Source organism: Hibiscus syriacus, unplaced genomic scaffold, assembly GCF_006381635.1.
Source record: "Hibiscus syriacus cultivar Baekdansim isolate YM2019G1 unplaced genomic scaffold, ASM638163v2 tig00116962_pilon, whole genome shotgun sequence".
NCBI classification, from domain to species: Eukaryota; Viridiplantae; Streptophyta; class Magnoliopsida; order Malvales; family Malvaceae; genus Hibiscus; species Hibiscus syriacus.
Genome location: NW_024063488.1, coordinates 682,341 through 754,429, shown reverse-complemented (window position 1 = coordinate 754,429; position 72,089 = coordinate 682,341). Strand labels below are relative to the sequence as shown.

Sequence of the window (72,089 nt, the reverse complement as noted above, 5' to 3'; positions counted from 1 at the left end):
CGAGAAAGAGCAAAAAGATATGCAGGCATAAATAAGAAGTAAATTTGAAAAGATTGAGGCCAACATTGCCAATTCACAACTGAATGTACTGCAGAAATTAGATGACCTATTTAAGAAGCATGCTGAAAAAAGTCATGTTGGAAATCCCGCCTCCTCTAACCCAGAACCTATACCCCCTCCAGGGTTCACAACAGAATCTGGTCCTCATCCTGGTTTCACACATATACACATCTCTGCTCGCTCTTCGGTACCTCAAGAATCCCGATCTTATGCATATGCCAGTGATGAGAATCAACAACAATAATTTAGATCCACATTCCCAAACAGCTATCAGCCTGTTCCAGGAGTAAGGCTAGGAGAATGTAGTACTGGGCATCTAATCCCAGATCTAAATGAGTTAGCCAAAAAGGAGAAATCCAATGAAGAAATAACTCAACAGTTAAAGAATTTAGAAGAAAGAGTAAAAGTGGTTGAACCATTTTATGGGTTTGATGCCAAAAAGCTGAGTTTGATCCCAAAATTGACCATTCCTATGAAGTTCAAGGTTCATGAATTTGAAAAATACGATGGTACTACATGCCTTTCATCTCATATCATCATGTTTTGTCGAAAGATGGTCGGCCATGTGCAAGATGAAAAGCTACTGATTTACTATTTTCAAGACAGTCTGAAAGGATCTGCCACCAAGTGGTACAACCAATTAACTAGGGCTCACATTAAATCATGGAGAGACTTGGCAAAGGCATTCCTAGAACAAAATCGTTATGTCACAGATATGGTTCCTGATCGGTGGACTCTTCAGAATATGGAAAAAAGAAATAATGAGACTTTCCGACAATATGCCCAGAGGTGGCGTGACGTAGCTGCACAAGTCCAACCCCCTTTACTCAAAAAAGAAGCTACTATAAGTTTTATTAACACCTTGAAGGCTCCGTACCTAGGGCATCTTCTTGGAAATGCCACCAAAAACTTTGCTGATCTGGTTATCTAGGGGGAGCTCATCGAGAACGCTATAAAAAATGGCAAGATCGAGGCAGTCGATGGGTCCAGTTCGAAAAAACCAGTATACCGTAAAAAAGAAAATGAAGTTAATAACGCAAACGTCTACAACAAGAATACTTCAAAAAGTGTCAGAATAACCCAACCAAGATCTAAAAGGAATGACACAAACATCACCAGAAGTGATTCCAGTGGACCTCGCAAGGAGAATGAGAGAATGTCCTTCACACCACTACTAGTACCCTACTCTGAGATATATGCCTCGTTATTCAAGGTAGATGTGGTGCGCCCATATCGTTTGACTCCTCTGCAACCGTCGTACCCTCATTGGTATGACGCAAATACACATTGTGATTACCACGACGAAATTGTTGGTCGCTCTATTGAGAACGGTTTGGCCTTCAAAATGATTATGCAAAATCTAATTAATACTGGGGGATTGCAATTTGACTCATTAGATGTATCGACACACCAATTACCGAATCATGAAGGTAAATGTGTGAACGCAGTCCTTGAGGAGAATAGGAGAAAAATGAAGACGGTTGTTGATGAAATCAAATCTCCATTTAGTTGGGTATTCCAACAACTTTATCAGGCCGACATGATTCAACAAGATCCTAAACCAAAGCCCAATGAATGTGGAAATTATTGTGAATATCACCAAGAAGAATGACACAAAATTCAGCTTTACCATGAATTTAGGGTGTTACTACAAGAATTGATGGACAATAAGGAAATAGAATTCTTTGAGAAATATGAGGAAATTAGAGGAGAAGATGTTTGCACAACAGAAAATTCCAAGCCAATGCAGAGAACAAACAAGCCTGTGGTCATCACTGTGAGACTATATGCAATGAATTTCGTGTCAGTGAAACCAAAAGTTGTTATCACGGTCCCTTCACCATTTCCATTTAAAGATACCTGTAAAGTGCCTTGGAACTACATTGTGATTGTTTCAATGATAAGGGAATCTGGTTCGCTAGAGGAAACAAAAGTAGCTAAAGAAAATGATAAAACGCCAGGAAGCAACTTGATGAATGGGATAGTGAGTGAAGTAGGGTACTTTACGAAAAGTGGGAGGTGCCACTCTCCCGAAGCATCAAAAGAAAAAAACAAGGTGAAAGAAAAAGAAAAAACTACAGTGAAACCTCAAAAGATATTTAATGATGAGCCCCCATCACTAATCAATGAGCAAGTAACTGAAGCACAAGCACAAGAATTCTTGAAATTCTTAAAACATAGTGAGTATAGTGTGGTAGAGCAGTTACACAAGCAACAATCTCGAATTTCGATTATGGATCTATTAATGAATTCAGAAGTACATCAAAATGCTCTATTTAGAGTGCTCAATCAAACATTTTTGCCTGAGAATATAACAGTGAACAAGTTAGATCGAATTGTGGGGCATATAATTGTGGACAATTACATAACTTTCACTGATGATGAAATTCCTGATGGTGGAATGGGATCGGTAAAAGCTCTCAATATCACAACTCACTGCCGTGGTCATGTCTTACCAGGTGTTTTGATTGACAATGGGTCGGCACTCAATGTTATGCCTATGGCCACATTACGAAGATTACCAGTGGACAACTCACATATGAGGGCCTACCAAAATGTTGTTAGAGCCTTGGAGGGAACCCAACGGTATGTGCTTGGAATGATAGAGATACCACTATTGATTAGACCAACTGTCTACAATATTGATTTTGTGGTGATGGGCATCAACCCCTCATATAAATGCTTTCTTGGGAGACCATGGATTCATTCTGCAGTGGCAGTCCCTTCGTCCTTGCATCAAAAATTGAAATTTGTGATAAATGACCAGTTGATTAGTGTCGGGGCAGAGGAAGAGATCATTGCTTATGTGACGACTGAAACCCCATACATTGAGACCAATGAGAATACCCTAGAGTGTTCCTTCAGAGCCTTAGAATTTGTCAATGCTACTTTCATTGCTGAAGGAAACAAGATTCCTCGTCCACATTTATCCGATTGCACTAAGATGACTGTGCGAGAGACTATAGGAAAATGAGCTAAAATTGGAAAGGGTCTCAGTAGATGCTTGCAAGGGACTTTACATCCGAAATTTGTCATGATGAATAGTGACCGCTTTGGGCTTGGGTTTGAGCCTGATTCTCAGCAAAGAAGGAAAGAAATAAATAAGAGAGGTGAAGTAAGAAGAACTAGACTGAAAAGAGAGGACATTCCGTGGGATCGTATGTATTTCCTCCCCTAAAAAGTTCATTCAAGTTTGGATAAGTGTATGGAGCAACAGTTAGTCAGAGCAATTGACAAAGGAGAACAGATGAAAGACAAAGACTTGTTTGACGAAGTCATGGAGGGTTTGGTTATCAATATGATAACTGGGGATGATAAAGTGAGAATTTGTTTTGCTGGAATCCGTCCTTGTTTCCCAAGAGAAACGCTAAAAATTGAACTGCAGAGGATCTCCCTGTAGTTGTTAAGATTGATTCAGAGTAATACCCAGAACTAATCCTTATACTAGTGCCTACAAGTATTAAGGAATCTTTTTTTGTAAGGGCAGCTATGTTAACTCTACTTGCTTTCAATGAAAAACCCATCTTTGTTTCTCGAATGGCCATCTTTATTTATATTTTCATTCTTTATTCTTTATTCTTCATTCTTTACATTCATTTCATAAATTTTAGGTTTCTCCTCCCAAATATATATTCGATTCAATTTTTTTCCTTTATAGGTGCCAAAATATCAATAGCATGAATGTTTCTGAATTTAATCCTGAGATAAACTTTGAGCGGCCCATATGTTTGGAAGAAATCAATTAGTGTCAGGATGAGATAGAATGTGATGTTGCTAATGAACTATTAAGACTGGTGAAAAATGAGGACAAACATATCTTACCTCACCAGGAGGAGACTGAGATTATAAACTTGGGAACTGATGATGAAAAGAGAGAAGTAAAGATCGGCAGTGCAATTTCAGTTGAAATAAGATGAGACCTAATAGATCTGCTCCGATAATTCAAAGATATCTTTACGTGGTCTTACCAAGATATGCCAGGGTTGAGCACAGACATAGTGGTGCTTAAGCTTCCGATAAAGCCTGAGTGTAAGCCAGTTCAACAAAAGCTTAGAAGAATGAGGCCAGAAATGTTGTTAAAAATTAAAGAGGAAGTGATGAAAGAGATTGATGTAGGGTTTCTTCAGGTAGCAAAGTATCTGGAATGGGTCGCTAACATAGTCCTCGTGCCAAAGAAAAATGGAAACATGTGCATGGATTATAGAGATCTCAACAGAGCCAACCCAAAAGACAAATTTTCGTTGCCCCATATATATACTCTAGTGGATAACACTGCTGGGTATTCGTGGTTTTCTTTTATGGATGACTTCTCTGGCTATAACCAAATCAAAATGAACACTGAAGACATGGAAAAAACCACATTTGTGACTATGTGGGGGCACATTTTGCTATAAAGTGATGTCAATTTGTTTAAAAAACGCAAGGGTAACTTACTAAAGAGCTATGATGACTTTTTTCCATGACATGATGCACAAAAAGATTGAATTGTATGTGGATGACATGATTTCCAAATCCAAGACTGAATAAGAACACATTCAAAATTTTAGGAAGCTTTTATAAAGATTAAGAAAATATCAATTGAAACTCAGTACAACTAAATGTACTTTCGGGGTAATGTCCGAGAAACTCTTAGGCTTTGTGGTTAGTCAAAGAAGAATTGAGAAATGTACTTTCGGGGTAATGTCTGGGAAACTCTTAGGCTTTGTGGTTAGTCAAAGAAGAATTGAGATGGATCCAGACAAAGTAAAGGCCATTCAAGATATTTCACCACCTCATACACAAAAAAAAGTTCGAGGTTTCATGAGAAGGTTAAATTATATATCTCGATTCATTTCGTAATTAACTAAGAAATGTGACCCAGTGTTCAAATTGCTTTGAAAGAACAACCCTAAAGTTTGGAATAATTAATGTCAAAAGACTTTGGAGATAATCAATGAATATTTGTCCAATGCTCCAATTCTGGTATCACCAGTCCCTGGTAGACCATTAATCCTTTACCTAACGGTCTTCGAGAATTCGATAGGGTGTGTGTTGAGGTAGCATGACGAATCTATAAGGAAAGATAGAGTCATATATTATCTGAGCAAAAAGTTCACTAATTACAAGATTAGATACCCGCCAATTCAAAAGCTATGTTGTGCTTTAGTATGGGCTACCCGGAGGCTCAGACAATACATGTTGTACCATACTACCTGGTTAATATCTAAACTTGACCCATTGAAATATTTGATGAAATCACCGGCTCTAACTGGTAGACTGGCTAGATGGCAGATGTTGTTATCAGAATTTGACATTGTGTATGTAAACCAAAAAGCAATCAAAGGGAGTGCCATAGCGGATTTCCTTGCAAGTTGTGCCTCGGATGATTATGAGTCCTTAAACTTTAATTTTTCCAATGAAGATCTGATGTGTGTCACAACCGAGGATGAAACAGTTTCAGATGATAAGTCTTGGAGGTTGTATTTTGATGAGGCATCCAATGCTTTAGGACGAGGAGATTGAGCGGTACTGATTTCCCTGGAAAATGTCTACTATCATTTTGAGAGCAGATTGGAGTTATTTTGCACCAATAATATGGCATAATATGAAGCTTGTGCCATGGGGTTAAGAGCATCATTGGAAAAAAAATAAAAGTGCCTAAAGTATACGGAGATTCCTCATTGGTGATGTACCAATTACGAGGAGAATGAGAGACAAAAGTTCTGAAGTTAGCGGAATACAGAAGATTAATCCTTGAATTGGTAAAAGAATTTAAAGATGTCACTTTCAATTATCTCCCTCGAGAAGACAATCAAATGGCAGATGTTTTGGCCACACTGGCTGCAATATTTCAAGCAAATAGAACTGGCATGACGCCGACTAAAATGTAAATATATAAAACCCAAGCACACTGTTATAATCTAGAAGAAGAGGTAGATGGTCGTCCATGGTATTATGACATTTTGTAATACATCAAGCATCAAACTTACCCACAACAGGCATCTGAGATTGATAAAAGGACAATAAGGAGAATGGTTGCGGGATATATCTTGGATGGGGAAGTTCTGTACAGAAAGGGTAGTGATCAAGTCTTTATGAGATGTGTGGATACCCGAGAAGCAAGAAATATACTTGAAGAGGTGCACGAAGGGATATGTGGAACACATGCAAATGGGCTTTCTATGGCCAGAAAGATTATGAGATACAGATACTATTGGGCCATTATACATTCAGACTGTGTTGAGTACGCAAGAAGATGTCACAAATGTCAAATCTATGGAGATAAGATCCATACACCTCCGTCACCTTCGCACGTGATGACTACACTATGGTCATTTTCTATGTGGGGCATGGATGGCATTGGGATAATTACACCAAAGGCTTCGAATGGACATCGCTTCATACTTGTAGCAATTGATTACTTCACTAAGTGGGTTGAGGCCACCTCGTATGCCAATATCACGAGATTGATAGTTTGTAAATTCATAAAAAAAAGAGATAATTTGTGGGTATAGGCTACCAGAAAGAATCATCACAGATAATGCCACCAATCTGAATAACAAAATGATGGTAGAACTTTATGCACAATTCAAGATAAAACATTCTAATTCAGTGACCTACCGTCCAAAGATGAATGGAGTAGTGGAAGCATCAAATAAAAATATTAAGAGGATTATTACAAAGACCACTGATACTTACAGAGATTGGCATGACAAATTACCCTTTGCTTTGTATGCATATCGAACTACAGTACGAACTTCAACAGGGGCAACACATTTTTCTTTAGTCTACGGGATGGAGGCAGTATTGCCAGTGGAAGTAGAAATCCCACCACTTCGAATTCCGAAGGAGGTAAAGTTTGATGAAGCTGAATGGGTTCATGCTCGGTTTGACCAATTGAATCTCGTTGAAGAAAAGAGATTAAAAGCTATTTGTCATGGTCAGATGTATAAGTGAATGATGAGAACTCATGATAAGAAGGTTCGTCCAAGAGAATTTCGAGAGGGTGATCTGGTGCTAAAAAAGATCATGCCAATTCATAAAGAATTCCGAGGGAAATGGATGCCTAATTGGGAAGGTCCATATGTTGTCAATAAGGCCTTCTCTGGGGGAGCATTGATTTTGGCAGAGATGGATGGGAAAAAACTGAGAAATCCGGTAAACGCAGACTCTGTCAAGAAGTATTATGCCTGGAAAAAAGAATGAATGAATGAAAAAGTGAAAAAAATGAAAAAAAGATAAAAATGAAAATGAAAAAATGAAATAAAAATGAAATAAAAATGAAATAAAAATAAAAAGAAAAAGAAAAAAGAAGGTTCAAGATGAAAATCCACAAAGGACATCTTGAAACCAAAGAAAGGTTTTGAGTTGAAAACCTAAAAAGGCGGCTCAAAGACATTTTGAGATTAGGCATCAGGCAGCTAAACCCTCTCGAGAGTCTGATGTTTTGAGAAAAAACTTCACATACGTTATGGCAACCCTTGAAGTCCTCCAGACAGAAGCTCAACTCAATGCTCTAAGTTATATCAAGGGGATTTGTTCAGGAACACTCGTGCTAGTGATCTCTAGGGACATCTGACTTGTATTTCTAAATTTATATTATTTCTATGATTGCCATTTCTTTGTAAATTCAATATTTTGTCAGTAAATTCGAAGTTTGTTATTTCAAGCCCAATTCTATTTGTTCTGTACATACACATAAACATCTTGTAAGTAGATTGGCATGGTATTAAAAAGAAAATAAAAGATTTCTTGGTATTCCTTTGAACTAAGTTTTCCAGTACATGGAGTCTAAAGTAAGTCAAGGCCCTAATACTCGTGAATATAGTTGAAGAGTGTAGAGTAAAACATGGCCAAGGAAAATGCATGTGAGCTGAAATCCCGAGAAGTACATTGCAAAAAATGATATTTTGGTATGTGCTAAGACAAAATCTTATCAAGAAATTATCTACCTGACAGATATGATCAGTTCAAGTGGAAGGAGAAAAGGATTTGTATGGGAACGAGAAAAATGAGAACTCATATAAAGTAGCCCAAATGAAGCGTGGAATGCAAACGAAGGATCAAATGTCGCATTAGAAATGAAGATTTGCAGGACAACAGAGTTCACAATATTAAAACAACATCATGCATACATCAGTAAGCATCTATAAATAGGAGCATACTCACCAATTCATGTTCATTGAAATGCTTTGACAGAAATGCAGGGATATTCAACAATAACTCAAATCCACCCCAGAAGGAGATGAATCAACATTTTTAGTGGAGAGTTCATAACGAGAATAACTCATCCAATGAGGGAGAATAAGTTCATAATGAGAAGAATTTATTCAACCTTGGATCAATATTTCCAGTGGAGAGTTCATAATGAGAAGAACTTATCCAATGAGGGAGAAGAAGTTCATAATGAGAAGAACTTGTTCAACCTTAGCTCGATTCATCGCATATGGAGTTGAATTAGATGAATCGAGCAACACCTCACTCGAGGGATCAATATTTCCAGTGGAGAGTTCATAATGAGAATAACTCATCCGATTAGGGAGAAGAAGTTCATAATGAGAAGAACTTGTTCAACCTTAACTTGTTTCCATCACATACGGAGTTAGAACATCACCAACATGTCGTTCGATTTCATCATAGAATAAGGTGGACCAAACATTGTCATCTCACTTAAATCCATCGCATAAGTAGTTGGATTAGCATCATCTTGAGTCAATGATCGCAAAAGATAGTGGTTAATATCCCCAACGGAGAGTTCATAATGAGAAGAACTCATCCAACGAGGGAGAAGAAGTTCATAATGAGAAGAACTTGTTCAACCTTAGATCAACATTTCCAGAAGAACCCGTGACTTTAAGATAAGAGACCAAGATAAAAAAAAATGGCGCTATTTTATCTTTGCTTCATTCCCATTTCACAGCAATGAGCAAAGAGGGGCAGTTGTGAACACCATTTTTAATCTTGCCCATACTTTATTGCTACACACCAACGTCCTCACCACTATACCATGTCTCTTGCCCATTTTATTTTATTTCAAAACCCATGCTCCCACAGATTCCAAGCATGCTCCACGCCAAAGTTGCTGCCCATACACCATTGCTGCAGCAACTATACCACCCTTAGTGAAGCACTAACCGAGCAGCAGCCCAAGCCCATGATCCACTGTCACCCACGCCCATGTTACACTATTACCCATGCCCATGCTCCAGTTCGACTCCTCACTTCACCACTCCCAACCGAACACATTAAGAAATCAACAAATTTGTTTTTCTATTTTAGAATCTTTGTATGGGTATATAACCCAAGAAAAGAAAGCAATGTGGGATTTTTTTTGGACGGGGCAATAAAATTACAAAAAAAATTTACTCAGCAATTAAAATCAGAACCTAATACTTGAATGTATTATAGCTTATTTTTTTCTTTCTCGTTTTGCTTTCATTCTATGCTAGTTCGATGTATCTAAAAAAATATAAATAAAATAAGAATTTTGGTTTACCTTGCTGCCTGTGTCTCGTCGAAGCACTTGCTTGTCATCGGTATCGGGGAAATGAGAGGTCGAGTCCTCTTAAGGCTAGATTTTGGTACAATGTTGGTTTTGGGGGTTTAATTTTAGATGTTAGGACTAAAAAGGGAGGCTGGTTTTGTTTATTTTGGAGCCTTGGGTTACTTTTTTCGGTCATGTTTGGGGTTAGTTAGAGTCGAGTGGCCACCGTTTCGTGGTGGTCGGCGTTGGATGCCCCTTGATCCTTAGGGAGACGTCGTTCGTGAGGGTTGGGAAGTGTTTTGTTGCATATGAGAGAAGAAAGGGAGGAGATTTAGGATTAGAAACCACGAGTGAAATTAAATCAGGAGAGGGGGAATGAATTGATATTTAAGGATTTTTTGGGTAAATCACGTTAAGGTCCCTAGACCTTTAGCGTGTTTTGCCTTCTGGTAACTAGTTTAGGGTTAAATCACCCTCTTAGTCCTTTCTGTTTAAGGTGATTCGTGTTTTAGTAACTTTTTAGGGTTAATCTTGCCTGAGGTCCCTTGAAGTTTAGTGTTTTTATGATTTAGTCACTATTTCTTTTTAGTTTATGCGGTTTGTGAATTGGGTATTTGGTTTTGTATTATTTTAATTTAGTACTTTGAGTAATGTTTTTTTCTCCGAGATTTTGGCTGCTAATATTTATGTTTTTTTGTTTTTGGTATGTTTTGTTTTATTTTATTTTAGTCACTTGTTTATAAAGTTTAGTTATTTCATGTTATTTGTGTTATGGTTTGCCATATTTATATATTTATCTTTTTAGCCATATTATAATATTTATATATATATCATGTCTCAAATGTACTCATGCATATTAATTTATTTTATTTCGTGCACATGTTGTATCGTATTTAATTATATACACATTTATTAAATTTATTTTATGTCCTTGTATATTCACATATGTAAATATATTACTAATGTATATTACATTTCATTCAGTATGATTTATTTTAACTTATAAAAATATCTAGTTGCCAATATTTTATTTATTCGAATATTTTCAAGAACAACGATTTGTAGAATGGGTGTGGAAAACATCGCTTGATCGAAGTGTTGTAATCCGATATGACGTTCGAACAAATGTGAACTTGAAATAAAATTGATTTTGTAATGCATGTTACTAAATAGCGACTTACTTTATGCAAAGATCAATTTTCATTTTATATTTGATTCATATTTTTAAAATCAATGAGGAGGGAATATTCTTTTACTGACAAAAAATAGTCGAGTTAGCTTTCCCGATGGAGGATCGCTGATTTCAAGACTTCTTTTCGAGTTAAGGAAGTTTCTCTAATTAATTAATTGGAAGTAAATTAATTAAATTTCAATTAATGGATCATATTTTTAACTTTATATTCGATCCATGAATTCCACCATTTACGACAACGTGTAAGCGATTTTAGTACCAATTTTGGGTGTTGTGGGAGTGCTTACCCTTCCCCACACGTAACCGACTTCTGAACTCGTTTTAATCGAATTTTTGATAACGCAGACCAATTTTGTCTTATAAAATGATTTTTCTTAAAATTGTTTTAAAAGACGTTTTTAGGTATTCGACCTACCTAACCCAAAGGTCGATGGCGACTCCTTTTTATTTTAATTCCAATCAATTCAAAACCGTCGAATTTTTCAAATGAAAGTCATAACTATTTTTTAAAACAATAAACAATTGTTTCATCGAAAAACGGCTACGACAGAAGTCTGGCTATCTAAAGATGACGTGACTCCTACGTGATGAGGAGATTTGGTCGGTGGATGACACAGTTCCTACGTTATGATGACGTCTGGCCATCTTTAGGGACAATTTGTTTCAAGAGAAACTGTCTCAAGAGAGACAAAACTTGTTTCAAGGGAAACAATCTCAATATTGTATGTTTCAAGAGAAATTGTCTCAAGAGAGACAAAACTTGTTTCAAGGGAAACAATCTCAATGTTTTTATGTTTAGTTTCAAGTGAAACAATTTCCAATTCTTTTATTTTGAGGAACACTTGTCTTCAGCAAGACAAAATTTGTTTTGAAATAAAAAATCTCAAGTGAGATTAATTTAGTTTCAAGCAAAATAACTTTGAAATTTGTGTTCCGAGGGAATTATCTCAAGCGAGATGAAATTTGTTTTAAGGAAAAAAAATATCAAACATTCGTCTCTTAAGGAAGACTGTCTCAAGTGAGACAAAGTTTGTTTTGAGAAAAACAATCTCAAGTGAGACCAACTTTGTTTCTAGTGAAACAAATTCGAATTTTGCATCTCAAATGAAAAAAATATATCAACCGAGACAAAATTTGTTTTGAAAGAAATCGTCTCAACAAGATAAAATTTATTTTTAGAGAAAACTGTCTCAAGCGAGACAAAATTGATTTTTAGGAATAATTGTTCTAGCGAGACGATACTTTATTTCGAGAGAAACAATCTCAAAGGTGCCAGATAGTCTGCTAGTTCCTGCATGTTGAGAAAATGCCTTCAGAAGATCTGATCGTTCACTTCAGGATGTTGAATCTGTAGATGACATTGTTTCTTCATATTAGAGACATCTGGTTGTTTTTAAACTTTTATTTCCTGAAAGATCAATAAATGATGCGTTTATGAATGACTATCTTGGATGTTATGCTAGATGCCAAGATGAAGTTTATTTATGTGTTTGATTTGATGAATTTTTGAATTTGTCCTCATGAGAAGGGAAATGTCTTTAATAAAGACAAGATTTCAAGTGAAATTTTTAAAAGTATCCTCATGAGATGGAAAATCAAAGTCTTTATTACGCGTAATGATGAATGTATGATGCAAAGATGCAAACTCATGTAATGTATGTATATGTTGATGTATGTTTTCTCAATCTATAAGGGGAATGGTTGCGTGAGCATTCTTCATTCTATCTCTGATTCAGTTGTCTTCATTTTTCACTAGGGTGTACTCTTGCAAACTTCGACTTGTGACAACTTTTTTCTTGCCCTATCATTTTCCCCCCAAAAATTTGGCTTCTCTTGCCTCAACTTCGATCACGAACTTCTGAAATATATTTGTTGAATTCCAAGATATGCTTCCAGAGGGATTATCTTGTTTGAAAATGTTTTTCTTCCTTTGAAAAAAAAACTTAATGAAGAAAGAATTTGTGAATTTTGATTGCCAAATAAACTAAAATAATGGCTCATATCCGACCTCACAATTGAAGCAAATCACAAAACATGAGTTCATTGAATATCAAAAAAAGCAACTGCTCTTTTAATCTTTCATAGCTGCAAATCATTGACAAATATCAAGATTGACATGTTGGTTTTGAGGTTGGGTACCTACATTTTGAGGTTTGTTTTATCGATTCATCCTTGTTCCCTTTCTTGATCATTGTAAAAAATTACGGCTCTTTCTTGGCTTGGCATTTTGATCAGAGGAGGACAAAATAACGTAACTAGTATAATCATTTGCTAGCCTTTTAGAACACTTCTATTTCAGTCCTCTGAAATCTTCCATTTGTTCAAGCTTCGTAGATTCCTCTAGCAAAGGAAGTGTAGAAATATCAGTTTAAAAATGAGATTCCTGAGTGCTCGTGTGAAATTGACTATAACAGGTGTTCCTCAACTCCCTTAGTCCATATTCATCGAAGCTCCTTATTTAGTAAGTTCGATTTAATTTGCCATTGTTTGGCTAGTTCAATTCAGCTTTATTTTACATATATATTTTATAATTGCCTTTATCTGGCTAGCTGAAGGATTCATGCCGTCACAAAGTCTTTGACTTGACAATCACAGTAGAGCAAACACCGAATTGCCAAGTACCCGATCAATGTCATGGTTTGAATGTAATATATTCATAAAGCCAGGGCTTTTGAGTTTCCTCTATAACCAATTGTTTTAGCGGAATAACTCAGCTTTATTGTATACATATAATTATATTATGGGTATACGGATTCAACTTCTTAAGTTTATTAAGAAGAACATATTATAGTCTATGTGTTTGTTGAATTTAAAAAATCTCATCGTTAGAGTTCAATTCCCAAGCAACTGACCTAAACTAGATTCACCTACTCGACCATTTCATCTGTGAAGATCATGATCATCATTGAACATCATTAACGAAAGTGTAAACAAATAAGCTTTGCAATTTCATGTGCCAGATACCCCATTTTGTCCGTTCCTAACACATACCTGAATGTCAAGCCCGATTAACTCTACATGTGAGGATAGAGCTAGATTGGTCCCTGTAAGAGAAGGATATGTATTCTGGTGTATACTACAGAGTAGGATTAAGGGTTCTTGTTTTACGAGGGTTCAATCTTGTCATTTGTCAAAGATTTACAACCTTAATTATTAAAGAGCTTTTAATTGAGTTGATATTCAAAGAATTTCAAGATTAAAATTTTCTTATTACTCTTTACCTCAGAAGGAAGCGTTTTATTTAAAATGTTCGAACGTCAAATGACTTGCAAACATTGCAAGAACAAAAAGAAAAAACAAGTTCAAATAAGATGGAATACTTTTGATGAGAGTGCAACAAAATTCTTGATGGGTGCCATAGCCTACTCTCAGAGTCCTCTACGATATAAATCCATGTATCCATGATTAATGCATGTAAAAATGCCTAAATGAATGTTATGCATAATGCAAAGATGCAAATGCATATGCAAAAAGTACTAATCCCAACGGTGAATATCATAGAACAATTTTCACCATAGATAAAAGCCTCCACATTGCAAGATAGTCCATTTTACAGACATATTTTTGCTTAGATGTTGAGTCTGAAGTGAATCACTGCTTCGTCTTGGATCTTCTTCCTTGAAAATGATGTCCCTCAAATATTCTGTAACCTAACTCCGTTAATGCCTCAATGGTGTTGAAGTCAGTGCGTCAAATATTCTCAAACATTCGTCCTTAATGATAAAATGATCGCAAATAAGACTTCACTGTTGGATTACTCCTCGGATCAGTGGATCATCATTCAAATCTTGAATGTTACACGATCTTTGAGCAAGTCTCATTCTTCTACTCTATAAACTTCTTTTAGCCCTCGGTGCATGTATGTGTACGTGACTGCTTGATTGAAAACTTTTATCTCTCTTTGTGAAAATTTTCACTTGAATATCCCCTTGCATATCAACACCTTCGCATTATGTTATGTTGATAAAATGCAATGCAAAGAATGACGAAAAATGACACAAACAAAAGAAAAGAAATAAGTTAGTATGGGTAAGATAATCAATAAAATTAAAAGATGCTATATAGAAATAAATACAACATCTACCCAATCATTATATCTACCCGAGCATGCTTTTATTAGATAGTAATCCTACTCGGACATGTTACGATGATGAAACGCGAGATGTGGAAGCCTCTTTTTCCTTCCCTTTTACTTCCTTCAGTCCCAACAACAAAGGAACTTTTTCTCTGGTAATTCCAGCAATACCTGGTAGAATCTCATCAAACATTTCTTCAGGAACCTTCTTCTTTCGGCATAAGGCGGTGATGAGGTTTGGAAATACCAGGGCACTGACAGGTTGCTTCAGACACAGATGAGCTTGTTCCACTATAATTTTCCCCACATCGATGGTTCGCCCGAAAATGATTGAATGATACAAGAGCATTCGCTGGCATGACACGGTAGTGTTGTGGGATGTGGTTAAAAGTTTGTGCTTCATGAAATAATTCCACAACTTCACTTGTGGGAGCAGCCTCTCCCGGTTCACGGTCTTGCAACTTATTTGCTGCACATTCCATTGCGTATTCAGAAGACAAAGGTCTTCCAAGATGCCTTGGTAAGTTTCGTTGTCAGCTTCTTACGCAAAAGATGTATGATGATCTGTAATATCCTACAGTTTAAAGTAACGGTTAATAGTGGAAGAAGTAAAATGAATAGAGATGTCGCGAACCATCACGACATGCTGGTTTGGCTCGGATATGTTGGAATAAAACTCCTTCACTAAAATAGCATTGACGACGGCGGGATGCTTGGCAAATTTTTACCACTTATGCTTGGTGACCATGTCAAGAACCTCACTCCCGAAGACATCGTCTTCCTTCTCGGAGAAGATAAACCCTAACTTAAAAAATACTCACCAATTCTTGATCGTTTGGAACCGTTCACAGGCAGAATCATCCACAAACCGTGGTGCCGAAGATGGCGCAGGGGACGGGAACGGACCATCGTTAATCAGAGAAGGGAGAAAGGAAAGAAAGAAGAAAAACTTGGGGTTTTGGACGGTTATGGCGGGTTTGGTCAAAGAGAGAAGAGGAAGATAAGATAGAACAAGTCAAGGAAAAATGAAAAGGAAATGAAGATAAAACAAGAAATGAGATTACATGGGGGATAAAAGGAGAAATGGTGGGGTCTAGGCGGGAATAAGACAAAAATTGAAAGTTAAAAAGTTTTAATCCTAGGTAAAAGTGAAAAAGTTCCCTCCTTTTATGAATCACTTTTGCCGCCCAACTTTCACAAGCTTCCTCCATACTCTTCACGTGATGTTCATGTGGGAAGTATCTTGCATAAAAATAAAATAAACATAATTAATTAAAAATGAGAAAGACTAAAATAATGGTAGAGTAAAAATTATTTATGCACAGTAGTAAATTTAAAATGTCAGGGCATCCTTAAGATGTCGGACCCATGTCGACATTATGCAAGAGCAGTGCCGACTTATCACGCACAGGTGGGATTCCTTGGTAAGCCTTCAGGCGCTGGCCATTGACTTTAAAAATGGATCTATCGTCCAGGTTCTTGATATCAACAGCGCCATATAGGTAGACATGGTGAACTTCAAACGGTCTCGACCAGCGTGATTTTAGTTTGCCAGGGAAGAGTTTGAGCCTTGAGTTGAAGAGCAGCACTTTTTGGCCCTTATGAAAATGCCGTGGAAAAATATTTTTGTCATGCCACTTCTTAGTCTTTTCCTTGTAGAGCTTGGCATTTTCATATGCTTGAGTTAGAAACTCCTCCATTTCATTCAAGTCGAGCAATCGTTTCTCCCCAGCAAGTTATGCATCGAAGTTTATCTTCTTGATTGCCCAATATGACTTGTGTTCCAACTCAACCGGGAGGTGGCAGGCTTTTCCATATACCATCTTAAAAGGCGACATTCCCAGAGGTGTTTTGAATGTTTTCCTATAGGCCCATAATGCCTCATCGAGCTTAGGGGACCAATCTTTCCTTCGAGGGTTCACCACCTTCTCAAGGATTTGTTTGAATTCACAATTGGACACCTCAGTTTGCCCATTTGTCTGCGGGTGGTATGCCGTGGCAATATTATGTCGTACTCCATATTTCTGCAATGCCTTGGCAATTAATCTGTTGTCGAAGTGGGTGCCTTCATCACTGATGATGGCTCTCGGTACTCCAAATCGAGTGAATATGTTCTTGTGAAGGAACTTGAGCACCGTCTTCGAGTCGTTCCTCGGCGTAGCAATTACTTCAACCCACTTTGAGACATAATCTACCGTAAGCAAAATGTATAAATCCCCAAAAAAAGATGGTAATTATCCCATAAAATCAATGCCCCAAACATCAAAAAGTTCTATCTCCAGAATATTTTACAGTGGCATTTCATGTCGTCTGGAAAGGTTTCCAGTGCGCTGACATCGGTCGCATGCCTTGCAAAATTCATGGGCTCGATTGGAGGACCTTTGCTGCAGTCCTCGAGCCTCCAAAATACCCTCCACAGATTGTTGTGTGGAAATGGTATAAGATATTGCATTGCTCCTCTTCGGGGACACACCGTCTTATCATTTGATCGGTACATTGCTTGAATAAGTACGACTCATCCCAAAAATAGAACTTGGCATCATGCAGAAACTTCTTCTTGCCCTGGCTGTTTAGTTCATAAGGAAAAACACCACTAACAAGAAAATTAACAAGGTCAGTGTACCACGAAATTGTCGTGGCGTATAAAATTTTTTCGACGTGGAATTCTTCTTTAATATCAAAAATGTCATGGCATTCTGAAATGTTCTCTAGCCTAGACAGGTGGTCTGTAACCTGATTTTCAGTACCCTTTCTATCAACTACCTCTAAGTTGAATTCTTGCAATAGTAATTTCCATCTAATCAATCTAGGCTTGGCATCTTTTTTATTCACTAAATATTTTATAGCTGAATGGTCTGTGTGAACTATAACCTTTGTGCCTATAAACTATGGCCTAAACTTGTCAAATGCAAATACCGCGACAAGTAATTCTTTCTCAGTGGTTGTGTAATTTAACTGTGCGTCGTTTAAGGTACGACTAGCATAATAAATCACATGAAAAATTTTACCTCTACGTTGTTCGAGCACAGCTCTCATGGCAAAATCACTTGCGTCGCACATTAATTCGAACGGTGCCGTCCACTCTGGGGAACTACGATCAGCACATAGATAAGTCTTTGCTTCAGCTCTTTGAATGCGCCATGTCATTTTTGATCGAACACAAATGGTTGGTTCTGTTGCAGCAGGGTACACAAGGGCTTGGCTATTACGGAGAAGTCCTTGATGAATCTTCGATAAAATCCAGCGTGTCCAAGGAAACTCTGAATGCCCTTGACAGAGTTTGGTGGAGGAAGTTTCTTGATTACCTCGATCTTGGCCTTATCAAATTCAATGCCCTTTGCATAAATATTGTGACCCAGAACAATGCCTTCTGCTACCATGAAGTGGCATTTTTCCCAATTCAGTACCAAGTCGGCCTCTTCGCTCCGCTTCAGCACCTTTGTCAAATTGTCGAGGCATTTTTGAAAGTTGTCACCAAAAACGAAAAAATCATCCATAAAAATTTCAAGATAATCCTTAACCATGTCAGAGAATATGGCTTGCATGCAGCGCTGAAAAGTTGTCGGGGCATTATAGAGTCCAAAAGACATCCTTCAGAAAGCATAAGTTCCATAGGGGCACGTGAACGTGGTCTTCTCTTAGTCCTCTGGTGCGATGGCAATCTGTTTGTACCCCGAGTAACCGTCCAAGAAAAAATAAAATGCCTTGCCAGCAAGTCGATCTAGCATTTAATCGATGAACGGCAAAGGGAAGTGATCCTTCTTGGTGGCCTTGTTAAGCTTACGGTAGTCCATGCAAATTCGCCACCCGGTGACCGTACGAGTAGGTATCAATTCATTGTCTTCACTCATCACTATGGTCATGCCCCCTTTCTTGGGCACGCATTGAACGAGACTTACCCACGAACTATTCGAAATGGGGTAAATTACTCCAGCGTTAAGCCATTTGAGATTCTCCTTCATCACAACTTGTTTCATGATTGGGTTCAATCTCCGCTGTGGCTCTATGGATTTGCCATGGCATTCTTCCAACAGGATTTTGTGCATGCAGATTGTTGGACTTATTCCCTTCAGATCTGCCATCTTCCACCCCAATGCCTCATCACTACCCAGATAAGCATATTTAAGATGTTGTGGAAAATTCTTAAGTTCTAAGGTAGGAGCATGCTGTAATGAGGGCTTGGGAGGTACAAACTCTTCAAAGTTTAAAGGTTCAAAATGCGTACCTGGGCTAGCCTTGAGAAAGCTAGCTTGTTGTTCATCGGATGAAAAGTAGTTAGGCTCTTCGGCCTTTAAGTCTTCCAACAGTCCCTCATTATCACCCAGCTGAATGAAATTGTCATGGCAAAATTTATCTGCTTCTTTTGCAATTACTGTATCAACCTCTAAAATGCTCTGGCATTCTTCAGAATCATCCATGTACTTATGTGATCGAAAAACATTTACGGTGACATGTTGATCGGCCACTCGCATCGTTAGCTCTCCCCTCTCACAGTCCAGAATCAGAAAATCGACAGGAAAGACGAACTTGTCAACCCGTACGATGAAATCTTCAATTCGCCCCTCTGGACGAAGGTGTGAACGATCTGCTAATTGCAAGATGACCGAGGTGCGTCTTGTATTTCCTATCCCGAGTTGGACGAATATTGACTTAGACATCAAGTTCACACTTGAGCCAAGGTCACATAATGCCTTCCCGATAAATTTATCTCCTATTGAACATGGGATGATGAAGCTGCCTGGATTATGTCTCTTCGGTGGCAGCTTACTTAAGGAAGAGCAAAATTCTTTTACTGTAGCAATTGTTTCATACTGCTCAACCTTTCTCTTCTTGGTAACAATCTCCTTGAGAAATTTGGCATAGGTGGGCATTTGTTCCATAGCCTCTAAAAAAGGGACAATGATTTGCAGTTGACTCAAAATGTCAACGAACTTTTTAAACTGGATATCCTCTTTATGCTTCTTCAGTCTTTGCGGAAAAGGAGGCGGGGGTCTAGCTTCCTGCACTGACGGGGTACGAACAGAAGTTGCCTTGGCATTATTATTTGCCCCCTCAGTTTCTTTACTTGACAGTTCCTCATCCTTTTTCTCTTCCATTGGTGCTTCTTCTTGCATTTCTTGATCAGTTTGCTTGGTGTCAGGGGTGAATCAGCCTTTGGTTTTCCCCCAAAGTTATTCTCAACATTAATTTGTGTACCACTTCGGAGAGTCAACACACTGCAGATCTCCTTGCCATGAGGTTTAGTGACTTCAGTGTCACTTGGTAACTGTCTTGGTTTGCGTTCTTGTAATGCCCCGACAATTTGACCAACTTGACTTTTAAACGCCCTCAGCGACGAACTATGACTCTGGAGCAGCGCTCCTTGATTTTTTATGGAGGTCGCATGGTCTTGCAATATTTTTTTTGTTGTTGCAATAAATTCTTGCATTGTGGCTTCCAGAGAACTTGTGTTTGATAAAGATGGTCCTCCTTTGTTAGAATTATGCCATGGCATATTCGATTGATAGCCCTGAGAGTCATTGTAATTCTGCTGCTAAGCTGGTTGATGGGCATTGTTGGATCCTTGATATCCCCATGAAAAGTTTGGACGTTGATGCAATCCAGGATTATATGGTTGGAATAAGGGTTGTTGTTACCTCGATTAAAATTTCCTACAAAGTTGATAGATTCTTGATTGGTTGGGCAATCACTCTCGTTGTGATTGTCGTGGCATAATAAACATGCTGAATGAGCTGCCTTCACTTCTCTCACCTCACTTCGTCTTTACAAATTCTTCAACATGTTGTTGATAGCAGCAAGTTGGGCGGACACATTATCTTTAGAATCTAGATCGAAAGCTCCATGTGACTTGCGCCCAGCTCCTAGTCGTGTGGATGGAAATTGATAATCATTAGTGGCAATCTTATCCAAAATGTCAAATGCCTCTGCTGGTGATTTGTCAAGCAGCGTCCCATTTGCAGAGGCATCTAGCATCATCCTCGTGGGTGCATTTACTCCATTATAGAACATCACCACTTGGGCATGATTTGAGCACTTGCGAAGCAATGCCTTGTATCAATCCCAACATTCATGCATCGACTCGTCATCAGCTTGACGGAAGGAAGCAATGTCGTTCCTCAATTGAGTGTTCATATTCGGAGGATTATACCGCATCAAATATTTTTTGCACAGATCTGTCCACGATTCCATTGAACCTGCTGGAACAACATTCAACCATGCCCTTGCTCGGTCACGTAGGGAGTAAGGAAACAACTTTAATTTCATAACGTCTTCGTGCACCCCTTGTTGGCGGAACGAATCACACACCTCCAAGAAGTTGCGAATATGTTGTCTGACATCATCATTTGGCATGCCCCCAAACTGTCCTATAGAGTTCAACATATTGAACATGACGGGTTTAAGCTCGAAATGGGTTGCCTGAATATCTGGGGCCACAATTCCAGGATTTAAATCTTCTAAGATCAGATTTAAGTGATCACGAATGGCGCGAGGTCTGGCTGCATTCCCAGCATTTAAATTTGCCCCGGCATTCTGATCCTCCTCATGGTCAATGCCTTGATTTCCGAGTTGGTACATGTTTACACGTTGAGTGTGTCTTCTGTGTCTAAAAAGCCTATCGATTTCAGGATCAATAGGTTCTAATGGCTCTTCAGGATTACTTCGGGTCATGTACCTAGAAAAATAAATGAAGAAAAATTAAGGAAAGTAAAAAAAATATTAAGCTAACTAAAAAGAAAATATGAACAAGCAAAATAAGAATGCTATGACAAATCAATTTAACTTCCAGTTGCTAACTCCCCGGCAAAGGCGCCAAAAACATGTCCGCTCTTTGTGAGTACTAAATATGGATGCGGATATATGTGTAAGTATACACAATCGAACAAGTAATAAAGTGATAAGTCGAGTATCGTCTCCACAGGGAATTAGGGAAATCAAATAGGTTTGTCAAGACAGTTTACTTTGTCACCTAAGTAAAGTTAGTGATGGTATATATAAATGATAATGTTGTGGCAAAATGGAATGACTGATGCGGGAATAGAATGATGGTGGTGTGGTAGTAAATGGATATGTCGTGGCAAATGAAATTGTAATATGTGCAAGTAAAATGGAAATGTCAAGGCAAAATAAAAATACAAATACTGGATTTAATTTATAGGACTTTAGCTTTCTCACACAACTAGCAGCATGGGAATAAACGATGGGAGTCACTAGGAAAACCTAAGTCTATTTCTCTGAATGGTATTTCCTCTATGCTTAACCTGCCCGACAGAGTCTACTAAAGTTCCCTCAGCTATCTCTAGGAAGGGACTCGACATATTAAAGATGTTCTGGCAAATCCGATTGGCGTAAACCCCTACAGTGATCCTATTGATTCAGATAACAGGATATGTCTCGGCAATACCTTTTTGCGGTAGCATTAACATCTAACCTATCGTTCATGTACAACTCCTTTTAGCTGAATGAAATCCTAGCCTTATATCTAAGGTGGATTAGGCCTAGTTACTACCTAGAACCCCTTGTTTATGTAGTTCCTCCCTAGTTTCTCTCGAACACTAAGGATATGTTATCTAGGTATTCTCTCGAACCCTAAGAATCTCCTAAGGAATGGCTACTCTCGTACCTCCTACAACCTTAAGGCATTAAACTCCATAAATAAAACAGATTATAGCATAGAAAAATCAACCATTCATTGAAATAAAACTTAAACATCTAAAATGAACTCCCACCAAATAGGATTAGTTCATGGTGGGGTTCAAAATAAGCAAGCACAAAGCAAGATTATCCGTTCCTTACAACCAAAATAACAAAATATGAAAGCAAAGAACTAAGGGAAGGAGAAAAAGCCTTCGACGTGCACTGTCGAAGCTTCCCTCGGCCACCACGAACTGCCCCCAGCGAACTAGCTCCTCTCAGATGTCTAGAACGCCACTCCCTCAAGCTTGTCATGTAGAAATGCCACAACAAGACGGATTGACTGAGAGAGGTGAGACATTCTCACTCTAACTTTTTAAAATTAAACCAGTGTGTAACTAAAGTCCTCTTTAATGTGGCTTCATCCTCTATTTATAGGGGAAACAAATCCTAGGACTTGATGTTAACTATCCTAGAAAACCCCAAAACCATAGTTGAATTACTTGGGAGCCGAGCAGGGTAGTCTATGATACAGCCTGGGTAGTTGGCTGATGGACCGGTAAAATCCCACTGCAGGCGCCCAAGGACAGGCAGGATATATAGGGTCAGGTGGCGTCATCAGCAGAAACGGCTGGCAGAGCGCCGATCCCTTCAGGCGGATCTTTAAGGTGGATTTCTCGGGCAGAGCTCTCGAGAAGTCGGATACAACTGGCTGCAAAAATATCTTCTCGCACTTACAGCACTTTCGAAATGCTAGTTGAACTTGGCAAATTCATTTTGCTCAGCAATATCCTTATGTCACGACATTTTCTTTCCTCTTCTTCTTGCTATCAATACCTGCACATCATCAAACAAGTACATTTCCCGTAAAGCAGCACCGTAGTAAAAATAAAATGCCACGGCAAACCGAAATCCACCACATGCAACTAAATGCTTCTAAATGCGTCTACATGGTCTTAAATGAGCCTTTAGACATCCAATAACTTAAGTAAAAAGATCTCAAAATATGGCCTTTTACGGAGTTATCACGTCCCTAAACTTAAGTTATTGCTTGTCATCAAGCAATGGATAGTAATAAGTAAAATAAAAATACCATGACAAGTTCAGAAGACAACTAGCTTCATGGAATAAAATTTCAGCCCTCAGTACAAATGGATTCAACATGCTAGACTAGGTCAAGAAATCCAGTACTGTGCCCTAGGGAAAGATTCTTTGTGTGAGTGTGTGCGTGCTTGTATCCAGTCCATGCTTAACAAACTTAAAAATTTTCCAAACAAGCTTTATTAATTTTCCATGGCATTCACAAAATTTACTCCCACGTTGCTTTCTTTTCTTTAATTCTGCTACGAGGGGAGTCAGCCCATCACTTTACCATCTCACACTCTAAGTGAAAGGGAGTATACCTTCCACCCCCGAGCTAGTTAGGTAGAGTCATCCCGTGACTACTTTCATTCACTCTTATGCCATGGCATAGCAGAGTGTCCCTCTACAGATATGTCGAGGCATTTATTCATAACTTCATTCATTTCATTTTTTCAATTTTTTTCATTTTTTAGTGGGTTTTTCATCATTCAAAATTTTATGCCACAACATTTTAAGAATTCTCTTATAAAAAATTTCTAAGTTTCTCAAGCATGGAAAACATACAGTCGTGTATTTAAGGATTTCAAAGAAGCAAGTCCTAGGGTTGGTTCTATCATCCTCAACCAGTCATGTACATTCTATCCTAACCATCAAATTCATCATCATCGGGCATCCTTAACTAATTCCAAAAAACTATTCAGGTAATTACTAATGTCATGGCATATTTATTTTACTACTACTATCATGCAGTGATGCGAGAACCCTACTTCCCCCAAACTTGAGAGAAGCATTGTCCTCAATGTTTACTAAAACTAAGGAAAATAAAACTACATGCTAGGAAATGTAATACAATGCAAGATACTTTGTCTTTAAATGGGTGGTGGGGCAGCGGTTGCACGGCGCGTGCGCTTTCTCAACTTGGCAGGGCTAGAATGCTCTGAGTCAGATGCAGGTACGGCTAGAGGAGTGCTTTGTCCTTCTAGAACAACCAGGAGCGGGGGCTCCTGTTGAAAACATTTTGATATTTCGATATAACAAATTAAGTTAAATGAATTTTAAGATTGTGCAATAAAGGTTTTCTAAGTATATTCGATATAATTATTTGAATATCAAAACATTACTCTAAATCTTTCAAAAATCATTTTTAATCCTTACTCAAGTGTAAAATTAAGTTTTAATCTTAAAACAATTTCAAAATAATTTTACAAAGTATTTCGAACCATTTCAAAGCCAAAAATTCCAGATTGCTCAGAGGGAACTGATTCCCCCCCAAAGGGGTACCGATTCCCCCCTTAATGGTTTGGCTCCGAGAATTCCAGTATGCTCGAAGGGAACCGATTCCCCCCAGGGGGTATCGATTCCCCCCCCCCCCCCGTGTAACGGTCAAAATATTTGAATTTTACACTTAGGGAACCGATTCCCCATAGGGGGTACTAATTCCCCCCACGCTCCAAGCTGTTTTATTAATTGTTTTCACACTAAAACGGCTATATTATCTTCTCTAATCATCCCCAACGTTTAGAAGTGATTCAAGGTGTATTTAAGGAAGCTTATAAGCCATTGATCAAGAACAAGAAATATCAAGCAACTAGAATCAAGAGAGAATCAAAGAGAAAGCATCAAACCTCAAGTTTGAGCATTTCAAGTCTATTTTTCATTCAATATTCATTTTGATTTCAAGAACACTTATTGTGCTCAATTGTATTCATTTTTTAGTGTTCTTTTCTTTGTTCTAGAATTGTGCAAACAATCTACCTTGTGAGGATTTCCTTGTAAGTTTGCAAAATTTGTATTGTTCTCTTTGGGAGAGAGTGTTCTCAAGAATTTGGGGTATAATTTTTTAGGGTTTGTAAGGTTACTCTTTATCCTCAAAAGAAAGACAAATTAGTGAATTTGTGGAAAATCCTTAGTGTGGATAGCTAAGGTAGTGGACGTAGACTTTGATTGAGAAAGTCGAACCACTCTAAATCGCTGTGCAATTATTTTCAATTTTCTGCAAAAGCTTCCACCAAAATTTTTATTGCCAATTCATCCCCCCTCTTGGCCGATTCCTTCAATCGATTAACTCAACAATTGGCATCAGAGCCTAACTCATTTGAAGGTTTAATCGCCTCTTGAGTCGATTCGGGAAGAGTTATATTGATAATCAAAGTCATCAATGGCCTCCGCTTCAAACTTCGACTCTGGTCTCGATTCGATGCCCGTCAACAAGCCTCCTTTCTTCAATGGGGCTAACTATGCCTATTGGAAGAATATAATGATGTACTTCATTCAAGCAAGTGACATGGGAGCATGGAATGTCATAGAAGAATGATACTTCAAGCCTCTCACTCATCCAAGATTATGGAGTGAAAGAGAGACAAAAATGTTTCAGCTCAACTCCAAAGCCATCCATATCATATTTTGTGCTCTTGGACCAGATGAATATGGAAGAGTTTCATCTTGTACAACCGCCAAAGAAATATGGGACAAACTTCAAGTCACTCATGAAGGTACCGATGAGGTAAAGAAATCTAAAATTAGTATTCTAACGCATAGCTATGAAAATTTCAGGATGAAACCAAATAAAGATATCAAAGCTATGACGGATAACTTTTCAACGATTGTCAATGGTCTTAAATCATATGGAGAGATCATTTCAAATGAAAAGCTTATGTGGAAGTTAGTCTACTCCCTCCCAAAATCGTGGCAATCAAAGAAGACGGCAATCATCGAGTCTAAGGATCTAACATCCTTAACTCTTGAAGAGCTAATTGGTTCACTCCTCACTCATGAAATGATGCTTGAAGATGAGGTGGACCTTGATAAGATTGAAGAGACACCAAAGGAGAAGGAGAAGAAGAAAAATATTGGAGTTGCTCTCAAATCCACAAAAAATAAGAGTGATTCGGATGAAGATGACGATGACGAGGAAATGGCATTGTTTGCCAAACGGTTTAGAAAAATGATGAGACCTTACCGAGGAAGAAAATTCAACCGAAATGAAGGCCTCAAAAATGAACCAAAAGAAAAGGACTCGGTCATTTGCTATGAATGCAAAAAGCCAGGGCATGTCAAATATGATTGCCCACAATTAAAGAGGAAGGGTTAATCAAAGAATAAACACAAGGCTCATGTGGCTACATGGAGCGATGAAGAAGGTTCTGATGAAGAGGAACAAGAAGTAGCAAACTTGTGCTTGATGGCATTCGGGGAAGATTCTAAGGTAACCTCTAACTCATTTGATTTTGATGATTTATCTTATGATGAGCTATTAGAGGAATATAACGGGTTGGCTTCGGATTATGAGAAATTGTTTTTAAAATATAAAAATGATGTTTCAAAATTGAAAAATGAAAATAAACTCATATCCAAAACCAACAACGATCTTGAAAGTAAAATCAAAGATTTGCAAATCAAACTAGAAGAGTTTGAGAAGAAAATTTTAGATTTGCAAAATTTACATTCAAAGGTCAATGATGATCATCAAAAGAAAATTGATGATCTTAAAGCTTCTTTTGATAAAGTTGGAACAAAACGTTTGAAAGTGGAGAAAATTCAAAATCCAACTTTGTTAAAAAAAGTTTTAAAAACTACAATCATAGAGGTCCCCAAAGAACCTCCAATGGAAAAATCGTTAGAAGTATATGGGTTCCTAAGGATCTCATTACTACTAAAGATAAGGATATCCTACACAAATGGATACCTAAGGGGACTAGGATTTTGAAAACTAATTAATATGGACCCAAAAGAATTTGGGTACCAAAAATTAGAAATTAATCTATGTTTGTAGGAAAAGGAGCATTGCTACAAGGAACGGGAAACAAATTCAAACTCATGGTACCTTGATAGTGGATGCTCAAGACACATGACCGGAGATAAAAGCCGGTTCATTAAGCTTAACGCCAAAAATGGAGGAGAAGTGACTTTTGGTGATGATTCAAAAGGTCACATTGAAGGTATTGGTACTATTGGTAATACCTCTTCCATACAAATTAAGAATGTTTTATATGTGAATGGATTAAAGCATAATCTATTGAGCATTAGTCAATTTTGTGATAAGGGATTCAATGTCATGTTTGATATTAATGGTTGTAAAGTCATTGACATTGCATCTAATCGGATTATGCTTGTTGGTCATAGAATAGGAAACATATACATGGTGCATTTAGATTCTATTGATATGACTAATTTGTGCCTATTTGCTAAGGATGAACATGATAGTTGGTTATGGAATAGGAGATTAGGACATGCTAGTATGAGTGTTTTGCAACGGCTAATTCAAGGTGATTTAGTTCGAGGGTTTCCTAAGCTTAAATTTGATAATGATAAAATCTGTGATGCTTGTGCTAAAGGAAAACAAAAGTGAGTTTCTTTTAAATCCATTAATGACGTATCAACTAGTAGAGTATTACAATTGATCCATATATATCTTTTTGGGCCAACTAGGACTACTAGCTTGGGTGGAAAACAATATGCATTTGTCTTGGTAGATGACTATTCTAGATATACTTGGGTTCTATTTTTAAGTACTAAAGATGAAGCATTAGAACATTTCATCACATTTTCAAAAATAATCCAAAATGAAATATGTTACTCTATAACTAGTGCTAGGAGTGATCATGGCACTGAATTTGAAAATCTTGGATTTATTGAGTTTTGTAATTCTAATGGTATTAGCCATAATTTTTCAACACCTAGAACCCCTCAACAAAATGGAGTTTTTGAGAAGAAAAATCAAACTTTAGAAGAAATGGCTAGAACCATGCTTTGTGAAAATAATTTGCCAAAATATTTTTGGGCGGAAGCCACAAATACCGCTTGTTATATTATAAATCGAGTAATGATTATGCCAATTTTAAAGAAAAATCCATATGAAATTTTCAAAAATAAAAAACCTAACATTAGCTATTTTCATCCTTTTGGATGTAAATGTTTTGTTTTAAACAACGGTAAATAGAACCTTGGCAAGTTTGATGCTAAAAGTGATAAAGGAATTTTTCTGGGTTACTCCTTAAATTCTAAAGCTTATCGAGTATTTAATAAAATAACTTTAGTTGTAGAAGAGTCTATACATGTTGTTTTCGATGATAATCCCCTTCCAAGGAAGGATTCTTATGTGAATGATGATGTAGGTGTTATAAATACAAATGACGTTAGACATGACGTTGAAGAACCATCATCAAATGAAGAAACAAAAAATGAGGAAACTCATGATCCTCTTGAGAATCCAACCATTGAAGAAAGGGAAGTATCTTATCCAAGAGAGTACAACTATGTCAAGGATGGTGAAATTATAGGTGATCCATCCAAAGGGGTAACAACTCGATCTTCTCTTAGAAATATTTGTAATTATGTTGCATTTATCTCATGCATAGAGCCTAAGAATATTAAAGAAGCATTAAATGATGAACATTGGATTATGGCTATGCAAGAAGAGTTAAATCAATTTGAGAGAAGTAAAGTATGGACATTAGTTGAAAGGCCTAGTAATAAATCTACTGTAGGTACTAGATGGGTATTTAGGAATAAGCTTGATGAGAGTGGTAATATAGTGAGAAACAAGGCTAGACTTGTTGCTCAAGGGTATACTCAAGAAGAGGGCATAGACTATGATGAAACATATGCTCCCGTAGCTAGGATGGAAGCAATTAGAATGTTACTAGCATTTGCATGTTTTCATGAATTTAAATTATATCAAATGGATGTTAAAAGTGCATTTTTAAATGGTTTTATAAAAGAAGAAGTGTATGTGGAACAACCTCCAGGTTTTGAAAATTCAAAATTTCTGGATCACGTTCTTAAATTGACAAAAGAACTTTATGGTTTAAAACAAGCTCCAAAAGCTTGGTATGAAATATTGTCAAATTTTTTATTTGAAAAAGGTTTTTCAAAAGGGAAGGTTGACACTACATTGTTTTTAAAGCATAAAGGTAAAGATTTATTAGTAGTTCAAATTTATGTTGATGATATAATATTTGATTCTACTAATGATGTTCTTTGCCAAGAATTTTCCAAGCTAATGCAAAGTGAATTCGAAATGAGCATGATGGGGGAGCTCTCATTTTTCTTGGGACTCCAAATCAAGCAAAGAAAAGATGGCATCTTCATCAATCAAGCTAAGTACGTCAAAGATATGCTTAAGAAGTTTGGACTGGAAAATGGCAAACCTTATGAAACTCCAATGAGCTCTTCAACAAAGCTTGACTTATATGAAGGAGGTAAATATGTAGATGTTAAATTATATAGGTCAATTATTGGATCTCTACTTTATCTAACTGCAAGTAGACCGGACATTATGTTTAGTGTTTGCTTATGTGCTAGATTTCAATCATGCTCTAAGGAATCACATTTACTAGTTGTTAAGAGAATCTTTAGATACCTTAAGGACACTCCTATTTTAGGACTTTGGTATCCTAGAGACTCTAGCTTTAGCTTGCATGCTTTTTCTGATGCGGATTATGGAGGATGCAAATTAGATAGGAAAAGCACCTCCGGTACTTGACAATTCCTTGGAAATATGATGATTTCTTGGTTTTCAAAGAAACAAAATTGTGTTGCATTATCTACCACTGAAGTTGAATACATTTCATCTGGTAGTTGTTGTGCACAAGTTTTATGGATGAAACAACAACTTTTTGATTATGGAATTGAAGTTGGTACCATTCCTATCAATTGTGATAATACTAGTGCTATTTGTCTCACTAAAAATCCCATCTAACACTCTAGAACTAAGCACATTGAAATAAGACATCACTTCATTAGAGACCATGTCACTAAGGAAGATGTAGTTCTAGAATTTGTTGATACTTTGCACCAATTAGCGGATATCTTTACAAAACTGTTGAAAACATTTTGATATTTCGATATAACAAATTAAGTTAAATGAATTTTAAGATTTTCCAAAATGATTTTCTAAGTATATTCGATATAATTATTCGAATATCAAAACATTACTCAAAATATTTCAAAAATCATTTTTAATCCTTACTTAAGTGTAAAATTAAGTTTTAATCTTAAAATAATTTCAAAATAATCTTTCAAAGTATTTCGAACCATTTCAAAGCCAAAAATTCCAGATTGCTCAGAGGGAACCGATTCCCCCCCAAGGGGGTACCGATTCCCCCCCAAGGGGGTTTGGCTCCGAGATTTCTAGAATGCTCGGAGGGAACCGATTCCCCCATAGGGGGTACCGATTCCCCCCTGTTCAACGGTCGAAATATTTGAATTTTACACTTAGGGAACTTATTCCCCATAGGGGGTACCGATTCCCCCCACGCTCCAAACTGTTTTATTAATTGTTTTCACACTAAAACGGCTATATGATCTTCACTAATCATCCCCAACGTTCAAAAGAGATTCAAGGTGTATTTAAACAAGTTCTGAAGCCCTTGATCAACAAGAAATCATAGAGAAACAAGAGAGAAAGCATCAAACACCAAGTTTGTGCAAATCAAGCCAATTTTCCTTTCAATATTCATTTTGCTTTCAAGAACACCATTTGTGCTCATTTGTAATTATCTTTGAGTGTTCTTTTCTTGTTCTAGAATTGTGCAAACATCTTACCTTGTGAGGTTTTCTTGTAAGTTTGCAAATTTGTAATATTCTCTTTGGGAAAAAGAGTGTTCTCAAGAGTTGGGGTATACTCTTGAGGGATTTTGTAAGGTTATCTCTTTGGCCTCAAAAGAAAGAACAAATTAGTGAATTTGTTGGAAAATCCTTAGTGTGGATAGCTAAGGTAGTGGACGTAGACTTTGTTTGAGAAAGTCGAACCACTGTAAATCGCTGTGCAAATACTTTCAATTTTTCTGCAAAAGCTTCCACGAAATTTTTAATTGCCAATTCACCCCCCTCTTGGCCGATTCCGTCGATCGATTAACTCAACAATTGGTATCAGAGCTTGACTCATTTGAAGGTTTAATCGCCTCTTGAGTAGATCCGGGAAGAGTTAAATCGATAAAGATGGCGTCCACTTTCGGTTCATTCTCCATGGAAAAATCCAGACCAATTGACGTGCCTCCTCACTTCAATGGAACAGATTATCGTCGTTGGAAGAGGTGTATGATGATATTCATCAAAGCTTTTGATATGGAAGCTTGGATGATAATCAAGAAAGGATATTCCTCTCCTACTAAGAAGGCAAAGAAGTGGAGTGTTCAAGAACGGAATGAAGCTCAACAAAACTCAAGGGCTATGCACATGTTGTGTTGTGCAATTGATCCTAATGTATATAAAGGAGTTTCTTCTTGTTCAAGTGCCAAGGAAATGTGGGAAAAGCTTGAGGAGATCTATAGAGACGAGGAAAAAGAAGAACCAATAAAAGTGATGTCTCTATTAGCTCTCACAGAGCCAAAGGTATCTTCTAACTCAAATAGATTAATTTCAAAATCCTTTAGTGAGTTACAAGATGCTTATGATAAATTGTTTTCGGAGTTTGAGACCATGAACTCCAAATACAATAAATTGATTTCTAAATTTATAGCTAAAATGAGCTTATTTTGAAAGATAAAACAGACTTAGAAAATCAAAATGAAATGTTGAAAAAGGAGTTAGAGCTTTCAAAAATAAAATCTGAAAACTTTGAAAAAGAAATTTTCAATTTAAATAACCTTCTTTTAGAAATCAAAATGGATTTTGAAAAACAAAATGAAATGCTGAAGAAGGATTTAGAATTTTCAAAAATAAAGTTTGAAAATATTGAAAAAGAAAATTTCGATTTGAAAGTTAAGCTTGAATGCCTAACAAAAGAAAAAGAAATCATTTTAAATAATTCAATAATGACAATATGCTCACATTGTCATTATCATGGTCATAAGGAACATACTTGTCCTTTAAAGAAAGGAAAACGATTTAAAATTAGACAAGTATGGGTTCCAAAAGGAACAAGAGGGATTGAAACTAATGTTCAAGGATCCAAAGCAATTTGGATACCAAAATCCACCTAAATGTCTCTTATAGATGTGTGGGAGCAATGGTGATGAAGATGATGATATTCAAGATGCTCTAGCCACACATGAAAAATGAATGGGTAACCTCTAAACTTAATGTTATTATTTTATTTGGTTGCTCATTTAGTTTGTGCATACATGAGGTTTTAAATGTTGAATAATTTTTGATTTTGCATAATTGTTTTATTCTCATGTATGTTGAAAATATGGTTATGATGAACATTTTAAAGTTATATTTTTTTTTTGTTCATCATAATAAAACTTGGTCAAAATTTTAACGTAATTGATATTCATTTTAAACCATTGATATCAATTTTCAAACAATTTGATTTTTGACCTTAAATTTTGTTCTAATGTTTATGCAATTAATTTCAAAGTTTTAATGATATCTCTCTAAATCGATATCAATCTTTAATGCATAACATCTTTGTAAAACTTTATGCATATGCTCTTAATTTTAATAATCAACATTGCATAATGTTTTGTATGTGAATGGATTAAAGCATAATCTATTGAGTATTAGTCAATTATGCGATAAAGGATTCAATGTCTTATTTGAAATTAATGGTTGTAAAGTCATTGACATTGCATCTAATCGGATTATGCTTGTTGGTCATAGAATAGAAAACATTTACATGGTGCATTTAGATTCTATTGATATGACTAATTTATGCCTAGTTGCTAAGGATGAGCATGATAGTTGGTTATGGCATATGAGACTAGGGCATGCTAGTATGAGTGTTTTGCAACGGTTAATTCAAGGAGACTTAGTAAGAGGGTTGCCTAAGCTTAAATTTGATAATGATAAAATCTGTGATGCTTGTGCTAAAGGAAAACAAAAACGAGTTTCTTTTAAATCTATTAATGATGTATCAACTAGTAGAGTATTACAATTGATCCATTTAGATCTTTTTGGGCCAACTAGAACTACTAGCTTGGGAGGAAAACAATATGCATTTGTCTTGGTAGATGACTATTCTAGATACACTTGGGTTCTATTCTTAAGTACTAAAGATGAAGCATTAGAAAATTTCATCACATTTTCAAAAATAATCCAAAATGAAAAAGGTTACTCTATCACTAGTGTTAGAAGTGATCATGGAACTGAATTTGAAAATCTTGGATTTATTGAGTTTTGTAATTCTAATAGTATTAGCCATAATTTTTCAGCACCTAGAACCCCTCAACAAAATGGAGTTGTTGAGAGGAAAAATCAAACTTTAGAAGAAATGGCTAGAACCATGCTTTGTGAAAATAATTTGCCAAAATATTTTTGGGCGGAAGCCACAAATACCGCTTGTTATGTTGTAAATCGAGTAATGATTAGGCCAATTTTAAAGAAAACTTCATATGAAATTCTCAAAAATAAAATGCCTAACATTAGCTATTTTCATCCTTTTGGATGTAAATGTTTTGTTTTAAACAACGGTAAAGAAAACCTTGGCAAATTTGATGCTAAAAGTGATGAAGGAATTTTTATGGGTTATTCCTTAAATTCTAAAGCTTATCGTGTATTTAATAAAAGAACTTTAGTTGTAGAAGAGTCTATACATGTTGTTTTCGATGATAATCCCCTTCTGAGGAAGGATTCTTCTGTTAATGATGATGTAGGTATTATACAAGCAAATGACGTTAGACATGACGTTGGAGAATCATCATCAAAGGAAGAAACAAAAGATGAGGAAACTCATGATCCCCTCGAGAATTCAACCAGTGAAGAAAGGGAAGTATCTTTTCCAAGAGAGTATAACTATGTCAAGGATGGTGAAATTATAGGTGATCCATCAAAAGGGGTAATTACTCGATCTTCTCTTAGAAATATCTGTAATTATGTTGCATTTATTTCATGCATAGAGCCTAAGAACATCAAAGAAGCATTAAAAGATTAACATTGGATTATGGCTATGCAAGAAGAATTAAATCAATTTGAGAGAAGTAAAGTATGGACATTAGTTGAAAGGCCTAGTAATAAATCTCCTGTAGGTACTAGATGGGTTTTTAGAAATAAACTTGATGAAAGTGGTAATATAGTGAGGAACAAGGCTAGACTTGTTGCTCAAGGCTATACTCAAGAAGAGGGCATAGACTATGATGAAACATACGCTCGCGTAGCTAGGATGGAAGCAATTAGAATGTTATTAGCATTTGTATGTTTCAATGAATTTAAATTATATCAAATGGATGTTACAAGTGCATTTTTAAATGGTTTTATAAAAGAAGAAGTGTACGTGGAACAACCTCCAGGTTTTGAAGATTCAAATTTTCCGGATCATGTCTTAAAATTGACAAAAGATCTTTATGGTTTAAAACAAGCTCCTAGAGCTTGGTATGAAAGATTGTCAAATTTTTTAATTGAAAAAGGATTTTTAAAAGGAAAGGTTGACACTACATTGTTTTTAAAGAGAAAAGGTAAAGATTTATTAGTAGTTCAAATTTATGTTGATGATATAATATTTGGTTCTACTAATGATGTTCTTTGCCAAGAATTTTCTAAGCTAATGCAAAGTGAGTTTGAGATGAGCATGATGGGGGAGCTCTCATTTTTCTTGGGACTCCAAATCAAGCAAAGAAAATATGGCATCTTCATTAATCAAGCTAAGTACGTCAAAGATATGCTCAAGAAGTTTGGACTGGAAAATGGGAAACCTCATAACACTCCAATGAGCTCTTCAACAAAGCCTGACTTAGATGAATGAGGTAAATCTGTGGATGTTAAATTATATAGATCCATGATTGGCTCATTGCTTTATCTAACCGCAAGTAGACCGAATATTATGTTTAGTGTTTGCTTGTGTGCTAGGTTTCAATCATGTCCTAAAGAATCACATTTACTAGCTGTTAAGAGAATCTTTAGATACCTTAAGGACACTCCTAGTTTAGGACTTTGGTATCCTAGAGACTCTAGCTTTAGCTTGCATGCCTTTTCTGATGCGGATTATGGAGGATGCAAATTAGATAGGAAAAGCACCTCCGGTACTTGCCAATTCCTTGGAAATATGCTGATTTCTTTGTTTTCAAAGAAACAAAATTGTGTTGCATTATCTACCACTGAAGCGGAATACATTTCAGCCGGTAGTTGTTGTGCACAAGTTTTATGGATGAAACAACAACTTTTTGATTATGGAATTGAAGTAGGTACCATTCCTATCAAGTGTGACAATACTAGTGCTATTTGTCTCACTAAAAATCCCATCCAACACTCTAGAACTAAGCACATTGAAATAAGACATCACTTCATTAGAGACCATGTCACTAAGGAAGATGTAGTTTTAGAATATGTTGATACTTTGCATCAATTAGCGGATATCTTTACAAAACCCTTAGACAAGGAAAGGTTTTGGACACTTAGAAGAGAATTAGGTTTAACTAACCTATCTTCACTTAGTGTTTAAAATAATTTAGCACTTTTAATAAATACTAAAAAATGCTTATAATAATAATTTTTGATTGCATTCTTGCTATTAGTTAGGGGGAGTTTATGATTCTTTGTGAAAATTAATTTTATGTTCAATTAATGTTTAAAGATTAATTTAATTGTTTGAACATAATTATTTTTCAATATATGAGTTGCCTATACCACTAGAGAAGATTAATTTAGCATTTTATGTGCTTAAAAGTCAGATTTTAGCATTTTGGTGCAGAGGGAATCGATCCCCCCATGAGGGAACCGATTCCCCCTTTGAAGGGGAACCGATTCCCCCCACAGGGGAATCGATACCCCCCTGGGGTTCTGTTAAATCGGGCAGAACAACCCCAAAAACCCCAAAACCCTCCTTTTCTTCTTCTTCCGCCGTTCTTCACCTCTAAATCTCTCAAATCTCCATTTTTGCCTCAAATCAACGATATTAATCGGAATTTGCTTCAAATATCATCTTCTAAACCTGATGGAATCATTAAAATCGTGCAAACAACATCAAAATCCCCTCAATCTTCATCTTTCAAGGTAAATTTTTCTAAACTCTCTATTATATTGATTTTGAACATAGGATTAGTTTTAATTAGTTCTAGGTTAAAATAGTGATCGGGCATTGATTGTTTAGTGATTAAAAACTAGATGTTACAACTAATTTCATCAAAAACACAAGAATTTTCCAAAAATTTTTAAATTTTCGAAATAAAAAAAAATTGTTAATTTTCAAATTATTGTGTTTTGATTAAATTATGTTGTTGTTATAAAAACTATACATATATTGTTTCTCAAAACCATATTTTTCAAAAGTTTTTCAAAAACTTTGCCTATTAGGATTGATTTAGAGAACCTTGAAATATTGAGGACTCATTTGAGTTTTGGGATTAATTGAATTGCATACATTTGTTTTTAAAATTGCAGGTTATCAATTCTATTCCGATTTCCTAAACCATGTCCAATCCTAAAAGTGCTAGGTCTTCATCTAGTCGTTCACACCGACAACCAAATCCACCTCCAAATCCTCCACCTATTCCAATTTCTAATCCTAATCCTATTGATCCTAATTTGACTATCCAAAATTCTTGTTTCAATCATCCTGGTCCTAGAAACCATCGTTTTTGGTATTATCAATATTTCGACTCTTACAAAATCCGGGAAGAACGTATTCCTTCTCATCAAGCTATGTTAGCTATCAATTTTAAATATCTTCCTCTTTTACAAGAGTGGAAATTTGATAAACTCTTTGACCTTGAACCCATCGTTTACCATCAACTTGTTCGTATTTTCTATTCTAATGCCGTTTGTGTTAAAGACCAAACTGAAACCGAAACCATAGGAATTCGTTCCTACCTTCTAGGACAATTCTTATATATTGACTCGGCTTACATAGCCAATACATTCGGATTAGATAATGAAGGGATTTCAAATGAAAAACAGGTTTTAGGATCTCGTTATAAAAGAAGGGATAGTGCAAGTGTTCTAGACCTTCATGAACGTTTTCTTCATCTAATGATTTCTTGGTGGTTTCGACCATCTGGAGGTCGTTATTATACTCTTAGAGCCTTAGATCTTTGGTGGTTACATTGTTTCGAAAACAATATTAAAATCAACCTACCTCAGATTATTTTTACTGAAATTGTTGAAACCGTAAATCTTGTTCCTAATAAAAAACTTTGTTCATCTCTTGTTTACGGTTGTATTTTGAGTAATCTATTTTCCAAAGCTGGGCTTAGAGTCAGTCTAGATGCCGTTTTTCCTCTTAAGAAACAAATTAACCTTCTTTCCTTAACGAGAGCGGGATGGATTAAGGATAAGGAAACCGGGGAATGGGTTCGATCTTCTACTCCGGGAGCTAGTTCTTCACGAGCTCCACCCGAAGCTGACGAAGATCTCGAGCTTGAGCAACTAATGCGAGACATCGATGAAGCTGAAGCTGAACCTGAGCAGGCCGAGGAGCAGCCCGAAGAGCAAGCACAACAATCGACTCAAATGCCTCCATATTTTCAATCTTTTATGGAGACATTTGATTACCGATATACGACCATGGATTCGCGCTTTATTTCTATAGAGTCCCATTTATCTACAATGGGAGCTCAACAATTAGAAATTCTTCGGGAAATGCGTGCAAATAATAAAGCAACCAACGCACGTATTAATGACCTCACTAACGAAATGGCTGCTATGCGAGCTCATTTTCCTCCTCCCAATCCTCCTACGGATGTTTGATTCTATGTTTTAATTTGTTTACCAAACTTATTGTTTTAACATTTTGAATATTTTGGGATGTTTGAATTTGAGTATTGTGAATTTGTTTGGATTTGTTTGGATGGTTAAACTTATATGTTTGGTGTGATTTATTTATTATTGCATCATTTTACATCATTATTAGCAATATGACCAATTTTGCCATATCACATTATTTATGAATATTGATTACGGAACTAATGGCTAACGGTTCTCTTGATTGTGATCTTAGCAGCTTAATTGGCTTAATATTTTTCACATTTATTTGAATCTTTTTGATTTAACAAAAATGGGGAGAAGTGTGTTTTAAGTGTGTTTTTAAAATGATAAATGGAGAAGTGTTAAAGTAAGGGGGAGTAATTTCAAAACTTGATTTCAAAATCTTAAAATTACTAAAATGTTTTGTTATATCAAAAAGGGGGAGATTGTTGAAAACATTTTGATATTTCGATATAAAAAATTAAGTTAAATGAATTTTAAGATTTTCCAAAATGATTTTCTAAGTATATTCGATATAATTATTCGAATATCAAAACATTACTCAAAATATTTCAAAAATCATTTTTAATCCTTACTTAAGTGTAAAATTAAGTTTTAATCTTAAAACAATTTCAAAATAATCTTTCAAAGTATTTCGAACCATTTCAAAGCCAAAAATTCCAGATTGCTCAGAGGGAACCGATTCCCCCCCAAGGGGGTACCGATTCCCCCTGAAGGGTTTGGCTCCGAGATTTCCAGAATGCTCGGAGGGAACCGATTCCCCCATAGGGGGTACCGATTCCCCCCTGTTCAACGGTCGAAATATTTAAATTTTACACTTAGGGAACCGATTCCCCATAGGGGTATCGATTCCCCCCACGCTCCAAACTGTTTTATTAATTGTTTTCACACTAAAACGGCTATATGATCTTCACTAATCATCCTCAACGTTCAGAAGAGATTCAAGGTGTATTTAAACAAGTTCTGAAGGCCTTGATCAACAAGAAATCATAGAGAAACAAGAGAGAAAGCATCAAACACCAAGTTTGTGCAAATCAAGCCAATTTTCCTTTCAATATTCATTTTGCTTTCAAGAACACCATTTGTGCTCATTTGTAATTATCTTTGAGTGTTCTTTTCTTGTTCTAGAATTGTGCAAACATCTTACCTTGTGAGGTTTTCTTGTAAGTTTGCAAATTCGTAATCTTCTCTTTGGGAAAAAGAGTGTTCTCAAGAGTTGGGGTATACTCTTGAGGGATTTTGTAAGGTTATCTCTTTGGCCTCAAAAGAAAGAACAAATTAGTGAATTTGTTGGAAAATCCTTAGTGTGGATAGCTAAGGTAGTGGACGTAGACTTTGTTTGAGAAAGTCGAACCACTGTAAATCGTTGTGCAAATACTTTCAATTTTTCTGCAAAAGCTTCCACGAAATTTTTAATTGCCAATTCACCCCCCTCTTGGCCGATTCCGTCGATCGATTAACTCAACAAAAACCTTTAGACAAGAAAAGATTTTGGACACTTAGGAGAGAATTAGGTTTGACCAACCTATCTTCACTTAGTGTTTAAATTAATTTTAGCACTTTTAAGACTAAAAATGCTAATTTTTTTATTGCATTCATTGCTATTAGTTAGGGGGAGTTTATGATTCTTGATGAAAAATTAATTTTATGTTCAAATATCATTTAAAGAATAATTTGATTGTTTGAACATGATTAATTTTCAATATATGAGTTCCCAATACCATTAGAGAAAATTAATTTAGCATTTTGTGTGTTTAAAATCGGATTTTAGCATTTTGGTGCAGAGGGAATCGATACCCCCTTGAGGGAACCGATTCCCCCTTTGAAGGGGAACCGATTCCCCCCACAGGGGAATCGATACCCCCTGGGGTTCTGGTTTTATTGGGCAGAACCCTTAGTTTTTGTTCAAACCCTCTTCTTTTCTTCTTCCTTCCGTCGTTTTCTCCTCTTTAAAGTCTCAAATCTCCATTTTTGCCTCAAATCATCGGTTTTAATCGGAATTCACTTCAAATATCATCTTCTAAACCTGTTGGAATCATCAAAAACGTGCAAACTTCATCTAATCTCACTCAAATCCAAAATCCTTCAAGGTATTTTTCCAAAACTTATATTTCATCAATTTATGAACATAGAACTAGTTTTAATTAGTTCTAGGTTGAACTTTAGATCGGGCATTGATTGTTTAGTTATTAGAAACTAGGTATTACAACTAATTTCATCAAAAACACAAGAATTTTTCAAAAATTTTGAAATTTTCAAAATAAAAAAAATGTTTTTCAAATTATTGTGTTTTGACTGAATTATGTTGTTGTTATGAAAACTATACATATATTGTTTCTCAAAATCGTAATTTTTAAAAGCTTTCAAAAACTTTGCCCATTAGGATTGATTTAGAGAACCTTGAAATATTGAGGACTCAATTGAGTTTTGGGATTGATTGAATTGCATACATGTGTTTTCTAAATTGCAGGTTATCCATTCTATTCTGATTTCCTAAACCATGTCCAATCCTAAACGTGCTAGGTCATCATCTAGTCGCTCACATCGTCAACCAAATCCACCTCCAAATCCTCATCCTATTCCTGAAAATCCAATTCCTAATCCTAATCCCATTGATCCTAATTTGACTATCCAAAATTCGTGCTTCAATCATCTTGGTCCTAGAAATCATCGTTTTTGGTATTATCAATATTTTGACTCTTACAAAATTAGAGAAGAACGTATTCCTTCTCATCAAGTTATGCTAGATATTAATTTTAAATATCTTCCTCTTTTACAAGAGTGGAAATTTGACAAACTTTTTTATCTTGAACCCATTGTCTACCATCAACTTGTTTGTATTTTCTATTCTAATGTCATTTGTGTTAAAAACCAAACTGAAACCGAAACCATAGGAATTTGTTCCTACCTCCTAGGACAATTCTTATATATTGACTCAACTTACATAGCCAATGCATTCAGATTAAATAATGATGGTATTTCAAATGAAAAACAAATCTTAGGATATCGTTATAAAAGAAGTGATAGTGCAAGTGTCTTAGACCTTCATGAACGTTTTCTTCATCTAATGATTTCTTGGTGGTTTCGACCATCCGGAGGTTGTTATTCTACTCTTAGAGCCTTGGATCTTTGGTGGTTACATTGTTTTGAAAACGGTATTAAAATAAATCTACCTCAGATCATTTTTGCTGAAATTGTTGAAACTGTAAACCTTGTACCTAATAAGAAACTCTGTTCATCTCTAGTTTACGGTTGCATTTTGAGTAACCTATTTTCTAAAGCCGAGCTTAGAGTTGCTCTAGATGCCTCCTTTCCTCTAAAGAAACAAATTAATCTTCTTTCATTAACGAGAGCGGGATGGATTAAGGATAAGGAAACTGGTGAATGGATTCGATCGACTGAAAGTACTCCGGGAGCAAGTTCTTCACGAGCACAACCAGAAGCTGACAACGATCCCGAGCTTGAACAATTAATGCGAGACATCGATGAAGCCGAAGATGAGCCTGAGCAGCCCGAGGAACAGCCCGAGGAGCAAGCACAACAAACGCATCAAATGCCTCCATATTTTCAATCCTTTATGGAGACATTCAATTTCCGATATGCTACCATGAACTCGCGCTTTACTTCTATAGATTCCTATTTATCCACAATGGGAGCTCAACAATTAGAAATTCTTCGGGAGATACGTGCAAACAACGAAGCAACCAACGCGCGTATTAATGAACTCACTCACGAAATGGCCGCTATGCAAGCTCGTTTTCCTCCTCCCGATCCGGATATTTGATTCTATGCTTAGTTTTTAAAACTTTGAACAAAAAGATTATTGTTTTAACATTTTTGAATATTTTGGAATGTTTGAATTTGTAGATTGATTGATTTTGAATTTGTTGGGATTTATGAATGGTGAGAACTTATATATTTGGTGCGGTTAAATTTATTCATTACTGCATCATTTTAGCAATATGACCAATTTTGTCATGTCACATTAATTATGAATATTGATTATGAAACTAATGACTAACGTTTCTCTTGATTGTGATCTTAGCAGCTTAAACTATATTCAATTGGCTAAATGATTTCAAAACCTTGTTTAAATTCTTTACAAATGTCTTTTTGATTTAACAAAAAGCGGGAGAAGTGTTAAATGTTTTAAAAGAGGAGTAAGTGTTAAAGTAAGGGGGAGTAATTTTCAAAAACGTCAGTTTTTGATTTCAAAATCTTAAAATTACTAAAATATTTTGTTATATCAAAAAGGGGGAGATTGTTGAAAACATTTTGATATTTCGATATAACAAATTAAGTTAAATGAATTTTAAGATTGTGCAATAAAGGTTTTCTAAGTATATTCGATATAATTATTCGAATATCAAAACATTACTCTAAATCTTTCAAAAATCTTTTTTAATCCTTACTCAAGTGTAAAATTAAGTTTTAATCTTAAAACAATTTCAAAATAATTTTACAAAGTATTTCGAACCATTTTAAAGCCAAAAATTCTAGATTGCTCAGAGGGAATCGATTCTCCCCCAAGGGTGTACCGATTCCCCCTTAATGGTTTGGCTCCGAGAATTCCAGTATGCTCAGAGGGAACAGATTCCCCCCCTGTGTAACGGTCAAAATATTTGAATTTTACACTTAGGGAACCGATTCCCCCCACGCTCCAAGCTGTTTTATTAATTGTTTTCACACTAAAACGGCTATATTATCTTCTCTAATCATCCCCAACGTTTAGAAGTGATTCAAGGTGTATTTAAGGAAGCTTAGAAGCCATTGATCAAGAACAAGAAATATCAAGCAACTAGAATCAAGAGAGAATCAAATAGAAAGCATCAAACCTCAAGTTTGAGCATTTCAAGTCTATTTTTCATTCAATATTCATTTTGCTTTCAAGAACACTTATTGTGCTCAATTGTATTTATTTTTTAGTGTTCTTTTCTTTATTCTAGAATTGTGCAAACAATCTACCTTGTGAGGATTTCCTTGTAAGTTTGCAAAATTTGTATTGTTCTCTTTGGGAGAGAGTGTTCTCAAGAATTTGGGGTATAATTTTTTAGGGTTTATAAGGTTACTCTTTGTCCTCAAAAGAAAGACAAATTAGTGAATTTGTGGAAAATCCTTAGTGTGGATAGCTAAGGTAGTGGACGTAGACTTTGATTGAGAAAGTCGAACCACTCTAAATTGATGTTCAATAATTTTCAATTTTCTGCAAAAGCTTCCACCAAAATATTTATTACAAATTCACCCCCTCTTGGCCGATTCCGTCAATCGATTAACTCAACAGCTCCTGATACTGAGATGCCTTCTGCAGGCGACGTCGGCTCCTTCGCAAAGGAGCTTGCTGTGGCATATCTGATTGTGACTTCTCGGTGGACTCGGTGGGATGTGGTACTTCAGGTTGCTCTTCTTCCATCGGTGTAACATGTTTCGGTAAATCAGGGTGTTCTGCTGCCAGGGGTTCAACAAGTTGCGCTGGTTCTGGGATATTAGCGAGTTGGAGGTTGGCTTCTTGATCTGCGTCAGGTGACACAACATGGACGGGATCAGGGTCATCGGTCTCTTCAGTATCAGCAGACTCTTCAGGTTCAGCGGGTTGGGGACTCTTTGCACCGTGCGACTGAGGGGCATCAGTATTGGTAGGATGAGGTGCTTTTGCAGATGCCTCGGCATCATCATTCGGTGGCACGAGTATGTCAGGGAAGACAGGAATGGTGAAGTTAGAGTACGAAAGGAATTCTATCAAGGCACTGGTGAGAAATTCATCTCGGCGTTTGGCATAGGCGAAATATGTCATCAGTTTTTCAGACAGCTGCCCGACATGCTCGTGAGTGCGCTGGACTTCCTTCTCCAAGGCATTTGAATTTGCCTTGGCATGTTGCGATGATGAAACGCGAGATGTGGAAGCCTTTTTTTCTTCCCTTTTACTTCCTTCAGTCCCAACAACAAAGGAACTTTTGCTCTGGTAATTCCAGCAATACCCGGTAGAATCTCATCAAACATTTCTTCATGAACCTTCTTCTTTCGATATAAGCCGGTGATGAGGTTTGGAAATACCAGGGCACTGGCAGGTAGCTTCAGACACAGATGAGCTTGTTCCACTATAATTTTCCCCACATCGATGGTTCGCCCGAAAATGATTGAATGCAGCAAGAGCATTCGCTGGCATGACACAGTAGTGTTGTGGGACGTGGTTAAAAGTTTGTGCTTCATGAAATGATTCAACAACTTCACTTGTGGGAGTAGTCTCTCCTGGTCCACGGTCTTGCGAATTATTTGCTGCCCATTCCATTGCGTATTCGGAAGACAAAGGTCTTCCAATATGCCTTGGTAAGTTTGGTTGTCAGCTTCTTGCGCAAAAGATGTATGTGATCTGTAATATCCTGCATATTAAAGTAACAGTTAATAGCGAAAGAAGTAAAACGAATAGAGATACCGCGAACCGTCACGGTATGCTGGTTTGGCTCGGATATGTTGGAATAAAACTCCTTCACTAAAGTAGCGTTGACGGCGGCGGGATGCTTGGCAAATTTTTACCACTTATGCTTCGTGACCATGTCGAGAACCTCACTCTTGAAGGCATCGTCCTCCTTCTCGGAGAAGACAAACCCCAACTCGAAAAAGACTCGCCGGTTCTTGATTGTTTGAAACCGTTCACGGGCGGGATCATCCACAAACCGTGGTGGCGAATGTGGCACAGGGGGACGAGAACGGACCATCGTTAATCAGAAAAGAGTGAAAAGAAAGAAAGAAGATAAACTTGGGGTTTTGGACGGTTATGGTGGGTTTGGTTAAAGAGAGAAGAGGAAGATAAGATAGGACAAGTCAAGGAAAAATGAAAAGAAAATGAAGATAAAACAAGAGATGAGATTAAGTGGGGGATAGAAGGAGAAATTGTGGGGTCTAGGCGGGAAGAAGACAAAAATTAAAAGTTAAAAAGTTTTAATCCTAGGTAAAAGTGAAAAAGTTCTCTCCTTTTTTGAATCACTTTTGCCGCCCAACTTTCACAAGCTTCCTCCATACTCTTCACGTAATGGTCATGTGGAAAGTATCTTGCACAAAAATAAAATAAACATAATTAATTAAAAATGAGAAAGACTAAACTAATGGTAGAGTAAAAATTATTTATGCACAGTAGTAAATTTAAAATGTCAGGGCATCCTTAAGATGCCGGACCCATGTCGACATCATGCAAGAGTAGTGCCGACTTGTCACGCGCAGGTGGGATTCCTTGGTAAGCCTTCAGGCGTTGGCCATTGACTTTAAAAATGGATCCATCGTCCAGGTTCTTGATATCAACAGCGCCATATAGGTAGATATGGTAAACTTTAAACGGTCCCGACCAGTGTGATTTTAGTTTGCCAGGGAAGAGTTTGAGCCTTGAGTTGAAGAGCATCACTTTTTGGCCCTTATTAAAATGTCGTGGCAAAATATTTTTGTCATGCCACTTCTTAGTCTTTTCCTTGTAGAGCTTGGCATTTTCATATGCTTGCGCTCGAAACTCCTCCATTTCATTCAAGTCGAACAATCGTTTCTCCCTAGCAAGTTGTGCGTCAAAGTTTAGCTTCTTGATTGCCCAATATGCCTTGTGTTCCAACTCAACCGGGAGGTGGCAGGCTTTTTCATATACCATCTTAAAAGGCGACATTCCCAGAGGTGTTTTGAATGTTGTCCTATAGGCCTATAATGCCTCATCGAGCTTGGGGGACCAATCTTTCCTTCGAAGGTTCACCACCTTCTTAAGGATTTGTTTGACTTCACGATTGGACACCTCAGCTTGCCCATTTGTCTGCGGGTGGTATGCTGTGGCAATATTATGTCATACTCCATATTTTTGCAATGCATTGGCAATTAATCTGTTGTCGAAGTGGGTGCCTTCATCACTGATGATGGCTCTCAGTACTCCAAATAGAGTGAATATATTCTTGTGAAGGAACTTGAGCACCGTCTTCGAGTCGTTCCTCGACGTAGCAATTGCTTCAACCCACTTCGAGACATAATCTACCGCAAGCAAAATGTATAAATCCCCAAAAGAAGATGGGAATGGTCCCATAAAATCAATGCCCCAAACATCGAAAAGTTCTATCTCCAGACTATTTTACAGTGGCATTTCATGTCGTCTGGAAAGGTTTCCAGTGCGCTGACATCGGTCGTATGCCTTACAAATTTCATGGGCATCTTTAAATAACGATGGCCAATAGAAGCCCGATTTGAGGATCTTTTCCGCAGTCCTCGAGCCTCCAAAATGCCCTCCATAGGTTGTTGTGTGGCAATGGTATAAGATATTGCGTTGCTCCTCTTCGGGGACACACCGTCTTATCATTTGATCGGCACATTGCTTGAATAAGTACAGCTCATCCCAAAAATAGAACTTGGCATCATGCAGAAACTTTTTCTTACCCTGGTTGTTTAGTTCATAAGGAAAAACACCACAAACAAGAAAATTAACAAGGTCAGCGTACCACAGAATTACTGTGGCGTATAAAATTTTTTCGTCGGGGAATTCTTCTTTAATATAAAAAATGTCATGGCATTCTGAAATGTTCTCTAGCCTAGACAGGTGGTCTGCAACCTGAATTTCAGTACCCTTTCTATTAACTACCTCTAAGTCAAATTCTTGCAATAGTAATATCCATCTAATCAATCTAGGTTTGGCATCTTTTTTGTTCACTAAATATTTTATAGTTGAATGATTGGTGTGAACTATAACCTTTGTGCCTATCAAGTATGGCCTAAACTTGTCAAATTCAAATACCACAGCAAGTAATTTTTTCTCAGTGGTTGTGTAATTGAACTGTGCATCTTTTAAGGTACGGCTAGCATAATAAATCACATGAAAAATTTTACCTCTAGTTGTCCGAGCACAGCTCCCACGGTAAAATCACTTGCATCGCACAATAATTCGAACGGTGCCGTCCACTCTGGGGGAACTACGATCGGCGCAGAGATAAGTCTTTGCTTCAGCTCTTTAAATACGACATGGCATTTTTTATCGAACAAAAATGGTTGGTTCTGTTGCAGCAAGGTACACAAGGTCTTGGCTATTACGGAGAAGTCTTTGATGAATCTTTGATAAAATCCAGCGTGTCCAAGGAAACTCTGAATGCCCTTGACAGAGTTTGGTGGAGGAAGTTTCTCAATTACCTCGATCTAGGCCTTTTCAACTTCAATGCCCTTTGCAAAAATCTTGTGACCCAGAACAATGCGTTATGTTACCATGAAGTGGCATTTTTCCCAATTCAGTACCAAGTCGGCCTCTTCGCACCGCTTCAGCACCTTTGTCAAATTATCGATGCATTTTTTAAAGTCGTCACCAGAAACATAAAAATCATCCATAAAAATTTCAAGATAATCCTCAACCATGTCAGAGAATATGGCTTGCATGTAGCGCTGAAAAGTTTTCGGGGCATTACAGAGTCTAAAAGGCATCATTCGGAAAGCATAAGTGCCATAGGGGCACGAGAACGTGGTCTTCTCTTGGTCCTCTGGTGCGATGGCAATCTGGTTGTACCCCGAGTAACCATCCAAGAAATAATAAAATGCCTTGCCAGCAAGTCGATCTAGCATTTGATCGATGAACGGCAAAGGGAAGTGATCCTTCTTGGTGGCCTTGTTAAGCTTACGGTAGTCCATGCAAATTCGCCACCCGGTGACCGTGCGAGTAGGTATCAATTCATTGTCTTCACTCGTTACTACGGTCATGCCCCCTTTCTTGGGCACGCATTGAACGGGACTTACCCACGAACTATCCGAAATGGGGTAAATTACTCCAGTGTCAAGCCATTTGAGAATCTCCTTCATCACAACTTGCTTCATGATTGGGTTCAATCTCTGTTGTGGCTCCATGGATTTTCCATGGCATTCTTCCAACAGGATTTTGTGCATGCAGATTGTTGGACTTATTCCCTTCAGATCTGTCATCGTCCACCCCAATGCTTTCTTATGCTGTGACAAAACACTTAGCAAACTAGTTTCTTGGTTAGGAGTAAGGGCAGAGGAAATAATCACAGACAATGTCTCATCACTACCCAGATAAGCATATTTAAGATGTTGTGGCAAATTCTTAAGTTCTAAGGTAGGAGCATGCTGTAATGAGGGCTTGAGAGGAACAAACTCTTCAAAGTTTAAAGGTTCAAAATGCGTACCTGGGATAGCCTTGAGAAAGCTAGCCTGCTATTCCTCTGATGAAAAGTAGTTAGGCTCTTCGGCCTTTAAGTCTTCTAGCAGTCCATCATTATCACCCAGCTGAATGAAATTATCATGGAAAAATTTATCTGCTTCTTTTGCAATTACTGTATCAACCTCTAAAATGCTCTGACATTCTTTAGAATCATCCATGTACTTAAATGATCGGAAAACATTTACGGTGACATGTTGATCGGCCACTCACATCGTTAGCTATCCCCTCTCACAGTCGATCAGAATACGACAGGTAGCTAGCAAGGTTCTCCCTAAGATTATGGGTGTTGTGGCGTCAACCTCACAGTCCAGAATCAGAAAATCGACAGGAAAGACGAACTTGTCAACCCGTACGATGACATCTTCAATTCGCCCCTCTGGAAGAACGTGCGAACGATCAGCTAATTGCAAGATGACTAAGTTGGGTCTCGTATTTCCTATCCCGAGCTGGACGAATATTGACTTAGGCATCAAGTTCACACTTGAGCCAAGGTCACATAATGTCTTCCCGACAAATTTATCTCCTATTAAACATGGGATGATGAAGTTGCCTGGATCATGTCTCTTCGGTGGTAGCTTACTTAAGGAATAGAAAAATTCGTTTACCGTGGCAATTGTTTCATACTGCTCAACTTTTCTCTTCTTGGTAACAATCTCCTTGAGAAATTTAGCATATGTGGGCATTTTTTCCATAACCTAGAAAAAAGGGACATTGATTTGCAGTTGACTCAGAATGTCAACGAACTTTTTAAACTGGATATCCTTTTTATGCTTCTTCAGTCTTTGAGGAAAAGGAGGTGGGGGTCTAGCTTCCTGCACTGACGGGGTGCGAACAGAAGTTGTCTTGGCATTATTATTTTCCCCCTCAGTTTCTTTACTTGATAATTCCTCAGCATTTTTCTCTTTCATTGGTGCTTCTTCTTGCATTTCTTGATCAGCTTGCTTGGTGTCAAGGGGTGAATCAGCCTTTGGTTTTCCCCCAAAGTTATTCTCGACATTAATTTGTGTACCACTTCGGAGAGTCAACACACTGTAGTTCTCCTTGCCATGAGGTTTAGTGACTTCAGTGTCACTTGGTAACTGTCTTGGTTTGTGTTCTTGTAATGCTGCGGGAATTTGACTAACTTGACTTTCCAGCGCCCTCAGCGACAAACTATGACTCTGGAGTAGTGCTCCTTGATTTTTGATGGAGGTCGAATGGTCTTGCAGCATTGTTTTTGTTGTTGCAATAAATTCTTGCATTGTGGCTTCCAGAGAACTTGTGTTTGATGAAGATGGTCCTCCTTTATTAGAATTATGCCATGGCATATTTGATTGATAACCCTGAGAGTCATTGTAATTCTGCTACCGAGCTGGTTAATGGGCATTGTTGGATCCTTGATTTCCCCATGAAAAGTTTAGATGTTGACGCCATCCAGGATTATATGTGTTGGAATAAGGGTTGTTGTTACCTCGATTAAAATTGCCTACAAAGTTGATGGATTCTTGATTGGTTGGGCAATCACTCTCGTTGTGATTGCCGTGGCATAATAAACATACTGAATGAGCTGCCTTCACTTCTCTCACCTCACTTGGTCTTTGTAAATTCTTCAACATTTTGGTGATTGCAGCAAGTTTGGTGGACACGTTATCTTTAGAATCTAGATCGAAAGCTCCATGTGACTTGCGCCCAGCTCCTAGCCGTGTGGATGAAAATTGACAATCATTAGTGGCAATCTTATCCAGAATGTCAAATGCCTCTGCTGGTGATTTGTCAAGCAGCGTCCCATTTGCCGAGGCATCTAGCATCATCCTCGTGGGTGCATTTACTCCATTATAGAACATCACCACTTGGGTCCAATCTTGAAAACCATGATTTGAGCACTTATGAAGCAATGCCTTGTATCGATCCCAACATTCATACATCGACTCGTCATCAGCTTGATGGAAGGAAGCAATGTCGTTCCTCAATTGAGTGTTAATATTCGGAGGATTATACCGCAGCAAAAAAATTTTGCACAGATTTATCCACGATTCAATTGAACCCGCTAGAACACCATTCAACCACACCCTTGCTCGGTCACGTAGGGTGTAAGGAAACAACTTTAATTTCAGAACATCTTCGTCAACCCTTGTTGGCGGAACGAATCACACACCTCCAAGAAGTTGTGAATATGATGTCTGGCATCTTCATTTGGCATGCCCCCAAACTGTCCTATAGAGTTCAACATATTGAACATGACGGGTTTAAGCTCGAAATGGGCTGCCTGAATATCTAGGGCCACAATTCCAGGATTTAAATCTTATAAGATTGAATTTAAGTGATCATGAATGGTGTGAGGTCTGGCTGCATTCCCAGCATTTAAATTTGCCCCGGCATTCTGATCCTCCTCATGGCCAATGCCTTGATTTCCGAGTTGGTACATGTTTACACGTTGAGCGTGTCTTCTGTGTCTAAAAAGCCTCTCGATTTCAGGATCAATAGGTTCTAATGGCTCTTCAGGATTACTTCGGGTGATGTACCTAGAAAAATAAATGAAGAAAAATTAAGGAAAGTAAAAAAAACATATTAAGCTAACTAAAAAGAAAATATGAACAAGCAAAATAAGAATGCTATGACAAATCAATTTAACTTCCAGTTGCCAACTCCCAGGCAATGGCGCTAAAAACTTGTCCGCTCTTTGTGAGTACTAAATATGGATGCGGATATGTGTGCAAGTATATACAATCGAACAAGTAATAAAGTGATAAGTCGAGTGTCGTCTCCACAGGGAATTAGGGAAATCAAATAGGTTTGTCAAGGCAATTTACTTTGTCACCTAAGTAAAGTTAGTGATGGTATATATAAATGATAATGTTGTGGCAAAATGGAATGACTGATGCGGGAATGGAATGATGGTGGTGTGGTAGTAAATGGATATGTCGTGGCAAATGAAATTGTAATACGTACAAGGAAAATGGAAACGTCAAGGCAAAATAAAAATACAAATACTGGATTTAATTTATAGGACTTTAGCTTTCTCACACAACTAGCAGCATGGGAATGAACGATGGGAGTCACTAGGAAAACCTAAGTCTATTTCTATGAATGGTATTTCCTCTATGCTTAACCTGCCCGACAGAGTCTACTAAAGTTCCCTCAGCTATCTCTAGGAAGGGACTCGACAGATTAAAGATGTCCTGGAAAATCCGATTGGCGTAAACCCCTACAGTGATCCTATTGATTCAGATAACAGGATATGTCTCGGTAATACCTTTTTGCAACAGCATTAACATCTAACCTATCGTTCATGCACAACTCCTTTTAATCTAATAAAATCCTAGCCTTATCTATAAGGTGGATTAGGCCTAGTTACTACCTAGAACCCCTTGTTTATGTAGTTCCTCCCTAGTTTCTCTCAAACACTAAGGATATGTTACCTAGGTATTCTCTCAAACCCTAAGAATCTCCTAAGGAATGGCTACTCTCGTAGCTCCTACAACCTTAAGGCATTAAACTCCATAAACAAAATAGATTATAGCATAGAAAAATCAACCATTCATTGAAATAAAACTTAAACATCCAAAATAAACTCCCACCAAATAGGATTAGTTCATGGTGGAGTTCGAAAAAAGCAAGCACAAAGCAAGATTATCCGTTCCTTACAACCCAAATAACAAATATGAAAGCAAATAACAAAGGGAAGGAGAAAAGGCCTTAGGCGTGCACTGTAGGAGCTTCCCTCGGCCACCACGAACTGCCCCTAGCAAACTAGCTCCTCTCGGATGTCTAGAATGCCACTCTCTCAAGCTTGTCATGGAGAAATTCCACGGCAAGACGGATTGACTGAGAGAGGTGAGACCTTCTCACTCTAACTTTTTAAGCTCAAACCAGTATATAACTAAAGTCCTCTTTAATGTGGCTTCATCCTCTATTTATAGGGGAAACAAATCCTAGGACTTGATGTTAACTATCCTAGGAAACCCCAAAACCATAGTTGAGTTACTTGGGAGCCGAGCAGGACAGTCTATGATGCAGCCTGGGTAGCTGGCTGATGGATCGGCAAAATCCCGCTGCAGGCGCCCAAGGACAGGTAGGATCTACAGGGTTAGCTGGCGTCATCATCAGAAATGGCGGGCAGAGCGCCGATCCCTCCAGGCGGATCTTCGAGGTGGATTTCTCAGGCAGAGCTCTCGAGGAGTCGGATACAGCTGGCTGCAAAAATATCTTCTCGCACTTACAGCATTTTCGAAATGCCAGTTGAACTTGGCAAATTCATTTTGCTCAGCAATATCCTTATGTCACGGCATTTTCTTTCCTCTTCTTCTTGCTATCAATACCTCCACATCATCAGACAAATACCTTTCCCGTAAAGCAAAATAAAATGCCACGGCAAACCGAAATCCACCACATGCAACTAAATGCTTCTAAATGCGTCTACATGGTCCTAAATGAGCCTTTAGACATCCAATAACTTAAGTAAAAAGATCTCAAAATGTGGCCTTTTACGGAGTTATCACACTACTCCGATCAAGCAGTGCTTTCCACCCCTATTCTACAATTCGTTGTTCTTGAAAATATTCAAATAACATATTTACAGAATATTGGAATATGATACAAGTAATAGAAAAAATATTAACAAACATATTTTTATTACCTAAAAATAAATGAGATTAAACACAATTTATAACATATATATATTGAGGTTGAATACACATGCATATATATAATATCTTACCTATATACAACCAATAATAATAAGTATAAACATAAAAAGATAGAAAAATAAAGAAAAAATAAAATTATAAAATTATAAAATAAATAAATTATAAAAGACTTAAATTAATAAATAAGTTAAAGCCTAATAACAGGACTAAGAAAATAATAAAATGTGCAATAAATTCATAGGATTTAATATTCGAAACTAAAAAATAGGGTATAAAATGAATTTAGTTTAAAATCTAGGATCTACAACACCAATTAAACACTTATCTTCTAAACAAATCCAAAGAACCAAAACGAAAGTCTCGTAAATACTATAACCAAAGTCCAAACACCATATATGTATGAATACAAGCAATCATAGGCTAAAATATAAACATATAAAAATGTTGTAACCAAAGTTGAATAATTTCATAAATGCATCTGTCATAAAAGAGGATTAAAATAAAAGTACGAATAAATAAATGCTCAAAATAAAAAGAAATAAATTCCATTCAATGACCGAAATGCAAACTTTACAAAAACACAGCACCGAAATGTAAACTTTACAAAAACACAACCCTTTTTCGTGATTACACCACACTCTGGACCCAAAGAAACTTAACACCCAAAACGATGTCATTTCACACCAAACGTATGACCCAAAAACAAAGTTGAATCGGTTGCCCCCTCCCCCCATAGAACAACGTCGCATTGGGATCTGATATAATCCCCTTCAGGGGTCATTTGAAAATCTAATATCATTTCATACCTCCCCCTTTTAGCCGTATTCTCCCCTTCTTTTCTCTCTATTCTCTCACGAGAGATAGGGGAAACCCTCTCTATCGCCACTGATTGGGTTCAAGCCTTGACCCTGGCCACCACATCTCGATGACCATGGGATAAAACACGTTCAAAATAGCCTCACTAGACCCAAACCCTTACGGTTGAGCCCTCATCTCAACCCTCATATGTACATAAATCTAAAAATAATACCCCAAACCCGAAAGGTAAAATATTTACCTTTGACGTCGATAATGTATCCCTCCAACGAAGCAAAGGTGGACAGATCTCCCTCAAAGGTAAGTTTTTTTTTAATGTACTTGGGTTTTACTGGGTTCGAATGAGTTTTTTTTCTCTCTTATTTTTTTGTTTGGTTCTTGTCCCCCTTTCTCTTTTTTCAGATATTTTTCTTTTTTCTGGGTTTTTATGTTTTTGTTTTTCTTTTTTTCGAACTAGTTTTTCTTTTTTCTCCCCCTAATGGTTTTCCCCTATGATTTTATGGTTGCATGTGTGATTTGTGATCTCTGTTGCCTAGGAGACAGGATATTATTATCCTATTCTCCTTGATTGACAAGGTATGATATGCCTTGGATAAAAATATGATTTTTTTCAAGATTTTCTTGGATTTTTTGACTGATTTTGTATTTTCTGTAACTGTTGATGGATTGGTTGCTGACTGTTGGCTGGGGAAGCACTCGGCGACAGCACACACGACTGGGGAGTAGGACGGTGAAGCTCACGCTCTGGTGGGTAGTTGAAGATTTGTTGGTAGTGGTTGTTGATATTTAGGGTTTAAAATCCTAACTGATTTGGGTTATAAACGGGTCTAGACCGGGTCAAAACTTGGGTCGGGTTTGATGTAATCGGGTCAACTTTTGTTGGGCTTCGGCTTGTTATATATTAAGCCTGCAAAAATGTAATTAAATTTTGTTAATATAATAATAATAATAATAATAAATCGTAACTTAAAACCCTGACAAAACGGTTGTGTACACGCTTCAAATTTGGCAATGTCTCTTTCCTTCCTCTTTTGCCGGTCTTAGTGGAATTTGTGGACAAAGTCCAAACCATTGCCGAACTCACCATATTTTGTTTTTTAATCTCATCACCTTTTTAAAGTTCATGCTGTAGTAGTGCTTTAGTTGCCAACTATTGGGCAATAGCGTCTATATAAAGCTCATGAAGAAGCCATTGATGTTGGTTTTCTTAAAGGGCATTTCAGTTTTTCAGCAACCATGTTCTTGTCTTCTTGCATTTCCCATCCTCTAATCTCACCCAAGGTTTGCTTTCTTACTTTTTTATTTAAAAAAAACCCCTTTTGAGGCTTCTTAAGCTTTTGATTTGTTTCTTAATCTGCGTGTTGCTGAAAGTTTCTATCTTTTTTTTTTTAATGAATCTGTGATTTGCTGAAAGTTTCTTTTGGGACAATCTATTTGACGATTTCATAGGCACATTTCACTCTAGTTTCTGCTAAATCTGAAATGTGGGTTTTGGCTTTGGAGAGTTTGTCTTGTTGAACAAAAAAAAAACTAAGACTTTATTGTATTGGAAAATAAGTTAAAGGGATTTCGGCTAATCTGCATGATAGACATAAATTTCACTATGTTTTTGCTTTCTCAATCGACATATTAGAACTTTGATTGTACCGAAGCATACTAAAACCTGCAGTTAGGCTTTCAAAATGATTATATTTTCATGTAAAATTCTTATTCTGAAGTCTTGCTTTCCCTTGTACTTGGTTCCTTCTGTTGGTTTCTTTAACTTTTCCTCTTTTTTTTCCTCACACTTTCAACTTAAACTAATAATTCATACATCATTTAAATGATAGGCTGGAGTAGTATCCCTTAATGATTTTATGAGAAAAAGAAGTATATAATTGCCTATAATATGAGGGAATATTATGAGTTAAAACTGAAAATAAATATGGTCTGCTTTCTTTCATTGTTTGTCTCACATGTTATTAATTACCAGAGCATGTTAATGGTTAAAGAACTTGAGTTATGATGAGCCATGTAGTGGACTTTGTGTAATTATGCAGCGTATTAACATGTTGACATTTTCCTATTTAACCTTAAAGCTAGAGGTATCCTTAAATTTGGGGTTTCTTTCTTTTAGATTAGTCACTTTGGGCAGCCACGTAATCTTTGCCGTAGTGTAGAAGTGGACGAAAGATTCACTTCTGCTCTCAAAACCAGGGCCACAGATCATCCTAGCCAGCAAGCAAGATTTGGAGCTGGCTTACTTGGTGAATGGAGTTTTGCTAGAGGAACAAGACTTGTTATTAGTAAAAAAGTTTCAACGTTTGTTCCCTTTAGAAAAAGCTTTGAAGTACAAGCTTCATGTAATTCTTTTTAGCACTTACTTTTCATTTGCTTTAATTGTTTCATAGTTTTCAATCATGTCACATGGTTAGAATTTTGTGAATCATCCACTATCTTGAAACAGGAGGTCGGCCTTCTTAGACAGTCGCTTACAGTCTTCTTTGCTGCTCACCATGGCCCTTCTAAAGCTCGTTTATCTTAACATAATTTCACCTCGAGGATTTCTATGAATATACTCTTTTGGCTGTTAAAGTCATACCTCTCTTGCAACTAGTAGAATTTTTTATCAATTCCTAGTATTTATCTGCTAGCAAAGTTTATCTGCATTAGGTCCTTCTTGCTGTTACTTTTTGGCGCCTCACTTATTGTATGTAGCAGAAACCAATATTTTACTAGAAAAAAAAAAACGAAAATCATTGACCATGTGCTGAAAGAGTGAAGAAAACGAAATTGATCTGCTTTTGACATAGGCTGCTAAATGAAGCGTCTGACATATTCTAGAGGCTTGTTCCACATGTTATTCTTTCCTATATAAATTATTGCTGCTCAAAGGTTGTGAAAATGTCTAAATCAGATAGTTCTGTTACTGTTTCCTTTGTTTTGTCATTGCTGATTTGTGCTTGGCCGTTGGATCAGTTTTTTCCTTTTGCCACTGCCTTTGTGCTTACTAGTGTCCTACTTGCACCCATCAGTGGTTTACAACAAGTATGCTGATGCTGAAGTGCACTTTAAATGTCCTTATTTTGTAGGATGTACGCGATATGTTGAATATTGTTAGAAGTCGACATTGCTAAGCATTTTCTTTTGTTCTTCCTAACTGGTATGTTTTGCAACACTTTTACAGGGTTGACAACTTCTCAAATTGCCAGCAGCATGTTTACCTTGGGAACGGCAGCTGTTCTTCCATTCTATACTCTCATGGTTTTTGCTCCAAAAGCTGAACTGGTAAGTTTCTAATTATTACTAGGGAAATCTTACGTATCATTAGTCTCTTCTTCTGATTTCCTAGTTCCTCTTCACCATTTATAGCTTTGTAATCTGAACTTTATGTTGGTGCAAATTCTGTTGGAACCGAAGTTTTTCATTCAACTTTTCCTTGTCGGGGACATTGTTTTATGTGTTTTCTATGACAACCATTTCAATATATTCCATAATGGTTTAAACCTTTACGGAGAGAAGTTTTGGTTAACCTTTATGGTGGTTTTTATATATATTGATACACACGCTCCTGTGATACACCAATATTTTGCATGAAACGTGTGTATATTTTGAGCCGGGCTATATATCTAGCGAAATTCATGTGTTTGGCTTGCATAATTATGAATGCAGACTAAAAGGACTATGGAAAGTGGTGTTCCCTTTATCGTGCTTGGGCTTCTCTATGCATATTTGCTATACTTGTCGTGGACGCCTGATACATTAAGGCTGATATTTGCTACTAAATACTTGCTGCCAGAGGTATATGTTCACCGGAACTTACATTATATGACCTATCTTCTGTTTGTTTTAGATGTATACGATTGTTTACGATGACTGCAACTTGCGTGCTCACTTTTACATGTTTTTTTTTCTTGTCACCCTGAGTTTTAGCTATCTGGTATGGCCAAAATGTTCTCTAGTGAAATGACGTTAGCTTCTGCATGGATACATTTATTGGCTATAGATCTCTTTGCTGCAAGGTATCCATCTCTCCTTTTGTTTCTCCTGATTTTACGCTCAAGCGAGTAATCAGTTCAAACTTCTGAGTTCTGACCATTTTGCTTCATTGTTCAAATCCAGGCAGGTTTTCAACGACGGACTGCAAAACCAAATCGAGACTAGGCATTCGGTTTCTCTTTGCCTGTTGTTTTGCCCCGTTGGAATTGTTACTCATTTTGTTACCAAAGCACTTGCAGAAACTGCTGCAGGTGACAGACATAGAATGCACTGAGATCCACTGTATTTAAGTAACATGCAACTACTAATCCCTTTGTATGGAATAAATTGTGCTGTCCCTGTAATTTCACTTGGAACATCATCAAAACATCAATTTCTCCTGTTTCTTCATGTTTGTCAAAGCAATTCATTAATAATTACCTCTCCCTTATCAAAGTCGGATTTTTTTTAAATACGATGGGAACCGAAGTAAAAAAAAAACTCTATCGAGGAGAGTTTCTTAGAAGCACTGAGAAGGCTAAACTTAATGAGGATGAAAACATGAACTATTAGGATATTCACATTTCACTAAAAAGCAAAAGGTTGGAATTAATAGTTGGTGGGTAAATGCCCTTATAGTTGCACTGTAAAACCCATAGGGTTCCTGTATCTTAGCCAAATATGGACCTGGAAACGATTGATTTTGGTTGGGAATATTATCTTGTCGAATTGCATTACTCGAATGATTGTGAAAAGATATGGTAAGTTTGTAACCCTAACACGTTTCTGCCAGAAATTCGACGCAGAATTGGATAAAGTGGCAGTGAAGATTACAAGAGGTACTACCAACTGAACATTTTGACACGAAACCATTTTTTTTAATAATTTAATATGACAAGATAATATATATTTATAACTTTTTTTAACCAATTGACAACACACGTACACCTACATACGTAATCTTATGATGTAATTTTACTCTATTGTGTGTCCCAAGTAAACAAAGAATTCTTTTTATTTGATAGCATTTGTTGAAAATCAGTGTCGAGCTCTGGCTTACGAGGGTATTAATAACTTGCTTTGTTTGGTAAATAATGAGGCATAAGAAGATTTTTGTCTCAACGCCAGCTATATCAATTGAACAACTTGTTATCACCCTCGAGAACAACACAGTGCTTCTTCGCTAAATCACAGTTTGTGTTCTTTTTTCTTATATTATTGTTTTTGTTAGCTAGATCGATAAGAAGTTTCTTCCGATAATCTCTTAACAGCGACACATGTCTGAAACAACGACAGGAAAATAAGTCACCAGCATTTATTTGCCAATGACTGATCTTTCAACGTGAATGCAGAATACCAACAATACAAACACATAAAACTCATAAAGCAGATCCATACAAACACTAAGTACATTTTTTACAAACTCGTCCCGAGCATTCACGAGCCACCAAACCAACATTCCAAAACATCATAGTTTAATGCAGATGTATTATCTCATCTATCAACAGATTATAACCTTGGAACAATTTTTCATCAATTAGCAAAAGCCGTCTGACATAAAAGTAGATAGAGCTGTATCTAACACCAATAAATGATTAAATCTAATCAGTTAAATTAAACCCTTCAAGGGCAAGTGCAAGCATTATCTTTTTACCGAGTTGTAAGCTATAAAAAAAAGGTAAATTTGAAACAATATTACAACCTTGGAACCTATTAAATGCTACACTAGGGTCAACCGTCTAAATTTGTTTTAGCATATCAACGATTGGCTCAAATGCTAAACCATTTTGACAGTAAAGAATTTAGGCAGGGGATTACCTGGCTGGCAACTGATTAAAGCATTGGGATTTTACCACCCATCATGACCAATAACTAAGGGTAACAAAATCAACATCTTCACAATAAATGCTGCAAGAAAATTGCATATTCATGCATAAAACCTAGGTTGTCGCTGCAAAAAAAGGTAGAACGGTCAGCAAAAAAACAATCATTACCACAGAAAAGAGGACAAATGCTCTTCAAATGCCAAACACCCCCCTCTCGCTATATATATACATATATAGATATATTTCCAGTGCTACCCCAGTGTTTCTTTGGTGAATGTTTCCACAAGCTCTGAGGCCAAGTCTTATTCACTTCTTCCCCAAAAACATTTTAACTGATGGAAAAAATGTCAAAGTATCTTTGACTGTCTACTTAGATTTCCCTTAATTATATTCAGCTAACCTTGATAGTCTATATCCTTTTTTTATTAGAAAAAATAACTCCTTATCTTTCAGAAAACAGAAAATATTTTACTGAAATGACCTGCTTCCCCACACCATCATTGTGCAGTTTCAAGTATCAGAATGAACTGGCCATTAATCGATATAATTCACTTCATACTACCCACCCAAAATCCCAGCCATGCAGTAAAATGCTTCCAAAACCACATATAATAGAGGGACAAGGAGTTCGATGTGTACACAAGAACATTCTTCACATACCAGAACAGCACAAATTAAGTTGGAAGAGAAGACATCTCAAGTTCATCGTCCAGCATCCCATTTGATATATCTGGTTTTTGAAGAGAATCTTTCCTAACACGTTCCAAGGTAGTTGCTTCATATATCCCTACAAAGTTATGGAGAATCAAAGATAAGATCCCTTGAAATTTAGTCACATTAACATTGCTGTGCATTGAAGCTTTTTACCCTTTTTTCCAGAAACTTCAATAATGAGTCAAGAAAACCAAATTTTACCGCAAAAATAAGCATGAGAAAGAGCTCCTTCGTGGAATCAATGAGAAGTGATAAGATGGAAGGGTAGCAGAATAAGATTTCATTATGATCTAATATGTTTTGAGATAGACATAATAGTCTATATCCCTTCTGGTGATACATTTGCCTGGCAAGATGTGGTAGATCCAACTTCTTGCTTTTTTTTAATAAATAACAGGCCTGTGATATAAAATAAAGTAAAATTTGTGGCATATCCAACGATTAATAAAAAAAACTTTTATACATGATTCCTTCCTATGTGTTTACAGTCTTTTGGGGGCCATCCTATGTGTAAGGGTTGAAAGCAACACTATTTAGATCAAAAGGGGAAAAAGATACTCCAAAGGAGATGCAGCCTTCTTCATCCATAGCTCATTCACTTAAAGAAAAATGAAGAAGTTATACATACCAATGCCTAATATTGAGGAACAAATTAAAAAGCCCGGCAAGGAGAAGTCCATTTTATACGCAATCTCCATGACAATTATGCATCCTCCAGCTGCCATTAAATGTCTTGGAGAAGAGAAAACCACATGCAACCTATGAACGAATGAAGTAGCTGCAGTTATATACAAGTCTTACATTGCATTTAGTCAAAAAGCTTAAAGCTGAAATAAATGGAAGTTGTCCAAGCAAAATTACAATCAACAAAATAACACCCCTCCCATCATTTTGTTTTTTTTTTTAAGGATTACTTGAATTTGAGTGTATGCACTATGCAGAACCTAAAGGGGGGAAAAGGAATGCAAAGGAATGTAGTACGAGGGTTCTGGCACATTATATATGCACAAATCTGAAAATTTTGATTAAATAATGCAACAGGTTCTTAAAAACTTGAAAAATTATAAATGCCATTGCACTGCTTTATCTACTGTCATACTTCTCCTCTGCGATGCTGTCAACGTAGAATATCAATATTATTCCAAAGAGAACAGTACTCAGAAAAGGCCAGGCAGAAAATGGCAGTTCCACATTGCTGTCAGAGGATCCCTGAAGTTTTCAATTTACGCAGAGAAGAACAAAAAATTGTCAAAATAGATAAGATCCATAAAGATGAAACTAAACATGTACACTCAATGAAATTACAACAACGAATAGGAATAGCAGAACCCTTACAATGATAAAGTCCCACATGGCCACAGGGAATAGAAAAGATGTTGCAGAAGCAATGGTTATTGCATGAAGCCGCCTTTTGAGTTGATTCTAAAGGCAGGAAATGCAACAATAAGAAATTATGTTAGTATCGAGGGGGTTGGAGGCTAGTAGCTGATGACTTTCAGTTGAAAAAGAGTCTAGAAGATAACTACAGATGCATTAATTTCAATACCTTGAGTGAAACCCGCCTCGCAATCACCCTTCTCAGAGCTGATAAGATCCCCGCCAAGGTGGGAACCATCATTTGACTCATACCCAATACTTGTTCAGTCTGAACCTCTGAATCAAGGCTATCTTTGAATGGTATTTTATTGTTAAGTTCATCAAATCAAACTTGAATAATCAGAACATGAAAATGAAGATAACTGTCTAGAGAATACAGAGAAAAATCAAATAAGATGATATTAAACAAAGCGCCTAATGGATGGTAATATCCTAGGGACTAAGATTTGAGAAAAGCCTATAATAGGATATAGAATGGAGAAAGTGCTGCAACAGCCCAGCCTTGAGATAAGAAATAAAAAGATGCCAACATCGCAATAAGCCCACCAACCTGGTAAACCATAAGTAAAGACATCAATTATCAGATATTTCATCAATTAATGTTGACGCTGAGGACATATTAAATTTGATCCTAATAGCATCACTGATCTCAATTCTAAACAAGTATGGCAATAAGACCAATGTGCTGTCCAAATACTTCTGAAGAAAGACAACCCCAGACTATGGAGGCACAAATCTCTTCTACATGAATATAAATATCCAATTAGCTATAGACTGTAGTCAAATGTGTTTACCTTTTTCCAGACATGGCCTTTTCTACCATACAATACTGCAGATAATACTCCAAGAACAGCACCAGAATACTCCGCCAATATAGCTCTAGAGAAAACAAAAAATGAAAATTAATGTAGCCATGAAAACCATTAGAAGTTTCATATGGGTTAAGGACCGTGATAAGATTGAACAGAAAGAAGAAGATAAGCATGGAAGCAGAAACAAAAACAGAAATGCTTTGAAAACCCAAACTCTGCAGCTGAGCTAATTTGAAATAACAAAGGTTATATATATGTTAAATATATATAACATTAAAATAAAGCATATTTAGTAAAGTATGTAAATATCAGTTTATATTTGTGAACTTAATTTATATTACAAATTATATTTGTAAACCAATGTTCTTGGGCTGTTGACAGCTTCCTCTTTTTCCTCCTTGGGATAATATTAGAAGGAATGCCTGAAGGGGGCTCCAACTCAAGAGGACCACAAATAAGCAACAGGCCTCCCAAAAATGTCCGTGTGGTATGTATGTTTGAGAGAGAGAGTTGAAAATAGAGTCTAAGAAGAGAGAGAGTTCAAAATTGAACCTAATATGTCATAAATTAATGAACTTCCAGAGTGTTACCTAGAAATTTAAAGAAATCTTAGAAACTGCAAGGACCATGATAAAAGAAATTTTGCACAGTTCAAATTAAAACAAAATGCATTATATCGTGTCAAACATCTGGCCTAAATCAAATAGCCTATAAGCAATGAGTCACAACCTAACATAAGGCCTACCAAGTAATCTATGAAGATGAGGAGACCCAAATTATCATGTGCATGCTTGCCAATATTTGGGAAAATTTCTCATAAGGCTTGGACTTGTGGGTTAGAATTTGTGCAAGATGCATTTTTCTAACAACAGATAAAATAGGGTTCATGGTTCATTACAGAAACTATCCAAGCAAGGACGAGGTTTGACACTACAATAAGACATTTACATGCATTTTGCACAAATATAAATAATTAAAATGGAAACAGTAAATTTCAGGATTCCTAAAATGTTTTAGGTTGAAAGCATAAGTATTTCTCATAAAATCAATAAATAAATATTTACATGTCTTGTATAAGCTAATAATAGGAGAAAATGGAAAGGAAAATATACTGGCACTATTTCTATAGGAAAGTTATATTATGTTTATAAAGCATAGAAAATTCCAAAGATACCCTCTTATATGCTCAATCTAACTACACCAAACATGTTTGAGACATGCAAACATAAACAGAAGAAAAATTTTCTAATGCACCAGAAAGGTACCTAAGTGGTCCACATGATTTAAGCCCCTTTCCCCACAAGATGAAGTATAAAGCTGTTATTGCTCCATTAATTACAGAAGGAACAACCTGAAAGTTAACAAATAACGATGACTTCAAAAAGGAACAGATTAAGGAAAAGTATACAAGTTAACACTCTTTCTTCTGATTGTTATTCCTTTCTCATGAAAAGAAGCAATTCCACTACACCTGTGTATTTGAGAGTGGTCTCCCCTTCCAAGGCTTTTGTAAGAGTAAAAATAAGATAGATGATGGAACCAGACAACTGAAGATAAAAAGTATCACTGAAGCTCCAGTCTGGTTCAGGTACCGATACATGGAGTAAACTGACCATATTCTCAAGAAGTTCCCAACAATGTGGATTATCTGCAATGGAGTTTGCCTACAAGTAAAACAATTAATGGTAAAATCATCTAAGCACTAGCAAACTAAAATAAAATACAATTAATCCATATCCAAGTATACGAAAACGTTATTATATAACGGTGTTCCAAATGTACTTTAATATTTACATTTTATTTATATAAGAAAACATTTATTTCAATCTCCAACTAAATAATTCATTCACTGTTAAGAGTTTAATACCTCAATGATCAGACTTAAGCTGCACCTTATGCTTTCGCCTTCCAAAACATAAATTCTCCCATAAACTACGTAGTAGTACTCAACACTGGTAGAGACAATCATTCAATCAAGTTTCTAACAAATTATATTTTCAAGGGGAACATTCTCTTAGCCTAAGCCATATTAATTCATACATCAAGTCAACAAAGTGAGAAGGCATATCAACAATGAAAAACTGAAATCCCACTAATGGAACAAACATGTAAAATGCAAAGGCAAAGCTCTCGACCAACATTAAGCCAAGCAGACAATTAAAAAAAATCAGTCGAAAACCTTTAGCTGGTTACTTCTTTAATCAAGCAAATTGGTAAGCTACAGATTCAGTTTAGTAATGCTAAACACGCTAGAAGCTAAAAAAAGGTAAGGCGCCGTTTGGTTGCCAAGAAAATGCCGGAAAAGGGGAAAGTTAATTAAATTTGTAGGAATTTCATAACATCATTTTAAGGAAAGAAAAAAACGGTTGACCTAAAATCTGCAATATAAACATAAGATTCCAGCTTCTCATTCCTCCACAGTTTTACTTTTTTTCCTAGAAAACCAAACAGAAAATCTAGGGTTCTAATGAAAATCAAATTGAAAATTGAAAAAAAAAAAAGAGAGATTTGTTTTATTTGAATACATACCTGAAATGAGGCGATCCACGAACCTCAGAGATTGGTCTTGGGGACATCATCTTCAAATAGAAAAAGAAAAAAGAAAAAAAACGAATTTCGTATCTGAAAAGGCGAATATTTATAGCTTATTATGAGAGTGTGGTCTAATTTGGATTAGGAACAGCTTAAACAGAGATTAATTTCTGATAGTCAGTGTTTAACAAGCAAAAATAAAATGATAGGGAAAAAATTGGAAAACACATAGGACTCAATTGTTTTTGGCTGGGCTAAGTTGGAGAATTGGGCTTTAACTGTTCCATTCCTTCTTGTTTTTACTTTGTGGTTTGACCGTTCTTAATTTGATTTTAAGTTTTCAATTCTTTTAGTTTATGTAAAGAGAATGAATAAATATTGATTATTTTAAATAGGTATTATTCTTTAATTTATTTTTTATTTATTTTTCTAAATTTAATTTATATTTGTACTATTTTTATGCCATGACAAAATTATTTTAAACTCACGTAATAATTAAGTTCTTTTCTTATTTTAATGCGTATGTAACCAAACATAGCAGTAGTGTGTTTCAAAAGTCACAAAATATTTATATAAAAAAAAAGAAATTAGGGTCCATTTGGTTCTATAAAATATATGTTATTTTTATTTTCTTAGAAAATAAAAATGTTAAGAAAAATGTTTGAATGCAAAATTAGAAAATGATTTCAAGAAAATAAAATTAAGTAAAAATATAAAAAATATAAAAAAGATGTTTTCAGTATTTTCATTAAAATTATTTTGAAAATTTAAAAAATAAGAACACGAGATATAGATTTTTAACTTAACTTACATGAGTTAACATTATTCTAACAACAATTTTTTGACCTAATGGTATGTAAAACACTTAAACTTTTGCAAAAAAAAACTAGATTTTTTTACACTCAAAATGGTCCTTAAATTATATCTTAATAATTGTTTATATTTTATATTTTAAATTTAAATAATTACTTAAATTCTTAAAAAAATTTAAATAAATTCTCAAAACTTTCTAAAAAAAATAATTAGTCTCTCGAACTTGACCAAAAAATCAATTAAGCACATTTACTACATCGTTCATCGTGTATTACCTCAACATCATCGTGAACTATTACATCAGCATTGTAGATTTTCATATAAGCTTCGTGAATTATTATGTAAGCATCATGATAGTTAACATTTAATTTTGTTAGTCAAAGGGTTAGATTGATTTTTTTTCTCAATTCAAGAGTCACATTAAGTGCAGAAAAAATTCTAGGGCTACACTAGTTTTTTCTCCCAAAAAAATTACATGAAACCATCGACCTTTTCTGATCAGGAGATGTGTCGTGAGAAATTAACATGAAACTCTAAATTATCATAATAATACACAAAAACATGGCAAAAAAACAGACGAACAATAGTGCCGTAAAAGCATCCAAAAATAAAGGTTTCAAGAATATGCAACCTTCAAACCATTAACTTTGTTTAAGGATCTAGTGTCTCATCCCACTAGACTAACCAGTTAACGATGCTTTCAAACATACCTTTAATTTATCTTCTAAGATCAAGATTGAGATATATAATACATCACTATTTTATCAAAGACTTTTCAATACAAAAATCATTACATACATATGTAAAGGACTCACCTGTAGATACGTAAATTATACTTATGAATGATGACGAATTATGTTTGTTTGCCTAGTAGTTAAAGGTCAAGAGCTTTCTTCTGTTACATAACCAGAAAAAAAATGCTCCACTCATTAGAATTGCACAAACCATGATTCCAGGAGTACAGATAAATAGAGAATGCAGCTCGTAATAGGAAATGAAATTAATTTATTCAGTTTTATATTCTAATAAACATGAATGGTATTACCTTTGACTATATATATGCAAGTCCTAAAATTACATTATAATGCATAAAAAACTGATAGCATAAATACATGCAAAATTATGATTACCAAACTATTTACTCCCTAAGGCTGCTGATGGCTCCGGTTCAGTTCTAAAGTCATAAATCAGCATGAAAGAACCTGCTGTTCACTCCTGCCCTGTAAACCTGCAGTTCAGATGTTGTAGTAATGCTAATCTCCGTGTTTGACGGTGCAAAGAGCACATCTCCTTCTTTGACTATGTCCTCCCGTGATCCGGTGCACAGTGTTCCCTTCCCGAGAAATACAAGGAAAATAGAAGGGCCTGGGATGGCCGGAAAAACTGTCGATGCTCCTTTCGGAAGAATGCAACGATCGACTTCAAACTCTTCAAACGGTGGGAGATACCTGGTTATGTATTGATTCAATGGAAATCCTTTCAGGATGTCAGGATAGCCCTGGAATCGAAACGATAAAGAATCAAAATTTGAAGATGCAGAACTTTGATTACCTTCTAATACATAGAACCAATACAAAAGTCAAATAAGACTAAAACAAAAAAGCTTCATGAAAATTAGGTAAGCCAAGGTTCAGTATCTATCAACAACAAATAGCCACCTCTCCTAAAGTCATAGTTCTACGGCTCATAATACGTAGCACAGACACAAGCATCCATGCCAACAAGATTTCCTGGAAAATATATTTCGTACATGAAGCTTAATGTGCAGAAAAATAGGTGAAGCAACTGCAAAGACCAAAGCTTTTTCTATGAATAAATTTAAACAAATACACGAGAACAAGCCTCGGGGTATTTTTTGTTCGATAATGAGATACCTTTTGCTAAATCCAAGCAGTTGTGTATAATCTTCGACCTTACATTATCAAGGAAAATGCCCCATTGAGGAAGGCAAACAAATGTCACAAATCCAGTCACATAAATAAAACATAAGCCAGTAGTATTGTGTAATCAAAGTTCGTAGAGAAAGAAATGAGTTCATAATAAAAAAATAAAAACTGAGTCCAAGGTATTACTCAAACCCACACACAAGAAACATTATGAATTATTTTAATCTCAAATAGAAAATTGTCAAAACCTTGATTAAATGCTTGTACCTGCTTATATGTTAGCATGGAACAAAGAGTTTGGATATCACGGTGCTTGGGAGTGAGACCAGCTCGAACGACATTGTCTGATGTTGCCATGCATTCGATGCACTCCCCACTTAAGTATGCATGGGGTTCATTTGCCCCAAGATACAATGCTTCTCCAGGATTAAGTTTCACATAGTTGAAGAAAAAGGCCGATATAACACCTATGTCGCCTGGGTATTGCTTTTCCAAGTGTAACACCAACTGTTCCTTCTCTGTCAGATACCGTAACTGACGCCAAAGAAAAAGGAAACTAAGTGTAAAGGTAAAGGATATGTCCAGAGGACACCATCAACAACTTTAAAAGCTGGAAAGAAAAAGAGAACATAATCTATTAACTAAGTGTAAAGGTAAAGGATATGTCCAGAAGACACCATCAACAACTTTGAAAGCTGGAAAGAAAAAGAGAACATAATCTATTAAAGATATTAGTACTATAATAATAAACAATATTAATTAATACAAAATCAGCCATGCCAGGTTGACTGGGGAAGAAGAGGGAGGGGGCACAAAACCATATGATGAACTCTTCGCAGAAAAATTTACAACTCAATGGCATCTTTGTCCCTGGCTGGTTTTGCTAGACAGAATAAACATTTGCAAAATGAGCAATGTTTAGTCTCCTTAGAAAGTGTAACAGTTAATTAGTACAATGGTGAAATTATAATCCCCCCAAATGATAACTTTATGATTTAGTACCTTCAAAAATTGTAAAATTCTAAATTAATACAATGCTAAAATTGTACGTTGGCCTCTTCACAATTTTTAATTCAACTCCCACCCCCTATTTTTTCCCGGCTTCATTCCGACAACTAGATGACATTTTTCTCTCAGTGCAGTTGGTACTGAAGTGACATTTTATGCTAAGGACAGAAGATCTAGAAAACTAAATCCTAGAAGAAAATTTTGTTTGTTGTTGTCTGCATGAGGTTAAAGGGTTTCTTTAAATAAATAAAAACTTGCTTAGGAGACACTTTTTGTAAATATGTGGGTAGAAGCCTATTCAGACTAATACAAAAAAAAATATTTTCAGGCCTTCAGAACAGCCACTTTAAGAAGGAACACTAAAGGGTAGGATAGGAGCAAATAAATCTTCCAGTTCATGTCATTTTTTTGAAGGAACATTATCAGGTGATGAGCCTTGACCTTTACTGGTTTTATGCCGCTATGCAGTAAAGAAAAGAATTTTATAAACCTGACTTTCTACGTGCAGCCGACTTTTCAGATTTGATATTGCTTTTGTTGCCATATCCTTGGTAGCTGACATAAGCTGCGTAAAAACTGACCGTAGAGCAAATTTTGCTTTCTCTGCCCCATCCTGCTTGTCAATATCTAATACTTGCTTTGCCGATGCAGTACCAACCAATTCTACAATCTCCGGAACATCTATGAGCACACCCTTAAGCTCCTACAAAGAAGACAAACACTAGCTTCAAATGTATGACAACAGTTGGCAGAATCACATGAAAATATTAAATACAAAACAAATTAAAGACAACCTGCAATCCTCAAGATATTGCAGAAATAATTTGGAAATAACTGTAAATAAGCAGTACCGAACAAAGAAAGGCTTAACAATACACTCAAATATTTATCCTTTTTTCAGATTTAAAAAATTATATTTCCCAGCATGCAGAAGCTCTATGAAATTGATAGACATAGACTAGGTATCAAACTTCTATAATGTGATGGTACCTGTCCTGGAGCGTCATAATATATACAGAAAATAAGTTTAGAAATATTAATAACCCTCTAATATCAATAGACATGAGAACGTTCTGGCACGGTGACATTAAATTTTACCTAGAGATAGCAAGTATAATTCTTATGCCTCAGTGGTTTAGGCAAGAACAAGACCAACCAGAAAAGGTGGCAGTGGATTCACAGAAAGTCAAGATCGATTATCTTATGTCTCAATTCTAGATGTGATTCGGCCTCAAAGTTTCATCATGCAGAACATTTCCATAATCATGACTTGACAGCATAGATGATAAATATAGTTGTAAAATGTGATTACCAAGAATTTTAGCAAACATAAAGGCAAGAGTTATTCACTCGAAGAAGACAACCAGCAAAGGGAAGTTCCACCACCAAAATCCGAGCACGATTAATGTATTACCTCAAGAGTAATGAACCCACAAAGGGCCCTGAATTCTGTTATGGCTAAAGCCATCTCAGGTTTATGATTAGCATCCTTATAGAGGTTTGGCTTCAACTTATACAACTCTTTGGCCAATTCTTTATCCGGATGTGCCTGTATTGAAAGGGGTTTTGCCACTGAAAGTACCTATATTACAGCATATGAAACACAGAATCAGGTTGGGATTTTATTTGCAAAAAACAAATACAATAATAATAATAAGAAGAAAATGCTCATATTGTAGTTAAAGTTATGTTGATTGTCATTTTTTAACTCTCAAGCTTAATTCTTTGCCATTAACTCATCCAAGATCCATTCCACTTCCCCAATTTCTATATTGATCGCTTCGATCTAAACTTAAATTGAGATTAAAACAACCCAAAAAGTAAAAGTTTATGAAAATTTGAGATGAATGGGAAAAAGGAAATCCCCAGAAAGAAAGTAGAGAAATCCGTGTAAAAGAAAATAACAAACCTTGAACAGAAAAGGAAGATCAGGCCCCCATTTTTTCAAAACCTTGTGACCAAGCACATTCGGATTCTTCCAAATCCAATCTTTCAAACCCAAATTTCCACCTTCTCCATTGTCATTAGACAAAAAACTTGGTCCTGAGTCATGGGTTCCCATCCAAAACTCAGCATATGGCCTATCAGGCTTAATCTCAGCTCCAGAATTCAAAGCCAAAAGCCTCGCCACCTGTGCCTCCGTCCCACATATTCCCCAATCGTAGTTTTGAACCCAAGCTCTTAACCGCTTCACCTTGTCGACATTAGCCTTCGCCATTGTTGAACAGAACCCCCAGAAACGAAACTCGGTTTTGAAGGAAAAAGGAAAAGAGAAGAGAAAGGGCTACAAGAGAATGGTAATGCGGAAGGGAAGGGGCGTTTTTTGCTGGTATTTGAAGAGTTTGAAAGGGTACGTAGAGAGAGGGAAACAGATTGGAAAAATAGACTGAAAAGAAGTGAAGATGAAGATTTTAGATAGAGAAAGCTTGGAAGAAGACGATTTGTATTTGCGGGGTCTCATTTAACTGTGGCTGCTTCGCTTTGGTTTTCTGTTTGCTGTTAAGATCTTATCTCTCCCCTGCTGCACGAAATTTTCATGATTGTTATTATATTTTCCATTTCTCCTGTAAATATTAAAATCTCAAAAAAAAATTGTTTTGAAATTACCAATTACAGGCTGTCATTTCCATTTTATTACAAAAACAGAAATCCGTAAATTTCATTTTTTTTAACATCAAAAATATATAATGGAATATAAATATTTTGTATTCATAGTTTAGCTCAAATACAAAATTTTTAATAAAATGCTATTTATAATTAATAAAATATAATATTATGTTGAAAAGTAATTTTATAAAAATTAAATTAAATTAATTTTTTTTTTAAAAAGAAAAGAAACGAATAAAAAAATCTATCTAAAAAGAAAGATGTTCATTTATGGCCCTCAATCGTACATCAATAAATATTTATATATCTTTCAGTTCAGATTATATTAGGAATAAAATTTTATTAGATGTAAATTTTATTTAAATTTAAATATATATATATATATATATGTATATACTAGTTATCAATATAATTATATTTTTATAATAATTATTTTTATGATAATTATTTAACTGCAATTGGAAAAATGCTTTCATTGTGGTTACGGAAACAAAGCCAAATTACCTAATTACCCAAATCATCCCCGGGAAATTCAAAAGTAAAAGTACACACACACAAAACGTAAACATGGAATTAGTCTTTTATTTTGGGTCCTACAATTTATATGAAATTAAACTTTATTTTTAATATAAAATTCAATATTTTATGTTAGAATAAAATAAATCAAAGATTGAATAAAGAATTGAAATAATTTTCCTTTTTCATAAGGTTGTAAAAAAATAAAAAGTTGACCATATCAAATAATTAGATTTTATATTTGAAGTCAAACTTTGGTTGGCTTAGTTCCAATTTGGCCAATTCCATTCCATCAACTAAAGTTGAAAAAAAAAATCAGGAATGAGATTCAAGATATGTAT

The 72,089-nt window shown here is 36.2% G+C and overlaps 3 protein-coding genes across 4 annotated transcripts; 1 reads left to right on the top strand and 2 right to left on the bottom strand.

Moving 5' to 3' along the window:
• Positions 1-45,782: 45,782 nt before the first annotated feature.
• LOC120190635 (zinc transporter 5-like) lies at positions 45,783-65,045 on the bottom strand. Its single transcript, XM_039193679.1, has 12 exons — positions 64,916-65,045; positions 63,858-64,050; positions 63,652-63,737; positions 62,369-62,453; positions 62,046-62,124; positions 61,744-61,874; positions 61,533-61,619; positions 61,297-61,406; positions 60,826-60,956; positions 60,144-60,270; positions 59,312-59,608; positions 45,783-45,797 (listed from the first exon to the last, which is right to left on the bottom strand). The coding sequence occupies exons 1-10, from the start codon at positions 64,963-64,965 to the stop codon at positions 60,158-60,160; spliced, it is 1,065 nt and encodes a 354-aa protein (XP_039049610.1). The 5' UTR covers positions 64,966-65,045; the 3' UTR covers positions 45,783-45,797; positions 59,312-59,608; positions 60,144-60,157.
• Positions 54,742-58,068, top strand: LOC120190636 (protein ABA DEFICIENT 4, chloroplastic-like). 2 transcript variants are annotated; one of them, XM_039193680.1, is made up of 6 exons: positions 54,762-54,981; positions 55,817-56,042; positions 56,867-56,967; positions 57,352-57,480; positions 57,613-57,701; positions 57,802-58,068. In XM_039193680.1, exons 1-6 carry the CDS (start codon positions 54,937-54,939, stop codon positions 57,950-57,952), a joined length of 741 nt encoding a protein of 246 aa, XP_039049611.1. In that variant the 5' UTR covers positions 54,762-54,936; the 3' UTR covers positions 57,953-58,068. The 2 variants fall into 2 exon arrangements, with proteins under 2 accessions (XP_039049612.1, XP_039049611.1); XM_039193681.1 differs by lacking the exons at positions 57,352-57,480; positions 57,613-57,701; positions 57,802-58,068 and adding an exon at positions 57,052-57,300 and having other exon boundaries at positions 54,742-54,981.
• A 1,676-nt stretch (positions 65,046-66,721) lies between the features above and the next one.
• LOC120190046 (mannose-6-phosphate isomerase 1-like) lies at positions 66,722-71,114 on the bottom strand. The gene is made up of 5 exons (XM_039193174.1): positions 70,535-71,114; positions 70,040-70,207; positions 69,116-69,328; positions 67,885-68,151; positions 66,722-67,229 (listed from the first exon to the last, which is right to left on the bottom strand). Exons 1-5 carry the CDS (start codon positions 70,841-70,843, stop codon positions 66,912-66,914), a joined length of 1,275 nt encoding a protein of 424 aa, XP_039049105.1. The 5' UTR covers positions 70,844-71,114; the 3' UTR covers positions 66,722-66,911.
• Positions 71,115-72,089: the final 975 nt, after the last annotated feature.

Excerpts from the sequence above, each read along its gene's own strand:
- LOC120190636 (XM_039193680.1), top strand. The coding sequence starts at position 54,937 with ATGTTCTTGTCTTCTTGCATTTCCCATCCTCTAATCTCACCCAAG. Across the intron at positions 56,043-56,866 it reads CTTTGAAGTACAAGCTTCAT|GGTTGACAACTTCTCAAATT; the intron begins GTAATTCTTTTT and ends ACACTTTTACAG. Across the intron at positions 57,481-57,612 it reads CTAAATACTTGCTGCCAGAG|CTATCTGGTATGGCCAAAAT; the intron begins GTATATGTTCAC and ends CCTGAGTTTTAG.
- LOC120190635 (XM_039193679.1), bottom strand. The coding sequence starts at position 64,965 with ATGATGTCCCCAAGACCAATCTCTGAGGTTCGTGGATCGCCTCATTTC. Across the intron at positions 62,125-62,368 it reads AAGGCCATGTCTGGAAAAAG|GTTGGTGGGCTTATTGCGAT; the intron begins GTAAACACATTT and ends ATGGTTTACCAG. Across the intron at positions 61,875-62,045 it reads TGCAGCACTTTCTCCATTCT|CATTCAAAGATAGCCTTGAT; the intron begins ATATCCTATTAT and ends ACAATAAAATAC.
- LOC120190046 (XM_039193174.1), bottom strand. The coding sequence starts at position 70,843 with ATGGCGAAGGCTAATGTCGACAAGGTGAAGCGGTTAAGAGCTTGGGTT. Across the intron at positions 69,329-70,039 it reads GTGGGTTCATTACTCTTGAG|GAGCTTAAGGGTGTGCTCAT; the intron begins GTAATACATTAA and ends TCTTCTTTGTAG. Across the intron at positions 67,230-67,884 it reads CCATGCTAACATATAAGCAG|GGCTATCCTGACATCCTGAA; the intron begins GTACAAGCATTT and ends TTTCGATTCCAG.